The 72089-nt window shown below is 38.0% G+C and overlaps 3 protein-coding genes across 4 annotated transcripts; 1 reads left to right on the top strand and 2 right to left on the bottom strand.

Annotated features, from left to right (window-relative positions):
• Nucleotides 1–25076: 25076 nt before the first annotated feature.
• LOC142162189 (uncharacterized) lies at nucleotides 25077–25481 on the bottom strand. Its single transcript, XM_075218511.1, has one exon. The coding sequence runs from the start codon at nucleotides 25479–25481 to the stop codon at nucleotides 25077–25079; it is 405 nt and encodes a 134-aa protein (XP_075074612.1).
• Nucleotides 25482–46589: 21108 nt separating this feature from the next.
• On the top strand, nucleotides 46590–52990 carry LOC107771679 (uncharacterized). Of its 2 annotated transcripts, XM_016591107.2 has the most exons (10): nucleotides 46934–47296; nucleotides 47405–47485; nucleotides 48574–48683; nucleotides 49278–49346; nucleotides 49473–49588; nucleotides 49725–49779; nucleotides 51466–51586; nucleotides 51871–51918; nucleotides 52146–52240; nucleotides 52654–52990. In XM_016591107.2, exons 2-10 carry the CDS (start codon nucleotides 47461–47463, stop codon nucleotides 52753–52755), a joined length of 741 nt encoding a protein of 246 aa, XP_016446593.1. In that variant the 5' UTR covers nucleotides 46934–47296; nucleotides 47405–47460; the 3' UTR covers nucleotides 52756–52990. The 2 variants fall into 2 exon arrangements, with proteins under 2 accessions (XP_016446592.1, XP_016446593.1); XM_016591106.2 differs by lacking the exon at nucleotides 47405–47485 and having other exon boundaries at nucleotides 46590–47296.
• Nucleotides 52991–54400: 1410 nt separating this feature from the next.
• LOC107771678 (nucleoside diphosphate kinase 1-like) lies at nucleotides 54401–55960 on the bottom strand. Its single transcript, XM_016591105.2, has 4 exons — nucleotides 55805–55960; nucleotides 55571–55619; nucleotides 54882–55113; nucleotides 54401–54693 (listed from the first exon to the last, which is right to left on the bottom strand). The coding sequence occupies exons 1-4, from the start codon at nucleotides 55853–55855 to the stop codon at nucleotides 54579–54581; spliced, it is 447 nt and encodes a 148-aa protein (XP_016446591.1). The 5' UTR covers nucleotides 55856–55960; the 3' UTR covers nucleotides 54401–54578.
• Nucleotides 55961–72089: the final 16129 nt, after the last annotated feature.

The raw sequence follows: 72089 nt of genomic DNA, 5'->3' as shown, positions 1-72089 counted from the left end.
TCAGATGTGACCTCATGAAGTTGAACCAAGGTAACTTTACATTGTCTTGATCAGGTAAATTCACATTGTTATAATTCAAAAACACATCAAGAGCAAGAAAAAGAAGAAGAAATGTGATATGACAAATACACGCCAATCTTAATGCTATGTTTACTGTTTTTGTAGTAACAGAGGTTTTACTGTATGACAAGTGGTAACACTCAAGAAATTTTATAGAATTTTTATTTTTTATTGAATGAATGATATTAGTACTAAAATCCAAACCAAGACTCAATATAATGACATTGACAACCTTTATAATCATTTATCTCTTCATGTTTGGCAGCTAACAAATTTACTATGTGAACCCACGAAAGAAAGCTGCTTAAAATGTGCATGATTGATCCTCTTAATTTGATCAGTGTTTTGCTGCTATTTAGGGGTGTTCCTTATCGAGAATTAGCTCTCTATATGGTAATATGACTGCTAGTCAAGGGAAAATGCACAAGGCATTAAGATGTAGAGAACCTGGTTTTAAAGCTTGCATGTATACATGGAAATCACTTAGTTAACACTTTTTGACGCTTATGACAAGAGAAGAAGTTATTAATTTATTACGCTTAATGCTAATAAGATCGCGATATTGTTAATTCATGTATGTGAAGAATGTTGTTAATCTTACGTGGGTTGTCTCAGCGCGCGGCTCGATCCAAATCGTTTTTGTTCCATCCTTCAATTTCTTTATGTGGGTTTCCTCAAACAAATCATCATGACTAACTGGTCTTCCTTTAGCCTTTTCCTGGAAAAATAAATAATATGTTAAAAAATGGTAACTAAAGCAGTTATAAATCAAGAAAAATATAATAAAACACATTACCAATCTTCTTCGATGAGCCGCCATACTAATTGAGCCACCCGTGTGCGCACCGAGCCACCCTTGTTGGACAAACGGGATGCCCTTCCATGTTCGCTCTTCTTCTTATATTTCGGAGATTTTCAATACTCAAGAAGATTAACCCATAAATCATCAAGAATCCAACTTGGCCTCTTATTACTTTCTCGAGTAGTCTGAAGCATATCAGACAACCTATCAGAATTTTTCTTAAAGAAAATGACTCGTACCTCAGCTTCAAAATTGTATGACCATGCACACTTCATCTGCAAATAAAACATGTTAGAATGACTATAGCGAGTTGAAAACTAAAGCAAAAGATTAATTTTACCCTAAATTCAGCAAATATTTTGTCCCTAATGTGACTTGGAACATCTAACCAAGACCTCCATGGTGCGTGATAAAATGAACACATCGATTCAACCACGGCTTTCATAGCCTGAGGAGGATAAAAGCTGCATTGAATTTAAAATAAGTTAGAAACTATATTTAGAATTAATTATAAATTAAAAGATGAATATGTACCCTGCTCCATCGGGCACAATAATCAACCTCCGAAGTTCATCATATTTTCCACATTTTGAGGATCATCCTTCGTATATAAGTCTGTGTAGGAGGCTGTGTAGTTGTATCACTATCGGTGTATGGGGATGTCGAATTACCATCGACTCCAATATCTGGCATAGAAATGCTGGGAGATGAAGACGGAGTGAATTCATACGAAGGCTTGGAAGAGTGGCTAGCAGACTGACTAAATGATGAAGACATGCCAAAGAAAGATGATGAATGGATGATTGGAGAAAATGATGATCGGATGCCAGAAGAAGATGATGAAGGAATGGCTGGAGAAGATGATGATGGCATGACAGGGCAAGATGATGAGGGTATGCCCGAAAATAGAGTGAATTTAGATGAAGGCATGGAAGAGTTCCTAGCAGATTGACTAAATGATGAGGGCATGCTAAAGGAAGATGATGAATAAATGAATGATTGGAGAAACTGGTGATTGAATGGCAGATGAAGATAACGAAGGAACGATCGGACAAGATGATGATGACATGACAGGGTAATGGAGTGAAGTGAGAGAGAGAAGGGGGGTCGAATTACCTGAAAATGGAGTGAATTGAGAGAGAGAGAGAGAGAGTGACGGAGGGAGGCATCGTGGAGTGGAAGATACAGCGAAAATACAGAGGCATCTGTGGAATAGAATGAGGGAAAACTTAAGGTTATGTGAATAATAATAAATTTTCCCACTACTACCTTGAGAAATCTCTATGGGAAATCTTTTTCATAATTATAAGAAAACTTTTAAAATATCCATTCACACTGAGTCTATGGGAATATGTAAAAAAGTTTTTTATTTATTGTTTAATTTCCCACTGTCTTCACTGGAATTTTTTTTCAGTTTGATATAATTATTTTTTAATAATTTTTCCCACAGGATTAGAGGAAACTAAGTTACGCGCATTTTTGCGCCAAAACCTTCCCACGGATAGTCACTGGCAAATATTATTATTTTTCTCAGAAAGAAATTTTAATTTTTCCATTGCATTTCGGTAGGAATTGCCACTGAAAATTTTTTCGTGGGAAAATGATGTGTTTCTAGTAGTGAATCCTTTGTTTGTTGTTGGTGAGCGAGTGAAAACCAATCTTGTCACCGTTAGTGGTGTTAGAAAAATAATTTTGATAACTCAAAAAGAAATATTCAAATTAGTGTGTAGATTCATTCTTTTAATATTATTTTAATGAGTGTTTATTATACCAATAAATTAAATATATTTTAATGTCAATAACTGAAAATTACAATAACTTTGAATATAATGTTTTATTAACATTGAATGGATATCAAAATCAGTTATTTTTTATAACTCTGAATTTGACCAAAGTTGGTCTTGTATGACCGTTTACTTAACATTAAATTTGATAACCATTTCCTTAACTTTTGTAACTAACGTTTCTATTGGCCGTAATGATTTAACGTTTTGGCATTTGAAGCCTTAATAGATTTTAATGATTTTTATTACCTATAGATGTCCATCTCCCTTGTGGACTATATATAAATATGTCTTTTTTGTGTTCATTTGGAGCAGAGCGAAAAGAGTGAAAAACTTTTCTTCTAATTTTCTTCTATTGTGCGTGGTTATCTTTGTTAATCTTTGTTGTTTATACTTCTAGTGTATACTAGAAGAGCTTGTTGAATCCTGGGGGATACACCTAATTTTATTTATCACGATGTGGGCGAAATATCCTTAAGAACAGTGTCCTTGACACGCCTCAAGCTAAATCTTATTCTCCATAATCCAATATATTTCCAACAGGTGGTGATCGCTGAAAACCACAAAGACTGTACTCAATTCAATTTACAAAGATATCTAAAAAACAACACTCTTGCAACTCAAGAAGGCTAGATTATGATACCACATTAGTACCTAACCAATATAAAAATTTCTGGTATCATTTATTTTATCGCTCTCATATTATATTCTGTTCCTTTACTGTTTGTTGTGCTTTACATTTGTTTAAATCGAAAAGACTAACATAAGTGCAGTATTCGACTAAGTTTAAATACAATCGACCAATTTTTTAATAGGCGTGCAATTCACACCTTCCCTTTTATACTTTCAAGTTGCACCATCAATAACATCTGATTTTTTGGGAAATAAACCAATCAAGAGCCATTGTTAATCGAGGATGAAGTTGCAGTTATGTCATCCATGTAATTCTCGCAATCATCAAACAATGAAGCCACATCTTGGCACATTGCAGCATTTCCAAGACCTTGAAGAGTGTTGTATTTACCGTTGCTGTGATTGGTAACTTTTTTGGTGGGTCTGACTTAGACTTCACTAATATTATACTTTCTCCCGTCCATAATAAGTGACCAATTTACTTTGGGCATAACCATTAAGGAAATACTAAATTCTAGACGGAAATAGTTAGTCTGACTAAATTACTTTTCATTAAATATTGCATTATAGTTATAGTAGCACTTACTTTGCTTCTCAAAAGTGAGAAGTACATAACTTTTAGGAATACGTACATAAGAGTAATTTTGGAAAAACAAAATAAATTTTTTCTTAATTATATAAATGAACACTTATTTTGAACCAAAATAAAAAAATAAATTTATCATTTATTATGGACCGGGAAAGTACTAGCTACTACAATTGTTATTGATACTTTCTCAGTCGTTTCCTTTGCAATTACAGAGAGAATCTCTTCATCCACAACCACTGATAATACTATGGCTTATATAGAGTTTTCTAGAGATATTCTGTTAACTGCCTTAATCTTTTAATTAATTGCTCTTTTTTTTTAATTGTATGTACTTGTTTTATTTAGAAGGTTCTTAGGAAGTTTCCTGTGAGTAAATTAAAGATAGTACAGTATTAAGGTTATATAGAATTTTCTATATATATTCTGTTAATTAGTGTCTTAATTTTCTAATTAACTAATTTCTCTGCAAATACGTTGCACGTGTATGGCGAACCATGTAGTATATAAAATACAAGTTTTTGTGAATATTTAATTAAGATCATTGTATGATGACTTGTTAATTGAAGTCAAGATGATATCATTTGAACATATAAAGATGAATAATCAAAGTTTAATTTGATACATATGCTTTGCTTATTTTGATTTTATGAGGTACAAACATATAATGAAGCGTATATCGCATAATATTCCTTATAGATGATATTCCTCTTATTTATTTCGATTACTCTCTCATGACCAACTCTTGTTACCGAAATTAATATCCCTTCTGAAAGTGCTATGTAAAGTTAGCCACACGAGAAAATATGTTGCGGCAATCCAACATTGGGGATTGATTCTAATTTTGGTTATCATTTTGACTGAAACAAAAATGGTTAGATGGACAAAACAAAAATAGTATAATAATAATAATAACATAAGATCAGATTTTGTACTTTCAATGACGATTATTATTTGAAATAGACGATAACTTAAGGTAAGTTTAAAGATTTTAACATCTTGACGAGCAGTATCTCTTATTATTATTATTATTATTATTATTATTATTATTATTATTATTATTATTATTACTACTACTACTAATTGTGTCACCAAGTAATCCAAACAACCTATTAAAGAGTATAAAATAAATTTATATTATTGGATACAATGTTAAATCTCTAAGGAAAATATAGCATTTATCAATTAAAAGTTCGTTTCCAAACAAAAATCTGGAAACCAACGATTAACTTAACCCAACAATATATATAATATGTGAATGTGACACAGTGGTCTAAATAGGTAAACCATAAGCTTATTGCTGATGTATTCGTAAAAGTAAAATGCATGATAAAATCAATTAGGTACAATTTAACATTTCACATAAAAAATTCTATGGCTAATTAACAGAATAATTAATTTAAAATATCTAATATTAACTCAAAATATATTATTTTGCATAGTCTTTTTTCTTTTCTGTTGATGTCAAAACTATTTATTCATTATCTCCAGCAAAGATTGAAAAATTGTGATGGCACCTTTAGATTTTACATTTAACCAGTCAACTACAGTCATAATAACAATTCCTTTTCAAGCTAACAACTTTAGTATTTGTTACATGTGAATACTTTAGTCTAACAAATTGGTGATTAAAAAATTTATAATCTGGATTTATGTAAGTAAGTATAATTTTTTTATTACAAAAACAAATAAAAATTACCTATGAAAAGTTTTTTTGTTTACGACATAAATAATAAAAGTTAAAGACAAAAGTATAAGCAAAAGAAAATGATGATTATTGGGTCTTATTTATATAAATCAATAAATGAGGAAATTCTAACTCATATGTTTCATTCCACCTATAAATACCTTCTTGAGCTTTATAATTACAAAAGTAAGAATCATTTGACAATTCACAGAGACAGAGATATACTACATACTATTAACCAAGGTATGTTACTCCCACTATTACCCTTGATAATCATGAAAGCTAACATATGTTTCAAAAGTTAATTTTTTTTTTTAATTTGCATATTTTCATTCTTAAGCATATTTAATACTAATTACATGAAAAAATGCATGAAGAAAATCATACAGACATCATGATCATCTCTCCTTTTTAATCTCCAGAATAAATCTTAAGGAAAGAAATTGAACCAGAAACTCATTATTATAGTTATAATCTACGAATACAAAATTAAATTAGCATATGCAAAGAAAAGAAATTCAAAATCGTACTTTAACATTTACCTAGTAACATAAGTTAATTACTTCCATTTAACTCTCCGGAATAAATCTTAAGGAAAGAAATTAAACTAAAAACTCATTATTACTATTATACCTACGGATACAAAACTATATCAACATGAACTCCAAAATCGTACTTCAATGGAAGTTAATTACTTCCATTTAGCACACAAGAAATGTAGTCAATAATCAAAGGCAATACAAATATATGGACATGCAAAAAGAAATTGCACCTACATGTTTTTTCAGCCACAAACAAAAACAAAATAATTCAATAAAGTAATAAAAAACCACAATATTAATTAGCAGCATGTGTCGAATGTAAAACAAGGAAACCACAGCTAGGAGGAATATATAAAAAAATATAAATAAAGTTTCATTCGTACTCACCATGGAGTTGATAGTGTAGTACAACAGAAAAATTTCAGCATAAATATATGCAGATAGATGCCGTGGCAACATATGCAAAATTATTGAAATGATTAATTTTGTATAGCACGGTAATCGCTGAAATCAAAACATTTGAATAGAAGTGGCTTTTTTTCTTGAAGCTAACGTTAGTAATAAGAAGTATATTATAGAATATTTAGAGAATTCCTTCATATAAAGATGAGTCTTTTGTTTGATTTAAGAGCCATCAGTGCTCAAGGCATAATTCGGAAAAGTTAGTTATAAAAGAAGGGATGTAACACTTGTAGTTACTATCCAAAAGAACACAACTTTTAGAGGAGGCACTTTAAATTATATTTTATTCTTTTTATTTAAAAAATTTATATTTCTAGTGTTTATTACTACTTAAATTCATATATAAAGAATCAATTTTACATTGTGCAATGTCAGCACGCTCTGTTTATGAAAAGTCCAAGAGTCTGCTTAACGGGACGTTTCGTAAATGTCCAAAAGTCACCTTCTTTTATTTAAATATTATTAAATAACTAAATAAAGTACATTTTAATTATTTAAAAGGTTATTTTAGCAATTTAACTTTTAATTTCTAGGGTTCTCACTTTTACTAAAAGGTGGCATCTCTTCGCCGGTATTCTTCAAAACAGGCGTATGGAGCGTTGGATTACTTTATAGGCATTAGTGTTTTTTTTTAAAATAAAAAAGGGTGTATGTTTAAGTTAATAAAAAGGGAATTAAGTCAAGGGAATTAATGTAATTTGACTTTTTAAGTTATGAGCTTCATGGTTTTAATATAATATAGATATAGATAGATTACTCTTTTTAATAGACTCCATTCATTTCATTTAGAATCTTCTTGGGCAGTATCCAATTTCATGTGCCATTACCACAAATCACCAAACACACCTTAATATTTACACACAAGTAAAACACAAATCCGTGATGCCATACTGTTTGTGGTTTGTTGTTCATGTACATAATTTCCAATAGTTTATCAAGATTTGATCTTCTTTTGCTAAAGCTATGCGGTGGAATTATATTATTGATGGATTAAGTCAAATTTTAAATAGAGGGGTCAAGTTTATTCAATAACATTCATAGATATATTTATTAAAGTTTTTTTTCCCTAGTTTTTATATACTAAGGCTTAATTTTTTAAAATCAAATTATTGAACATATGGTAATAGTTAAATGAGTGTGTCTCTATACTATTAATTCTGGAAATTAAAGTGAATGAAGTTACATTTAAAACTTTCAATGTTACATGCAAAACCTGTTTTCGTAAAAGAGTTTTTTTTTTTAATTTTTAAAAGTTCAGCATGACATTATTTTAATAAAAGAGTGCTACAAAGCAGAAGGCAAAGCATTATTTGTTGGATTCATATAAAAATAAGAAGGTAAATTTTACTAGCTACAAACCAACCCTAATTAAACTGCTAAAACTCTCAACTTCAAAGCCATCATTGATAGTTACCTCTTAAAGCAACACAATTCGGGTATTATGATTTATGGCAATGCATGAGTTGCTCTAATGTGCACGTGTACCACACACACGTGCAACACTTGAGTTCTTTTGAAGTACGTTTTTTTTCATATTACATAATTAATAGAAAGCTAAGAGATCTTCTTTCCATAAAGCTTTTTCATTTTCACTGAAAATGTAGGCTTTAAGTTGAGTTGACATAATTTTGTGCGTGAGAACTTACAAATGTTATTTCTTGATTAACTTAAGTCAATGGAGGTTATTTTTGAAAGATTTTGTTATGCGGGCAAAAAATTCAAAACCATCCCTTACAATGTTTCTTAGATAAAAAGGAAAAAACACGAATGAGTACCGATCCCAAATATTATTTCTAAATAATTAACTCAGGCTTAATTATTCCCAATAAATCTAACTAATTTCTCAAATCACTGATCATAATACAACATGAACCAACCCAAATTGTACTGACATATATTAATTTACAAGAGCACACAACATCAGAAAGCAGACTACTTTTAATCAATTGAAAATTTGAATATGTAATAAAAAATAGCTACTAGTTTGTGGAGCTAAATGTTAATGTTTATTTCATTCTGCCTCATTTTGGAAACCTAATGAAGAATAAGAGAATAATTACCGGATTATCAAAAAGAAAAGAAAAAAAAAAAAAGAGAAACACATCAGCTAACTGAAATGAAAATTGGCTAGTCTTTACATGTGATAATAGTATCTCTTAATTCAAACTCGACATTTCTGGCGTAGCTGTCTTAGCTTATTTTCCAGAAAATAAAGTAGTCTCCTGTCGAATTAAAAGTGAATTCTGCGTTTCGAGGCCTTAAAAACCTCTTTCGGCATCATCTCGATTTGCGTGCGCAGTTCGGGTGCATAGCGGAAAGCCATTTTGTGAAAATCTGTGAAAAATGATGAATTTTGCATTTAAAATGAGTTTAAGTTACTTCGGTCAACATTTTGGGTAAATGGACCCGGACTCGTGATTGGACAGTCCCGGAGGGTCCGTAGGAAAATATGAGACTTGGGCGTGTGCCCGGAATCGAATTCCGAGGTTCCAAGCCCGAGAAATGAATTTTTTAAAGAAAATTATTTTCTGAAATTGTTTATGAGTTTTGGAATGAATTGTGATTAAAACTTGATGGTATCGGCCCCGTCTTTTAGTTCTGGCGCCCGGTACAGGTCTTATATGTGATTTAAGATAGGTCTGTGAAATTTGGTAAGAAACGGACTTGAAACGACATGAAACGGATCGTTTTTGAGAAAATTGGAAATTTGAAGTTCTTAAGAAAATTTCATGATTTTGATGTTAAATTCAAAGTTGTTGATGTTATTTTAGTGATTTGAATGTACGAGCGAGTCCGTATAATATTTTTAGGTTGGTGTGCATGTTTGGTTTGGAGCCCCGAGGGCTCGGGTGAGTTTTGGATAGGCCACGGGGTGGATTTTGGACTTAATGAATTGCAGGTTTTTAGCTGGTGTGATCAGGCCTGCAGGCTTCGCAATTTGCGAAGCCTGGCTCGCAAATGCGAGTTCGCAAATGCGAAGGCTGAGTCGCAAATGCGAAACAACCCAGGCCAGTTCCTCCTCGCAAATGCGAGATTCCCTTCGCAAATGCGATACACTCCTTATTGGGCCTGTCATCGCAAATGCGACCCCTTGTTCGCATTTCCCATCTCGCAAATGCGAACCTCGCAGAGGTCGGGGTTCGCAATTCCCATATCTGCAACCTGCAATTTTTATACTTAGCCGAAAATCTCCCATTTTTCACACTCTTTCAAAACCAAAATATTCTTGGGCGACTTTTAAAAGACAACTCTTCTTCCAAATCGATTGTAAGTAAATTTTAACTCGTTTTCTTCAATCATTAACATCTTTTAACATGATTTCAACTCAAAATCAATGATTTTCACGGGGAAAATTGGGTGTTTTGGGTAGAACGTAGGTTTTTCGAAAATTGGGGATTTGGACCTCGATTTGAAGTTTGATTTCAAAACAAATTATATATTTGGGTTAATGGGGGAATGGTTAATCGGGTTTTGGTTCGAACCTCGAATTTTGACCATGTGGGCCCGCGGGCGATTTTTGACTTTTTGGGTAAAACTTTGGAAAACTCATTTTCATGCATTGGAGTTGATTCATTTAGCGTTTATTGATGTAATTAAGTAACTTATGGCTAGATACGAGTGAATTGGTGGTGGAATCAAGAGGTAAAGCGATAGTAGAGGCTTGAAGTGTGTTTGTGGCATCGAGGTAAGTGTTTGGTCTAACCTTAGCTTGAGGGATTAGAAGTCGAGTCCTATTTGCTATGTGGTGTTTGTCGAGTACGACAAATAGCCATGGTGACGAGTATCTATACGTTGGTGCCAAGCATGCCCGTGAGTCTTATATTGTGATTATTATGGTTTCGTTGTATTATTCATGCTTTGATGATGATTTCTATTGTTGGAAAAATTGTGGAAGTAACTGTGACATTTGAACATTGAGGAGCGTTGGCTTGAGTTGTACAATGAAATGTGAAAGTATAAGTGGAAATTGAATCTTTTAGAGCATTAACTCAAAGTTGTGAAGTGAGTTATGAAGTAAAAGTGGAAAAGAGAAGAGAATCATTATATTAACTCCCTTGCCGGGATATTGTTGTTTTTCATGTTATCTCCCTTGGCAGGATATTGAGGTTTCTTTTTATGTTATTCCCTTGTCGGGACTTGATTGTTAAACTATTGTTCCCTTACCGGGATTTTTATTGTAATTTCATTTATTCCCTTGCCATATTATTTGTGATTGTTGTTTGGGTGAGGAAAAGTGTTAAAGCACGAAGGGTGATGTCGTGTATTGTTTTGGTGAGAGAGTGTTAAAGCACGAAGGGTGATGTCGTGTATGATTTGTGAGGGGAGAGTGTAAAGCACGAAGGGTGATGTCATGCCGCACGTACCATTCTGTGCCGATTATATTGATTATATGGTGAGGACGAGAGTAAAAGCACGAAGGGTGATGCCGTGCACATTTTCATTACTTGATTGCTTTGGTGAGGACGAGAATAAAAGCACGAAGGGTGATGCCGTGCACTTATTGACTTCTGATTCTTTGTTGATATCCGAGATTTACTGTTTCTTTCAATTACCCATTGTCCTTAAATTCTGAATTGATATCTCCCCCGCAGCATGCTACCCCTCCCATATTTGACTGTTTATTTTTGTTCTTCTTTTCCGCTGTATATAGTTGAATTGCACAGGTTTATGTAGTAGTCTGATCTTAGCCTCGTCACTACTTCGCCGAGGTTAGGCTAGGCATTTACCAGCACATGGGGTCGGTTGTGCTGATACTACACTCTGCACTATGTGCAAATCCCGGAGCAGCTTTTGGACCGTAGATTAGGTGGCTACCTTCAGTCCACACGGAGATCCAAGGCAGACCTGCAGGCGTCCGCAGGCCCTGGCGTCTCCCCCTATCCCTTTATCCCTGTTTTATTTCCTTTAATTCAGAAACAATGTATCGTTTATTTTTCAGACTTTGTATGTAGTAAATCTTAGATCGCCTGTGACACTGTGACACCAGTTCTGGGTGGTTAAGGCTTAAACAGTTGTATTAGCACATGTTCAGATATTTTATTGTTTTTCTTCCGCTTATTCTGAATTTCCGTTGTTCACACGTTATTGTTTTAAAAATGTTAAAGAGTATAAAAAGGGTAAAAAGATAATTTGTTCAATAATTGGCTTGCCTAACTCACATCAGTAGGCGCCATCACAGTTCTCGAAGGTGAAAAATCCGGATCGTGACTTCTCCGCAAACAGTAACTGTGAGAGCAAGAGTCGCTTCATATGATTCTCACGTAGGATTCATAGAGGCATCATGGTTTAGCACTTAGCTGCCACATTTCAAGGTTGATACTATGATTAAACATAGAGTGTTTGGGACATATCTGTATGTATTGTCATCTATTGAGAATATAGACGTATCAAGTAGTAGAGAGGAGTCCATCAGACTTTTGTCAATTTCTTATACACAAGTGCATATTAGATTGGTGGTTACCAATCTACAGCATATAATTGAGGCTAAAGTGTATGTCCTCCTCTGTGTAATTAAAAGTTTTAAAATATAGAGATTGGAGTCCGGCCTAACTCCACCATCGAGATGATGGACTTTGATTTTTAAAAAAAAAGTGTTTAACAAGTGTCGTCATGCATGAAAAATTGACAATGCCTTGTACTAGATGAGTAGGGACAATATTTACAAGAACTATTCAATCTATTATACCTTGAAAATATAAAGAACTTTTAGGTTATTAACGTATTCTAATCCAGAGGAGCAAGTAATCACCTTATCTTTTAGATTATTAATCAAATTTTATGATTATTATCAATGCCAGACCTGCTTATTTGTTTGGATTTTACAGGGCAGATTTATAGCCCAAATCATGAAGCAGGTGAGCCTTTGGTCTGTCCGTAAATTAGGTATTTTATGTATGTATTTTCTAGAATTAGTATAATATTATCTGTTGCCACCCATGTTTTAAAAAGTCTGAATGATACACTTAGTAGAATATTGGATTATTTATCCAAAGGACGCGGATCAATTCCTACTTAATATATTTTTGTACTTTTTTTAGTGGTGAATCCATATTCAAGAAATCCTAGATCCGCCTCTGGAATTTTACTTGTTTGGACAGTCTTACTTAGAAGCCCAAGTAGTAAAGCAGGCCCATGCAAAATATATACATTGCCCAACATCTGGACAGACTGATAAAAAATAGATTTTGTTATGGACTCTCACCTTGGTCAAGAGTCGAGGTGACGTGTAGGGGAATGGGTAGTACTACAGACAGTAATATCGAGCTAGTTATTTCTCGTGGGAATAGTTAATTGAACAATTGTTCTTCCACTTAAGTTTTCTCTTCACTTTCTGCCAAACAGTAAGTTGGTTTAGAGCTAATTTGTGAAGAGGAAACCAGCACATATTCCAGAGCATAAGTTGGCCCGTGTACCTAATTTCCTGGTAAAAATTACACGGGGCGTCCTATTTGGTCGCCACCATTTAATTTATACCCATTTTTTAAACTTTTAACTTGTACCCACTTTTTAAACAACTTCAGACCCCTTTCTCCTCCTCCTCCTCAAAGTTGTATCGATGGACGTTTTTGACGGAATCCAGAGGATGAATGGTTTGCAGAAGTAGCTCAAATTGCTATAGATATGCTAACTGGGAAACCACACGTTGGGAGCGTGGAGAATGTGAGCAGTCCTACAGCATCATCGGTTCTTTCTCATGGAAGTAACTAGTACTGTCATTCCTGAAACAACATTTAGACAGTAATCTGAAAATACTCCATTTACTTGATTTTTTTTCTTAATTACACTCTGGTGTAGCTAAAATCAACTTAGGTTCCTGTCGTTGAACAAAGATGTATTTAGTTCTTGAACTTTATAGTAATACTTATATAATTGATCAATACGAATGAATATGTGTCAAGCGCATTCGTGTCTCTAAAATGAAAAAGGACACCAGTATGCGTTAAAGGTTATGACTTTCGTCAGTAAGGTTTTGTTTCTGAAGGAGTAAATTAGGGCTGAAGTTTAGCTGTCACCACTTACAAACAAAAATTTCGCTATATTACAAAACAAAAATTTCAGCTCTAGTTCGCCATTTACAAAACAACTTCACGCCCGGCTACTAGAATGCTGAAGTTTTGCATGATTGTCTTTGCTACTTCAGCCACGTATGTTGAAGTTATGCGGAAAAACGGGTACGCTTGCAAATTTTTTTGCAAAAAGGGCGCAAATTAAAACGTGACACAAAAAGATGCAAACTCAAAAATTGACCAATGCCAAGCCCATACAAAAGGTACTGACTGGTTACAGCTTGGAAAGTGATTCTCTCTTATATATCTCTATCTATCTTTTTAATGGAAAAAAAAGGCATAAAGGCATAAGTTCTATAGCATCGATCTTATCATGACTTAGAAAGTTAGTTTGGTACCTAAATCTTAACTTTGCCATGAAGCTTCATATTTCGATCAGTAAAAGGTCAGGGGTGTTTGGCCCCTTGGCCTGGATGCTAATGCTATCCCCCATTTCCTTTTCATGAGTGGGTGTGTTACCTAAAAAGCTGAATGCCTTTCCTTTTTTTGCATGCTAACACATTCTTTTGGGGACCTCTTCTTTTTAAAAATAAAATCCTGGCCATGATGCACACAAATGCCAGATATATATATATATATATATATATATAGTTTCAAATTATAAAAGAGAAAAAAAGAGAATTACAAGTATTATCATATGTTTTTTCTCATTCCAAACATACATATTGTTAGATAAAAAAAAATAATTGGAAACGAAATTGAAGAAGGCTTGAGGCAAGAGAAAAACTTTCCTTAAAGAAAATATTGTCCGCATTCAAATTGGAAAAATACAAACAATCTTCTTCAGGATACAACAAGCCAAGAATATACTTGCAGATTTTTCAATATCCACTTTGTTGGAAGTACTTGTATTTATAGAGCAATCATCTGACCTTTTCAAAAAGATATGTTCTTTCACAAACAGACGCATATGTTTATTTAAATATATTTAAAATTTAAAATTCAAATAAAACAGTTTTAAATATAGAAATAAATAAAAATACATATCATTTATATATATAAGAGTATGTGTTTTAAATTAAATACATAAAAGGACAAGGATTTAAAAGGCTCCAAAAGTGGCCTTTCACCACCCATGTGGGACAAACCTCACCTACTTTCCAACATTTTATAACAAACTATTTTTCACATATATACATGCATACAGCTTTTCAAGTTTGAGATGTTTAATTAATACAGTATACTACTACATTCGGTCCATATTATTTGTCTTTTAACTTTTTTGCACATCCTTTTGAGAAAGAGATTTAATAGTCTTAATCATAAGGATATTTGACTAAATTATCGTTTATCTCTCTTAAATATCTCATTTAATTAACATTCCACTAATTGAAATCATGGATAAATCTGTAAAAACGTAACACATTCTTTTGATTTTTCTAAAATGTCGAATATGTTTGAAATAAATCAATTTGTCAAAGTGAATAATATTTGGAACCTAAATGAGTAGCTTAAAAGAAGATAAGTGTATTTTTTGAATAATGCATGTAATTACTTAGTAAATGACTAGAGATTTCTTGGTTCCTTCATACATTGAATTGGGTGTTTCGCTGATCTTTTTTGTTGTTTAGATTTACCAATTACCACGTGTTGTTGTCTAAGCCAGTAGTTTTTAACCATTGTATCAAATTCTATTCTATTTTTCCCATGCACAATGCTAGTGCTTTGTGTTTGGATCCTGAACTCCATAATTGAAAAAAGCAAAGGTTCAAATAATCTCCTTTGACCTCCCAAAAAGCAAAGAACCACACAACCAAGAAGCTTGAGGCGCCATCACCACTGTGGCCACCTCGATGGGCAGCTCTTCTAGTAAAACTTAAAAAAATACATAGAAAGAATATATAGCTAGCTTTTCCTTTTTCCCCTTAATGTGAGGTCACAAAATTAGAAGATATACAGGTTAAATTTTTTTTTTTTTTGAGCGGGTGGCTATTTAAAATAATTTCTTTTGTTTTTCTTTTCCTCTCAAATAAAATATCGTGTAAAATTTTTCTAAATTTATGACATGAAAGTTCGATGAAAAGAACTCCCTCTATCAAATCATAATAAGTGATAATCTTTCTTGGTTTAGGGAAGGATGATCTCCATGTAAATTTCAATCAATGTAACAATATTAAATTATTATTTTATCTCTCTAAATTTTGATGAGCATATAATTCAATAAATGTATTAAAGAAGATAACATATATGTCACGCCCCGACCTCGGCGAGCGCGACCAGCGCTCAACTGAGACTCGGTCAAGCAAGCTTGCTAGATGCTTTCTACCCGACCTTACCCATGAATAGAGTGAAAGTGTATTCTATTAATTAAACAATGAGAGGATTTCATGAACGACACCAATTCCATTACCATTAGTTACTACATTTATAATTCCCAAAAATATATTACACATTCATAGTTTGAAGTGGAACATGTAATACAAATACGATATTTTTAGTTTGACTTTCCAAAACCAAGATACAACACATACCATGTCTATGGAGCCTCTAATAGATACAAAAGAGTAATGTGATGTTGCCGGCAAGAAGGCCCCGACTATACCTCAAAACACTATACATAAGGAACAAAAGATACAAGACCCCGAAATGAAGTGCGGTCTCACAAAGTCAGTTGAGGAGAGGGTGTACCGCTATCACATATCGATGTCGCCTGCTGTGGAACCATCTGCATCCATTAAATATGCAGTGCCCCCAGCAAAAGGGACGTTAGTACATATGAATAGTACTAGTATGTAAGACTAAACACCCTCTGGAAGAATTGAGTAATAGTACAATGAAAATCAATATAAGATCAATGAGAGTCTCAAACCATATAAAAATGTCAAGTTAAGAGAAAGACGATTTTTCAGGTACATATCAATATTTTTAGGTTGGGAGATCTTTAGTACCGATTACACCACCGAATTTTTAGCATGGAGTTCGATCACGGTCTGATCGGCTGAGCCGTCTCACCCAAAGACTCTAATCACAATACCATCATGTGCACGACATGGAGTTCGATCTGAGCCTGATCGGCTAAGTCATCTCACCACAATGATGTGTGGGTCGACATCACTTTCCGCTAGCAATCATCTTATCCCAATTAAGGGAAATAATTTCTTCACATTAATACGAAAATTTTATCCCTCAACCACTCCTACACCGGCACATGTAATTTCGGGGTTAGGTTATTTCAACCTGCTTCCTCGGCAACTAAACAATACTACCAAAACATTTATCATACAAAGGATTTACAGCTCAATTTATAATCTTTCACCCGTCTTTTCATTTCTTTGGCACTAGTGGCCACAAGTGTAATTTCGTTTTTGGCACGATGGTCGTATTTCATATTTCATACACACTCCTTTCACTTTCAGGCATAATCAACAATAAGGGCATTTATAATTAATACTTTAAGTGTATTTATGACCAATAAGAGTCTTAAGCACATTGAGTTTTTCTTCCACAATTACACATAATAACTTGCAATTGAAATATGGTTTTAAATCATAACACCTTGATACATTGGTCATACTCGATTATATTCTCGGAGGGAATCATGGTATGATAGGAATACACAGTTTAAGTATATACATCTTTCAATACAATACTCATTTAGAATAATCAATTTTTTAGGAAGGATTCGGAACATGAGAAATAAGAACTTAAGCCAATCATAATTGCAACGTACGAGGATATCATGGAAATCGATTCTACAAAAGGAGTATAGCCAACATACCTTGCTTGAGCTTTTCTAAATCTACTACAACGTCCAAATACTCCTAGCAATTTCAATCTATAGGAAGATGATAAAATCGAATCGAAATTAGAAGGATTCTCATGATATAAGTCTCTTGGGAATTTCGTCAATTACCTATCATGCAATCGACCACAAGGCTTCTACAATGGTAATCCTTTCCCCCCCTCAACCAATTTCAACAAAAATCTACCCGGAATAGTCCATTAACCCCACATACTGCCCCCTGTTGACACATGCATGGCCTATCTCCAACTCCACAACTTGCTTTAACTCATAACAATTGCATGGAGGTTTTAGATAAGGTCTTACCCGGATAGTTGATGGCCTAGTGAATTATTCCCTTGAATCTTCAAGATTGGGGCAAGCGATGATGAGCAAAGGGGTTGGGGCTTCCTTCTCTCTCTAAGATACTCCCTCTCTCTAAAACAACCGTTTAAACCAACCCAAATTACCCCCAAAGTCGTTTTATAAAAATAGGGTAAGGTAAAAAATTTCAAACTTAAGCCTACGAAACCGAGTCTGTGATCGCACATTGGACCGTAAATGAATATCTGGTCCGCAAAGGGGACCGCAGAAATGATTCCAAAACTGCGCAGGCCTGGTCAGGTCTGCGGCCGTTATGCGACCTGCAGAACGGTTATGCGGTCGCATAACACGCCGTGAAATATCCCTCCAGAATTCTTCATGCTGGATCTGCGACGAATTATGCGGCCCCCGAAATAATTATGCGGTCTCATAATTGGCCACAAAACGACCTCCAAAAATTAGCCATTTTCTGCTCCACTATGCGGCGGATCTGTGGTTCGTGGAGTAGTTCTGCGATCGCATAATGGACCACAGAAACCCCATGTTCTGCAGAAATTTTTTCTCCAACTCTCTAACGCATTGTACAACCCAAAAAGTTCCGCGAAGAATTTCTACAATTCTCAAACACATTAGCCAACCTCGACATCATGAAAACCCGATTCTAAGGACCCGTTTGGCAATAGATTTTGCCAAAATAAATTTGGGTTTTATTTGGCAAACACATGTTTGACCATAGATTTTTCCTATATTCCGGCAAAATCACAAATCCCAAAACTAGCTCAATAGCTGGTTTTGGGCCAAAATATTTACAAACACTAGTAATATACATATTTTTTCAAAATAAATTTGGGAAATATATTTTGAAAACGTATGTCCACATACTTTTTTATCTTGAAATTAAATTTTACCCAAATCAAAAATTTCAAAATAAATTTAAGAATTTATGGTCAAACGCTAGCTGAGTAAAATTTTGCGCGACCTTACAATATACTTGTTGAAATAGTCTAGTTATGCGTAATTGGTGGGAACACTACCATCATAATTGAAGAAACTAAAAATGGAAAGGATAAACTCAAAAATTCAAGATACATGAAATTTTAGTCATTTGTTATTTGGATTGTCAGAAGCTCCCCCCCTCCCCCCCCCCCCCGGCGGGCACCAGACAAACACGATAACTGATCGTAGATACCTATGAGCAAGAAGACGAGTCATCAGGTGGTATTTTTCTTTCCCAAGAAAAAGAAATTGAAAATAAAAAATGCTCCCTAAATTTTGTTATTAGTAAGAAGTACTACATGGAAAGCACATCTAAATTTGACCTAGTCTAGTTTGGATCTCAAGACTTATGCTCTGCTATATGTCAATTACCAAGGACAAAGAAAACTTTGTGCCGCTCATAAAATAACATATACGTAGTAGATCAAAAGAATCCCAAGGATTCTTTCATTTAATATGCCAGAAGATTTTTATTTTATATTACTTCTTCGAATATTCTAACCATGGGATGAATAATATATTATTCATCCATATAACGACTAAACAAACAATTGTTTTATATGGATAGCCTTTTCAGTTTATTTTCTTCTAGCTAAAGAAAAATACTTTCTAATGTAGGGCTGTTGATCTAACAAAGCAAGTTGATTTAAATTTAGGTCGAGGTCGATGTAACAGCCACACCACAAAAACTGTAGATTATGAAAATTTTAGATTTTAAAAGGAAGAATAAACAATATAGTTGTCAATTTTTTGCATCAGCCATAGCCCAGAAAAGAAAGAATTCTTCTTATAATCATTTATAGAATACGTCTTGGAAAGACATCTCCTAATTAAAACGGCGATATTAGAATCTTATTCTTCTGGAGTTTATTACAAATTTGGCTACTAGCCCTTATTTTTCACTATATATATGCGTAGTTTCTAAAACAAAGAGTTGGTAGCATGTAGTCCCTTCTTTGTTTTTAAGGGCAGAATGTTACTACTCATTATCTGCCAGTTGACCTTTTTGTAATTGTTTCTTGACATTTTCAGTTGGCCTGAATGGTAATAAATGTGGACGATGATTAGTCAATTCAGGGAAAATAAAAATACTATTTATCTTGTTCATATAGATTTTCACATCCTTTAAAGAAAATAACCTTAATTACAAGAGTATTTATTCAAACTATCATTTATTTTTCTAGTAAAAGTCTCATTTAATTAGTACTTCACTAATTAAAGTTGTTGGGTGAATTTGGAAAAAAATATTACTAATAACTTCTTGTGTTTGAAATATCAATATTTTGGAAGAAACTCAGTTTGCCGAAATGATAAATAATTATTGTTTGACCCAAAAGATATTGAATCATTTTTGGTTAAATCAATTGAAGAAGATAAAAGGGTTAATCTCAGCCGAATATAATAAATTCCAGACTGAGGGACATGAGGGATGAACAAGGTAAATAGAATCTATTGATCTCCTGGAACAGAAGGATTAAGTGTGTAAAAAATGATCACTACCAATGTCGAATCAGTATTACAAAGCCAGTTCTTAGTTCCCCAAAAAATCCTCCCCTCCTAAGGTTACTTCCTTCTTGTATATATAAGGGACAACCCCCTCTGAACCCTAGGAGACATCCCCTAGGGAATATTCGAGAGTATATTCCTAATTCACCATGTTAGGCCGACGCTACTACAAAAGTCATACGTCCTTCATCCGTTGTCGGTCGTCGTCGTCCTCCACAGGACATCATGCTGTGGAGACCTCATCTTTGGGCGTATTTGACAGTAGCCGTGGTTGACTAAATTTAGACCCATACAGTTAGTCCCTCTGCTTGTCGAGGTTGCGACTTGGAGCATCCTTGATGAGCGGACACTGCCCACACTTGTGGAGAAATTTGGTTTCACGAAACGTCATGACTTGGCCAACAATGGAAGGTTAGCGTGCTCAACGAGACCATATGTGGTGTATCTTATCGTTAAATGACGTCACCTCCGCGTGCGTAATCATTATGCGTATTTTTGAGACAGGTGCTAAGGGCTTGTCGCTTCGATTTTGGTGCCATTATGCAGCCTTCTGCTTCAATTCTGGTGTCACCCAATCCTATAAATAGATGGAGGGTTTGTATTTTCAAAAACCCTTGGCCATTTCTTCTTAGGTTATTCCTTACCTTCTCTCCCGCGTTTGCTCTAGCAATTCTCTTTGCTTTCTCTCCATTTGTCGTCCCTGGCTTTTCCTGTTCTGTCAAAACATTCATCGCTATAAATATCCCTAGATCACATCGATCTCGTGAGGGGTTTTTTGACACTACCCCATTGTCCGTAGCGCCCTATCGGTGGTGAGGACATGATGGATGAGGAAGGGGATAGCTTTCCCACCGTGGAGGAGTTGCTGCCGAGACACCCTTCGGCTCGAAGAGATTTCCTTAAGGACCCTCCTCCCACTCCTTCCCCCGTACTTTCTGAAACTAAGCAAGTCCATTTCGATGCTCTCCGTGCAAAATATAGCATTCCAGCTCATATTGAGATGGTTCTAGCGGGAGGGGACTTCGTGGAAGTCCATAGGCCTGGGTATTGCGCCTTCTATGAGTACCCCTTTGTGATTGGTCATTCCTTCCCCCTCTCCCATTAGCGGAAGAATTTTGTTGATTCTATCAAGTCTGCCCGGCACAACTTTCCCCGTACACGCTTAAAATACTCTTGTTGTTGACAAAATATACTGAGTTGGCGGGGTGCGAGGTTACCGTTCACCACCTTCTACACTTGTTTTCACCCAACTTTCATAGGGGTAATATGGTACATTTGAGGCACCGTGGGACAAAAGGGCTGGCAGTCGGAACCGATGACTGGGCGACTCGCAAATTTTGGCATAAGTACTTCTTCGTCAGAACTGAACACATCGTGTCTGACCCCGCTAAATTCCTGGAGCGGTGGAACGAGAATCATAAGTGTCGCCGCTTGTTTATTCTTCATTTTCTTCTTTATTCATCTTAGTACTTACTTGCTTCTCTTTTGCAGCTATGGGGCACCTGCCCCACCCTATTGTGGGTATAAGGGATTGGGTAGCCCGTCTGCTACCCCATGCAGCGGAGACTCGAGATTGGCCCACTTTCGTGAAACGCTTTGGGCCGAAAGTCTCTTTCGGTAAGTGTCTTCCTCTATGCCGCTATATGGTCATTGGTCGCCATGCCTACTGATATGGCTTTCTGTGACAACAGGTTGTGGTGCTTCTAGGAATAGGGCCTCAGTCCCTGCATTTCGATAGGTTGTCGCTGCTGCAAGAATGCAATTTGCTCTGAGTGAGTCCGTCCGAGAGGGTCATACTCAACCGATACAGGCAGGAGATTCTTCTTGTGATATGGTCGTGAGGGAAGGAACATCTTCCTTACCGATCCATCACCTTGTGGACGAGTCTTCTTATGGGGATGAATCGTTATCGAGGAAAAGGAGGAAGGTGGAGCTTGAGAAGGGTGTGGCCGCTGATATTGGTGAGAATAGGACGGGTGCATCGTAGATGACACCTGTACTAACATTTATGGCCGACGCCATCTTGGCGGGGAGGTCTCCCCAAACATAAGGGGTTTACCAAGGAAGCGGTTCTGTGCGCTCCACTGAGGGTGGCGGATCATTCAATGTCGGGGGGGGGGGGAGGCACGCGTCGAGGGCGAAGGCTCGGGCTCGGATGTCGACCTGGGGGATGTTCGTGAGTTTTTGGAGCGTCACACTTACGTAGAGGTCAGAATGGAGGGTTCTGATCGACATATAGTTAATACCTGGGGACTACAACTTGTTGTTGGACTATGATCAAGTGGCATTTGCTTTAGCTCCTTTATGTGCTGCCCCAGAGAACGAGGTGCTTAGAGCGATGAGCGATATGGAGTTGTCTCAGAGCGTCTCTGCATGGCCTTGTGGGTAGATATCTTTCTTTTCATTTCGTCGTTGGGTTTGTGTTATTGTCTTTGGCTTGTCTTTTTGTTTTAACTTCACTTTTTTTGTGTGCCAGACCTTTATCATGGAGATCGAGCGCGAACGCCAGGAAAGGAAGAGGATGGCCATTTATGAAACAATATCTTTTAAATATCAACAATATCGCGCCAAGCATCATGCGATGGCCGACATCTACACTCAAGATCCTGACTTTCAATTGTTCCGTGAAGGGCTTAAACAGAGGGAGGATTAATTGGCGCGTAAGGTCGAGGAGTTGAGGGAGAGAGACAAGGACCTTATGAAGGCCATCGCCCGTAACAGTGAGCTCGACGCGTCCCTCAGAGTGAAGGAAGATGAGCTTGAGCTAAGTAGGGGGTAATGGCCGAGAATGCCGACCTCATAGTTAGGGTGGTCAATTTGACTGCCGATCTGGATACGAAGACGGTGGAGATCAATGATCTTAAAGGTGAGCTGGGCGTGAGTGCCGATAGATTGGCGAATGTTATCTCTGAGGCAACGGTCTTGGAAGATGCCCTCCGTATTTGTAGGTTGGAGCGGACCAAGGAGAAGGAGGCGTCTGCACTTAAGATTAAGGGGTGTGTTCAAGGGTTGGAGGCGGAACTGCCCATATTGAACAAGCAAATGGATTCTTTAAAAGCGGAGGAAGTACAACGACAATCACAGCCTTCTTCATCTTATGCACCAGCTGACCCTATTGTGCCTCGACGTCTATATGAGTTGTGGGTTCATGCTGAGGCTCAACTTAATGTGTACAAGGCTCTTCATGTTGATAGGAGGGTATCTGAAGCGAATCATCAAGATATACATGCCAAAGATCGTGTGGCTCATGAGGCATGCGAGTATGACCCTCTTACACTTGACGTTGGATATATCAACTCTGATAATGCGGACAGACTCGTCTTCGACTCTTTATATGAAGACGTGTATGCTACCAGGAATGATGTGTAACATTTCTTTTTTAATTTGCTTTTAGCTTTGCAATTTTTGTAAGGATGTCTTTGAGCCCTTTGTAAAGACAAATATTTGTAACATATTTGCTCTAGATGGAGGTCGTTTTTGGTCGTACATCTCTGAGTCATTTTCTTTGAATGATTTTTATTTAACGACTTCTGCCGTGGTTACGTTGTTTTGACGCTTTGTTGAAATGCTAAACTTATTGTATTGAGTTTAGTCGAACTCTTTTCGTTGGCAACGACCTTAGTCGTAGGGATATCGCTTTCGAGTTGGCATCGAAGTAGTATCTCGTTGTAGTTCGAGTGATGTCGAACTCATTTTTTATGTCGATGACCTTCGCCATTGGGATATTACTTTTGAGCAGGCGCTAAAGTAAGATCCCTTCGTAGTTCAAATGATATCGAACTCTTTTTTATGTCGATGGCCTTAGCCATTGGGATGTTACTTTCGAGCTGGCACCGAAGTAAAATCCTGTCGTGGTTTGAATGATGTCGAACTCGTTTTTTTATGTCGATGGCCTTAGCCATTGGGATGTTACTTTCGAGTTGGCGCCGAAGTAAGATTCTGTCGTGGTTTGAACGATGTCGAACTCGTCCTTTATATCAATGGCCTTATCCATTAGGATGTTTCTTTCGAGCTAGCGCCGAAGTAAGATCCCGTCGTGGTTCGAACGATGTTAAACTCGTTCTTTATGTCGATGGCCTTAGCCATTGGGATGTTAATTTCGAGCTGGCGTCGAAGTAATATCCCGTCGTGGTTGGAGCGATGTCGAACTCGTTCTTTATGTCGATGGCCTTAGCCATTGGGATGTTACTTTCGAGTTGGCGCCGAAGTAAGATCCCATCGTGTTTCGAACGATGTCAAACTCATTTTTTATGTGGATGGCCTTAGCCATTGGGATGTTACTTTCAAGCTGGCACCGAAGTAAGATCCTGTCGTGGTTCGAACGATGTTGAACTCGTTCTTTATATCGATGGCCTTAGCTAATGGGATATTACTTTTGAGCTGGCGCCGAAGTAAGATCCCGTCGTAAGGGTGGCATTCTATTCTATTTGTTGGAGTGTCGTGGAAGCCAACTTCATTCATATATTGGAGATGTGTGTTGCTTTCGTGCACATAATGGAGTGATTTTATTCATATTTCGGATATACATGTCGACTTTGTACATATAATGGAGATTATACCTAGTCCCTTCATTGCTCAGCCTGGAGATGTAGTCGGTAGGCGGGGCAATGAACAATGTTTCGATCCTCGAGACGTCCCCCTCGTCGCCTCATTAAAAACCTCCCCGAGAAAACCCGATTAGGACAAAACCCAATCGAGGGAAAAAGAGTACGATCCGGGTGGCGTCTTTTCTTAGAAGTGGAAGTATTTGAGGTGGGCGACATTCCAGTTATTTTGCAATAGTTTTCCTTTCATTATTTCTAGTTGGGATGCTCCTTTACTTGCTGCTGCTATGATTTTGTATGGCCCATCCCAATTTGTTCCCAATTTCCCTTCATTCGGGTCCTTGTCGCTTGCGTTTTGGCCTTTAGCACGTAGTCCCCGACTCTGAGTGGTCGTACTTGGCCTTCTTGTTATAGTACCTTTCTGCTTGTTGTTTTTGGGCCACCATTCTTATGTGTTCCATATCCCTTTTCTCTTCGACCTCATCCAGGTCTTGTAATCTGCTTTTGTCGTTGCTTGATCCACTCTCATTGGAGTACCTCAGGCTGGGTTCCCCGACCTCAACAGGTATGACTGCATCGGTGCCGTAGACCAATGAATACGGCGTCTCTCCTATGCTGGTCTTTGGCATTGTACGGTAGGCCCATAGCACCTCCGGTAGTAGTTCTGGCCATAGCCCTTTGGCGTCTTCAAGCTTTTTCTTTAATATGTTCAATATTGTTTTATTGGAGGATTCCGCTTGACCGTTGCTGGCAAGATGATATGGCATGGAGAGTATCCGCTTGATGTGCCATTTTTTGAAGAACTCAATCGTCTTTTTTTCCGATGAACTGGGGTCCGTTGTCGCAACTTATCTCTTTGGGGATGCCGAAGCGGTATATATTGTTCGACCTCATCCAGGTCTTGTAATCTGCTTTTGTCGTTGATTGATCCACTCTCATTGGAGTACCTCAGGCTGGGTTCCCCGACCTCAACGGGTATGACTACATCGGTGTCGTAGACCAATGAATACGACGTCTCTCCTATGCTGGTCTTTGGCGTTGTACGGTAGGCCCATAGCACCTCTGGTAGTAGTTTTGGCCATAGCCCTTTGGCATCTTCAAGCTTTTTCTTTAATATGTTCAATATTGTTTTATTGGAGGTTTCCGCTTGACCGTTGCTGGCAGGATGATATGGCGTGGAGAGTATCCGCTTGATGTGCCATTTTTTGAAGAACTCAATCGTCTTTTTTTCCGATGAACTGGGGTCCGTTGTCGCAACTGATCTCTTTGGGGATGCCGAAGCGGCATATGGTGTTTTTCCAGACAAACGTGATGATTTCTTATTTGCATATTTGAGCGAACGCACTTGCTTCTACCCATTTGGAAAAATAGTCAGTTAAAACCAAAAGGAAGCATATCTTACCTCGCCCTGCTGGGAGGGGTCTGACGATATCCATCCCCCATTTTATAAACGGCCTTGACAGAAGGCAGGAGTTCCCCCGCCTGGTGTATCATAGGGGCGTATTTTTGGCATTGCTCGCACTTCTTGACGCACTCTGTGGCCTCTTTTTTCATAGTGGGCTAGTAGTATCCTGCACGAATAAGACACCTGAGGAGGGCTTGGTTACCGGTATGGGCGCTGCAGTGGCCTTCATGTACCTCTTCGAGCACTCGCCTTGTCTGATTAGGTCCAAGGCATTTGGCCAACAGGCTGCCGAATGTCCTTTTGTAAAGGTCGTGAATTATGAGACTGTATCTGGCTGCCTGTATTCAGAGCTTTTTCGCTTCTTTTTTATTTTGCGGGAGTGTCCCTTCCTGTAGATATGATATGATACGATTATGCCAGTCCCAAGTTAAATTTATAGAATGTACCTCGACTTGGTCTATAGATGAGTGGAGAAGGGTGATCATGTTCTCCTTGGTGATATTTCTAGTTGCTGCTACCAGCGTGGCGAGACCATTTGCTTCGATGTTCTGTGCTCGGGGTATTTGGTCGAATCGGCATTCGTCAAATTCCGGCAGTAGTTTGTGGATTTCAGTTTGGTATTTCTGCAACCTCTGTTCCTTAATTTGGAAAGTCCCAGTAACCTGGGTCACAACGAGTTGAGAGTCGCAGCGAAGGACGACCCGTCGAGCACTATACTTGAGGGCCAATTTTAATCCTGCAATTACGGCCTCATACTCGACCTCATTGTTAGTCATTTCAAGACATCGTACAGATTGACAAATCACTTCTCCCGTTAGGACCTCGAGCACGAGTTCCAGTCCCAATCTTGTCGCTTTGGATGCACTATTGGTGTAGAGGACCCAGAGGTCGAATTGCTCAGGTGAAGTGATAAGTGCTTCTTGCTTGACTTCAAGCAGTATCTCTGCGCTAAAATTGGCGATGAAGTCGGCGAGAACTTGCGACTTTATTGCGATTCGCGGTTGATACGTTATATCATGCTCGCTCAGCTCTATGGCCCATTTGACTAGCCGAACTGATAATTCGGGTTTATGTAGGATACCCCTAAGAGGAAAGGTTGTCACCACCTTTATGGGGTGGCACTGAAAATATGGCCTAAGCTTTCGTGAAGCTACGACTAGTGCCAGAGCCAGTTTTTGAAGGTAGGGGTACCTTGTTTCAGCGTCAATTAAGGTTTTGCTGATATAGTAAATTGGAGATTGCGTACCTTGGCTTTCTCGGACTAGAACTGCACTTACCGCGACCTCGGATACGGCTAGGTATACTAGGAGGCACTCGCCTGGGTCTACTTTGGTGAGTAAGGGTGGCGAAGACAAGTACGCTTTTAGTTTCCCCAGGGCATCGATGCACTCTGCATTCCACTGGAGCCCGTTGTCCTTCCTTAATACATTAAAGAATTTATGGCACATATCTGATGACCGTGAGATGAACCTCGACAGGGCTGCTATTCGTCCCGTCAATTTTGTACCTACTTTTTGCTGGTCAGTGTTTCGGGTATTCCTTCGATGGCCTTAATCTGCTCCGGGTTGACCTTGATGCCTCTTTGTGACACTAGTAAACCGAGGAACTTTCTTGAGCTTACGCCGAAAGCACATTTTTCAGGGTTTACTTTTATTTCGTACTATCTCAATATGTCGAAGGCTTCCTTCAAATGTCCGATATAATCTTCTTTCCTTTTCGACTTAACCAGCATATCATCGATGTAGACTTCCATTGTTTTACCAAGCTATTTTTTAAACATTTTGGTGACCAATCTCTGATATGTCGCCTATTGGCCAAGTAAAGGTGAAGTTTTGAAGACTGACAAAAGAACTCACACATGGACCAGGTCCATCTTGTGAAGCACAGTCATGATCAACCCAAATATGTGAGATGCACGTGAAGGAGATAAATTTAACTTATCAGAAGTAATATCTCCTGATTTGATCAAAAAGGTTGCATATTGGATAAGGAGAGAAAGACTCTTTACACGAAGAGAACACAGTTTATGAAGAGGATAGTGTTAGAGTATGAGATCAACTAGAACTCTTCTACCATAGAAGAGTAGCATCTGTATCCCAATCAATCTCTAATTACTAACCCATTAAATATCAGTGTTGCTCTCTTTTACAGGTAATGCACATAAGTAGAAGTTAAACGTAAATTGAGAGCAAAAGAGCAAGGCGATTTTGCAAGCAATTTATGTGTGATTCAAGCGTGCAATCCTGAAGCTACTTGAACAAGATAGAAGAACCAGTTCCAAGTGTCTATCTTTTATTCTAGTTCAATTGTAGTAGGTGATTTTACATTGTACCTTTCAGCTTTTATAGAAGCAATTGTATTAGGTACCTAGAGTGTTCAAGTTAGAGTTAACTTGAAGTTGTCACAACAGTTGAGGTTGTGTGCCCCAACAAGATTAGAGTTAATCCTAGGTTTACAAAAGAGTTTTTGTAAATGCACTTTTTGGCTCAGTGATTTTAGTGGAAGTTTGGGAAAATCCTACTGAGTAGTAGGTTGTGGTTTTTTCACCTTGTGAGCCAGGTGTTTTCCACGTAAAAATCTCTGTGTTCTTTATTTTCTTTACTTATTATTTCACAAACAGTAGTAGTTGGAACATATAGAAGAACTAGGTCCTTCTATAATCTAGTTAAGCAAAAATTGGGTACCACACAAATCATCCCCCCCCTCTTGAGTGGTATTGAAGTATAAAACATCAATTGGTATCAGAGCAGGTTATCCTTGAAGAGGCTAACACCTTAGGAACAAATCAAGATGAGTGCACCACTTGGAAACTGGGAAGGGCAATCCACTGCTAGGCCCCCACTCTTTAATGGTTAGTACTATTCTTAGTGGAAGAACAGGATGAGAGACCACATCATAGGAGAAGACTATGAACTCTGGGACATAGTCACAGATTGTCCCATGGCTACTACAAAGAAGAATGCTGAAGGAGTGGACGTGCCAAAGACAAGAGCTGATTGCACTGTTGAAGATTTCAAGAAATAGGAAAAGAATGCCAAGGCGAAGAAATGGCTTGTGTGAGGACTAGGTCCAGACGAGTACAGTAGGATTCAAAGTTTTACCACTGCTAAGGAGATATGGGACACTTTACAAGTGGCTCATGACGGAACTCCTCAAGTAAAGAGATCAAGAGGAACATTGTTATATTCTCAATATGAGAATTTTACCATGAAGGAAGGAGAAACTATCCACGAGATGTACACAAGGTTCACAACACTAACAAATGAACTTAAATCTCTTGGGAGAATTATCCTTGAAAAAGACAAGGTTGAGAAAATCTTGACAAGGGTCTTACTAGTAACTTGGGAAAGCAAAATCACTACTATTCAGGAATCAAAGAACATTGCTACTCTCAAGTTGGATGAACTGATTGGAAATATCATTGCCTATGAACTGAGAAGGCAAACCATGAAAATGGATGAACCCAAAAAGGAAAGGAGTCTGGCTCTCAGAATAGCTGAAGGTGCAGATTTAGAGGATGATGAAATGACCATAATCACATGGGATTTCAAAAAGTACCTAATGAGAGGAAAGGGTTCTTCAAGAGGTACAACCTTCAACAAACCAAGGGCTCCTAAGAAATAGACCAACGAGGGCTGCTACAAATGTGGCAAAACTGACCACATGATCAAGAATTGTCCTTAGTGGGAAATTGAATGGAAGAAGGAAAGGGCTGAACGAAGGAACAGGAAGAAGGAACAGGTTCAACCCAAAAGGAACAAAGGATTAACAAAGGCTATGGTTGCTGCTTGGGGAGAAACATCAGATGAGGATTCAGAAGATGAAGCAGGAGATGAACAAGAACTTATGGTCATTGGAGAATCAGATGATGAACAAGAGGTAAGTGTGATTCATCTTAAAGACAAGATTAATTTTTTGTCTAAAGAAAGGTTATTTGAACTATTGCTAGACTTCAACGATGAGTCTGAGGTAATAAACAATGAGAAGGAACAGCTGTCTATGGAGTGTGTAATCTTAAAAACCAAGTGCAAAAATCTATAATCTAGGGCTAATAAAAGTGACAATAAAAATGCTGAGTTGAAGAACCAGGTTCTTGAACTTGACACCGGTGTCTTAGAACATAGGTATGAAAATTTAAAATTGAAATTAGGAACAGGTAAGAAGAAAGTTGATCACACACATCTCACCTTAGAAGAAAATCTAGGAAAGATGAAGGATTAGTTGTACAGGAAAGATGAGCAGATAAGAGTTTTAAAAGAAGACCTAAGGAAGGTAAAGCATGAACTAGACAGAACTTGCAAATGGAATAAGGCTTCTGATGCACTATCCTGGCTACAAGAACACCACAGTATCAATAAGAGAGGACTTGGCTATGGAACCCAAGCACCTAAGTGGGACCCCAAAAGCAAGTACATCACTCTTCTTGAAAACAAAATCTGCACACACTGTGGCAAGACCGGTCATTACAAAAATGAATATAATGCAAAAAAAAAGGCAGTCAAAAGAACAAAACCTTTGTTCAAGAGAAAAATAGGTTGCATAGGTGGGCCAAAAGGAATTTAATTTACCCTTTTACCTATAGAAAGGGACCCAAACTAGTTTGGGTTTCTAAGACTAACCCCTGATTTCTTTTTGCAGGTCCAAGTGAAGGGAAGTAACCAAATATGATACATGGATAGTGGCTGCTCAAAATATATGACTGGAAGCAAGAACCAGTTCCTTTCACTTGAGGACTTAAAATGAGGTAACGTCTCCTTTGAAAATGGGAAGAAAGGTGAGATTATTGGGGTTGGAAAGGTAGGTAAGACAGACTCACATTCCATTGAGAATGTCTACTTAATAGATGACTTGAAATATAACCTAATCAGTGTATCACAACTGTGTGACAGAGGTAACCTTGTAGCATTTACCTCTACCAAATGCTTTGTGATTAATCTTACCACTGACAAGATTATTTTGCAGGGAAAAAGAGTTAACAATATTTACATTGTAGATTTGTCCACTCTTTCAGAAAATGACCTCACTTGCATGAGTATGTTGGACAATGATCCCCTATGTGGCACAAAAGACTTGGTCATGCAAATCTGAATCAACTCAACAAATTAGTCTCCAAGGACTTGGTGATAGGGTTACCTAACATCAAGTTCAAGGAAGACAAAGTTTGTGAGGCCTGTGCAAGGGGGAAGCAGGTAAGATCATTCTTTAAAAGCAAGAAAATGGTAAGCACAACCAGGACGATGGAACTGGTTCATATGGATCTCTATGGTCCAATGAGAACATTGAGCGGAGATGGTAAGAAATATGTGATGGTACTTGTTGATGATTATTCTAGGTTTACCTGGGTACTATTTTTAACATCTAAGGATGAATCATTTGACATGTTTACTGCCTTTGTTAGAAAACTCATAAACAACTAGGTAATCAACTTGCATCAATCAGGTCTGATCATGGAACTGAATTTGAAAATGCTAAATTTGCTAAATTTTGTGGTGAGCATGGTATAGATCATAACTTTTCTGCCCCTAGGACTCCTCAACAAAATGGAGTAGTTGAAAGAAAGAATAGGACTCTTGAAGATATAGCTAGGACTATACTTCTTTCTAGTAAACTGCCCATAGCTTCTGGGCAGAGGCTGTAAATACTGCATGTTACATCATTAATAGATGCATGACTAGACCTCTTATAAAGAAGACTCCCTATGAGTTACTTAAAGGGAGAAAACCAAATATATCCCATCTTAGGGCATTTGGATGCAAGTGCTTTGTGCACAATAATGGAAAGGACTCCCTAGGTAAGTTTGATCTCAGAAGTGATGAGGGAGTATTCTTGGGATATTCTTCACATAGAAAAGCTTATAAAGTGTTCAATAAAAGAACTTTGTGTGTAGAAGAAAGTGTACATGTAGTTTTTGATGAAACTAACATTCTTTCTGAGAGACAGGAACATGAAGATGAAGCTATTGGCTGGTAAAAGAATTGAGTGAAGTCTCAACTCAAGATAAAGTTGCACCAAAAGAAGGAACAGGTTCTTCCATCTAGGGCAACCTGACAGGGGGAACTGAACAAAGAGGAACTGAAACCAATCCGCTAAAGGAACCTGTTCATGACCTTCTTCCTCAGCAACAGAACATGGGAGAAACTTCAAGCAGAAATTAGTTGGTTGTAAAACCTCACAAGTATCAAAGTTCTCATCCCATTGAGAACATAATCACTGATCCAACCTCTGGAGTTAAAACTAGATCACAATTAAAGAATTTGTGTGCTTTTGATGCTTTCCTATCTCTTATTAAACCTAAAAATGTTGCTGAGGCTTTACAGGATGCAGATTGGGTAAATGCAATGCAAGATGAACTCAATCAGTTTGAGAGAAGTCAAGTTTGGCATCTAGTTCCAAGACCCAAGGACAAATCAGTAATTGGTACTAAATTGGCACTAATTTGTCGAATGCCTTTTCTAGGTCAATTTTTACCATCATTTTCCCTTTTTCCCCTTGGAATTATTAAAGAAATTTTGGACTTCATGCACTATTATGGCATTGATGAAGATGAAACAGTTACAAGGAATAAGGCAAGACTGGTGGTCCAAGGTTATAGCCAAGATAAGGGTATAGATTTTGATGATACCTTTGCTCCAGTTGCAAGACTAGAGGCAATAAGACTCCTCATAGCCTTTGTAGCACACATGGAATTCACTCTTCATCAGATGGATGTCAAAAGTGCCTTCTTGAATGGCTACCTAAAAGAAGAAGTGTTTGTCAAACAACCTCCAGTGTTTGAGAGCAAGGAGTGTCCGGAACATGTGTACAAATTAGAGAAGGCTCTCTATGGACTCAAGCAGGCTCCTAGAGCATGGAATGAACGACTGTCCAAATTCCTGCTTGAACATGACTACAAAAGAGGTAAAATTGATAGTACTCTATTCCTGAGGGAAAAAGGTAAGGATCTTCTTATGGTACAAATATATGTTGATGACATAATATTTTGGGCAACCACTGACAAACTAAGTAAGGATTTTTCCAACTTAATGGGGAGTGAGTTTGAAATGAGTATGATGGGTGAGCTTAACTTTTTCTTAGGCTTACAGATCAAACAAAACCCAAATGGAACCATGATTCATTAGCAGAAATATGCAAAAGAGTTGATTAAAAAGTTTAAAATGGATGAATCAAAAGAAATAGATACACCCATTGCAACAACTACTAAATTAGACATAGATGAACCTGGTTCATCTGTTGATCAGAAGTTGTATAGGGGTATGATTGGTTCACTTTTGTATCTTACTGCTAGTAGACCTGACATAGTTTTCAGTGTAGGGCTTGTGCTCGTTTTTAGGAAAATCCTAAGAAATCTCACTTGATTGCTATTAAGAGGATACTGAGATATTTGAAAGGCACTATTGATATGTGTCTTTGGTACCCTAAAGGTAGTAATTTCAATCTAGTAGGGTATGTTGATGCTGACTATGTATGTTTCCTTGTGGATAGGAAGAGCACCTCAGGTATGGCTCATTTTCTTGGTTCATGTCTTGTATCATGGGCCACTAAAAAGCAGAATTCAGTGGCCTTATCCACTGCTGAGGTTAAATATGTTGCTACTGCCTCTTGTTGTGCTCAATTGTTGTGGATCAAACAGCAGCTGATAGATTTTGGCATTGAAGTTGGTTGCATTCCTATCTTCTGTGATAACACTAGTGCTATAAGTATGACAAAGAACCCTGTTCATCATAAGAGGACTAAGCACATAGATGTTAGACATCACTTCTTAAGAGATAACTATGAGAAAGGATTGATTACCATAGAATTATGTGCTACTGATAAACAAATTGTTGATATCTTTACTAAAGTACTGAGTAGAGAAAACTTTGAAAAGAATATGTTGGAATTAGGGATGATTAAGATCACCTAATGGGACCAGCTCAGAATGCACAATGAAAAAAAATGAAAAAAAAATTGGCTAGGAAATCTGAACTTGTAAATATCTAGATTAATTTTTATTCAGCTTCATACTGTAAATAGTATACTCCTATGACATGTGTTAATATAACTCTCTGATCTCTTACAAAATTTTCTCTATTGTGGTAAATTAAGGCATGGTCAAGAGAATTCTAAATGAAGAATCTGGTTCATCAGAATTATTTCATCTGAATGCCAAGGTATGTTTTCTATACTCTGCACAAATAGAAATATAAATATTTAAATCATGAGCAGAGTCATACAATTGTTCAACTCCTTAAAAAATCCAATCCGTTTGTTTTTGAACCAGTTCCGTCCTCATTAGAATTCTAACCACAAAATTGCCTAAAATCTAGGGAAGCCTAACCGTTCGTTCAACCTGCAATTTTAGGTTGATTGCACATCTAATTGACCGCTAAAGCTACCGTTATACATTAAATGAGTCTTTCCCTTTAAATACTCATTATTACTTCCTACCACCCTCATAATTCAAAACCATCAAAAACCTTCTTCACTCTCAATTGTCTTCTTCTCCAAAGGTTTAACTCACCAATTCTCTCAAGAAATTGGCTATAATGACAAACCTACAAGACAACCCTAGAACTCCTCCACAGCCCACTTCTTTTGATTCATCTACCCCTCCTCCACCTAGCACGACTCCCCAAACCAGGATAAGAAGAGTAAAATGCCTGCTCTCAAAATGGTGGCTTCTGGTGCTCTCTCAAAGAAATTGAATGAGAAATTAAAGGCAAGTCAGGCTCAAGATTCTGATTCTGACTCTGATTCTGAGTCGTAAAAATCTGCTAGTGAAGGGGAAGGACCTAGGTCTTCTAACTCTGAGAAGGTTCAAAAATCCCTTTCTAAGGTAAGTTCTTCTTTGATTGAAAATTTAGAAAATAGGTTTGTTTTGGTTGGGCCTATCAGGATGTGGAATTACCTGAGTTAAGAAGGAGTGGAGGTAAAAAGAAATTTGAAAAAGAAAATGAGAGAGAGGGTGAATGTGGTGATGTGAGGGGAAAGGGAAAGGACTGGATGATTACTCACCCACTGTTGTAGTGCCTGTACCTGCTATTTGTGGGGTTGCATAGGAAACTATTGAAGAAAGTGACAAGAAATCAGAGGGAAGTGGTTCTGGTGAAGTTGCTGAAGGGTTAGTTAATCTAAGTTCATAGAGAGATGAACTCGGTTCATCAAATGAAGAAATCCTAGAAGATCTTCTAAAAAAGGTAGGTGCAAGTTATGATCCAAAAAAAGGAAAACTCCCACACCAAACGCCCCTAGTGCTGCTAAACCTTACAAGAAACGAAAGGCTTCCTCCCCAACAACTACTAAAATTTCCTTGCCAAAGGGAAGAGCCACAAGAAGCAGGGTGAAACAGAGTGAAGTGATCTACAAAAGGCTTTGGCTGAAAGTAAGAAGAAAAGGATGGATAAAGGAAAAGGCAAGGTTGCAGAGTCCTTAGAAGCTGTTGATGTTGCGGAGATGGAACAGGTTCATCAGGAGAAAGCTACAACAGTGGAGGTTCAGACCTCCAAGCCCTAAAAGACCAAGACTTCTTCCAAGAAGTCTTCCTCTGTGTCTGAGGCTCCTGAACCTTCATTAGCCAAGAGGACCAGGTCTGCAGTAAAAACCAAACAAGTTAGAGTTTCTGAAGTTGAGGAATGGAGTGGTGATGAAGAAAGTGAGTTTAATGGTGAACAAGACAAGCTGGCCATATTTGACAAAAGAAAAATTTTGAAGGGAATATTGCTGAAAGATTTGGTGGAACCAGGGATGGTTCGTTTGGTTGACACACTAGCTACTCAGGGCTGGAAGGACATGGTCCTTCAGATGGATGGGAGATTGGCCAGAAATGAAATCATTAAATTCATAGCAAATGTTGAAGTCAAAGATGGCAGAGTTACAAGCAAAGTCAAAGGAGTTCAAGTGACATTTGATGCAGAGAAACTGGGAGAGATTCTAGACATCCCTACTGAGGGATATGATGATTACACCAGACAGAGATGGCCAAGTCTGGATTCCCTTCCATCTGCCCTTACAATAACTAGGAGATTTTGTGATGTTGCAGAAATGAATGAGGCCAAGTTTTTGCACAAGAGTGAAATGAAGCCACAGCACAAAGTCATTTTTGAGTTTGTTAATAAGTGCCTACTGTCCAGGCAGGAGAGAAGGCATATTGCGAATTATATGGACTTAGTTCTGATGGAGTGCCTTGAAAATGGAAGGCAAATTAATTGGCATGCATTCATCATCAAGCTACTGGACAGGGTTATCAATGGCTCCAAGGCTCAGGCTACCCCCTATGGCTTTATTCTGAATACAGTTCTGGATAGATGCAATGTGCCTCTAAAGAAATGGGAAATGGCTACAAGCAAGGATTACTTTGGTATTAATACTGTGCTTACTTGTGACTATTTAGTCAATGCCATCCAAATAAACCTGGTTCATCCAAGAAGACACTTATCAACAGTAAAGTCAGGGCTCTTGTTCAGGAAAGTGAAGCCAAGGATGCTGAGATAGCTAGGCTAAAGGCTCGTTTTTGGCAGGGATGCTCTCAAAACTGAGCTTACCAAGGAAAATGAGAAGAATGATGTGATTCTTCACAATATGCTGAATCTTCTTCAAGTCCAAAACCAACCATCTAGCTCCTCCAAGCCTTAGTAATTCTAGCCTTTATCTCCTGAACCTGTCTAGTACCTTCAGTGACCCAGATTAGGGATTTTCTTTCTTTTTGCTCATGTTTTGAATATTTTTGCTTTCTGGTTGTGGATTGTGGTAGCAACATATCTTCTATCAATGATATCTACTATTTTTGCTCTTGTTAAATGTTAATATTTCCTTGATAGTTTAAATATGTTTGCTTGATTATTGATGATTAATCTATGATTGCACTTGCAGTTGCCCCAATGACCATGAGTACTTATTAAAATCTGGGACTCACACTTTGTATGCAACTTTTCGATGATGCCAAAAGGAGGAAGAGATATTGTGCTTTACATATTCTGAATAAGTGATATTTATAACCTAATTAACCTGGTCCTTGATAATAAGTGAATTTTCTAAACTTTGTATTGATGGTTAAGCTGAGTTCTTACAGGATCCAAGTAAGTAAAAAGCATAGATTTTATCATCATCAAAAAGGGGGAATTTGTTGGCCAAGTAAAGGTGAAGTTTTGAAGACTGACAAAAGAACTCAGACATGGACCAAGTCCATCTTGTGAAGCACAGTCATGATCAACCCAAACATGTGAGATGCACATGAAGGAGATAAATTTAACTTATCAGAAGTAATATCTCTTGATCTGATCGAAAAAGTTGCATATTGGATAATGAGAGAAAGACTCCTTACATGAAGAGAACACAATTTAGGAAGAGGATAGTGTTAGAGTATGAGATCAACTAGAACTCTTCTACCATAGAAGAGTAGCATCTGTATCCCAGTCAATCTCTAATTACTAACCCATTAAATATCAGTGTTGTTCTCTTTTACAGGTAATGCACACAAGCAGAAGTTAAACATAAATTGAGGAAAAGAGAAAGGCGTTTTGCAAGCAATTTATGTGTGATTCAAGTGTGCAATCCTGAAGCTACTTGAATAAGATAAAAGAACCAGTTCCAAGTGCCTATTTTTTATTCTAGTTCAATTGTAGTAGGTGATTTTACATTGTACCTTTCAACTTTTATAGAAGCAATTGTATTAGGTACCTAGAGTGTTCCAATTAGAGCTAACTTGAAGTTGTCGCAACAGTTGAGGTTGTGTGCCACAACGGGATTAGAGTTAATCCTAGGTATACAAAAGAGTTTTTGTAAATACAGTTTTTGGCTCAGTGATTTTAGTGGAAGTTTGGGAAAATCCTACTGAGTAGTAAGTCGTGGTTTTTTCGCCTTTTGATCCAGGTGTTTTCCACGTAAAAATCTTCGTGTTCTTTATCTTCTTTACTTATTATTTCGCAAACAATAGTAATTGGAACACATAGAAGAATCAGGTCCTTCTATGATCTAGTTAAGCTAAAATTAGGTACCACACAAATCACCCCCCCCCCCCTTTGTGTGGTATTGAAGTATAAAACACCATTGTCCCATGATTAGACCTAATGCAGGCTACTTTATTACCAATCTTCACTTGGATCTTTTTGAAAAAGGCAACAAACACTTCTTCTTCCATGAGGATCTTGTTATAACCCGAGTAGGCATCCAAGAAGCTTAGCAACTGGTGTCCTGTTGTTGCGTCATTGAGCTGGTCGATGTGTGGCAATAGAAAAGAATCTTTCGGACATGCCTTGTTCAGGTCTGTGAAATCTACACACATTTGCCATTTTCTGTTTTTTTTTTTCACTATGACCACATTGGCGACCCATTGAGGATATTTTGATTCTCGGACGAGCCATTTGCGAGTAGCTTATCGACCTATTCGCTGATGGCTTCGTTGATTGCGGCATTGAACTTCCTTGTCATTTGCCGCACTAGCGGATATAAGGGATCGACGTTTAACTTGTGGGTAGATATATCTTTTGGAATGCCTGGCATATCTGCATGGGAGAAGGCAAACAAATCGGCATGGTCAGTCAAGAACTTATGAAACTTACCTGGTTCCGAGAGGTTGTGCCCGATGTAAGCCTTTTTGTGTTGTCGTTGCTGTCTAGTAGGACGGGATCAAGATTTTCTATCATTGATTCGGATGCCTCCACGATGTCGGGGTCATTGATAATGTCTCTCTGCACGTTAGGTTTGGCTCCCGACGTCGCTAATTGCTATGATTCCACATTTGCTCTTTTGAGTTGTTGGGTGTGTGCGCAATCTTGGACGATGCGATAGCATTCTTGTGCAGTGCATTGCTCCCCTCGAATGTTGAATATTCCCCATGGGGTAGGAAACTTGATCACTTGATAGAGACTAGAAGGGATCGCTCACATGGCGTGTATCTAGAGGCGCCTTATGATGGCGTTGTAAGCCGTTTCCTGGATCATGATGTGAAATGTTATTTCCAGGGTGACTCCTTCGGCTAGGACGGGTAGCACTATTTCCCCCGAAGTCCGCTCAACGTCGGTGTCTAACTTATCAAAGATGATACTATCTTCGAGATAATCATACCGTTCGTGGGTGATTGATCATCTGAGCTTATGTGTGGTGATGAACTTGACATGATTGATTGTTGTGTTGTCGCCCCCGCCGATGATCATCTATATGGTGCGAGCCGGAGAGGGCAGTTTTGTAGGCCCTTGGGGTTGTTCGCGTCCGTGGGCGAAGTTAGTCCGTCCTCGATCACTCAGTAGCTCTTTTAGGTGACCCTGGTTTAGCATTCATACTACTTCCTATCGCAATCCTATGCAATCTTCGGTTTTGTGACCCTTTTCTTGGTGAAATTCACAGAAAGCGTTTGACTTCTGAGTGTTGGGGTCCGACCTTATCTTTTGCAGCCATTGCACCTTTGGGCATACACTATTTCTGAAGGAGAAACACAAAAATTGTGAGCGGATAGATGTGGAGGCATACTTTCTCGTGTTGATATGGTGCGTTGTGTCGAGGAGGAGCATCCGTGCGTCGTGTTGGAGGCAGGGCCGACGTCCTGACGTAGGGTTGATGCCTTTCCCGACCGGAACAGGGCCCCAACTGATCCCTTCGACCGTCGTTACGACGATCTTTCCTTGCTTCGGTTTGGAGTGACGTCAACTGTTGGGTTGGGCCGTTTAAATCATCCTTGTTGGCTCGTACCTCGGTACAGTGGGCATTATGGATTTCTTCCCAAGTAGTTGGAGGGTATTTCATGAGCCTGCTTAATAGTTTTCTGGCCGCCCTCGACCCGTTTCTGTTTAATCCGTTCTAGAAGGCTGTTACTGCCATTCCTTCTGACATATTCGGCAAGCTCATTCTCACCCTATTGAACCGAGCCAATAATTCCCTGAGTCCCTCGCTGTGCATCTGTCTTATGGCGAATATATCATTTACCCTCGCCTCTGCCTTTTTGGCTCCAGCATGGGCGGTGACGAATTTATTTGTCATTTCCTCGAATGTCGCTATCGAGCATACTGGTAGTTGAGAGTACCATGTCAAGGCTCCCCCTGTTAAGGTTTAGCTGAACTTTTTCAACAGCACTGATGGTACCTGTTCTTTTGAGAGATCATTGTCTTTTACGGCTGTAACATAGTGGATGATGTGATCTTCTGGATCTGTAGTACCATCATATATTTTTAAGTAGGGCAGCATTTTGAAGGTTTTTGGAATGGTGTACGGGGCCGCTTCTTCACTGTATGGTTGCTCGATGAATCTCCCAACGTCGCGTTTTGGTAGCAACTTTGGGGCACCTGGTATTTTGTCAACTCTTTCTTGGTGTTCTTTCATTTGGTCGTGGAGTGCCTTATTCTCATTTTCCATTTCCTCCATTTTCTTGAAAACGGCTGCAAGCGTATCATTGCCTGCGTTATTAGCAACATAAGTGTTACCTGTGGGGGGCGTCTTGCTCACCCTCGTTTATTGTGTCATCTACATGTGTCACATTCTTATCATCCATTTGGGTGAGTTTATCAAGGATGGTGTTCAGAGCATTTGTTAGCCATTCTTCCAGCAGTCTTCTCACTACAGGTAGTGCCTCACCTGTTGCAGATGTGGAAGCTTCTCTTTCGCGTGAAGTGGTCACGCTCCCGTGCGGGGGAGGTGAAGTGTCTCCCCCGGGCGTGATGTTTGGTGTTTTATTTTCGTGATCCTCTCTGCTATCTTCATTGATGGTGTCTAGGAGGTTGGCTGTGACACCTACTATTGCTTTTAGCCTTGCATCTCCTTTCCCTGCCATTGTTGATTTATACCAAGCTCGGAATAAGTGATTATCCCTTTCAGGAGTCTGGATGAAACTATAATCTTAGCTAGAGAAATCCCCACAGACGGCGCCAAATTGTTTGACCCAAAAGATATTAAATCCTTTTTGGTTAAATCAATTGAAGAAGATAAAAGGGTTAATCTCAGCCAAGTATAATAAATTCCAAAATGAGGGACATAAGGGATGAACAAGGTAAATAGAATCTATTGATTTCATGGAATAGGAGGATTAAGTGTGTAAAAAATGATCTCTACCAATGTCGAATTAGTATTACAAAGCCAGTTCTTATTTCCCCAAAAAATCCTCCCCTCCTAAGGTTACTTCCGTCCTATATATATAAGGGACAGCCCCCTCTGAACCCTAGGAGACATTCCCTAGAGAATATTCGAGAGTATATTTCTAATGCACCCTGTTAGGCCGACGCTACTACAAAAGCCATACTTCCTTCATCCGTTGTCGGTCGTTGTCGTCCTGCACAGGACGTCATGCTGTGAAGACCTCATCTTTGGTCGTATTTGACAGTAGTCATGGTCAACCAAATTTAGACCCATACAAATATGGACCGGGATTATACCAATCTATTTCCCTTCTCTGCCTACTCTGAGCCTCCGACATCTCCAAAGTCCCAAACAATTAAAAAGGAAACCGTACTTCTCCTTGACATGTTAGTAGATATATACAAAACTACCAAGAAAAATGGAACTAACCTTAAAGACAAAATTTAAAAAATATAAGTCTCATGTTATATAAAAGACACTTCTCAATTATCTCTCAATCTTAAGGTTTTTTTTTTTTTTGGGGGGGGGGAGGGAGAGAGGGAGGGGGGAAGGTCATCATAATAACGGTGAAATCTCACAGAGTTTCGATGGGAACATGAATTGATTCACGTAAATATGAAGTGCAACAGTAAAAGGAATGTGTCAATTGAAAGACTTCTCAAATGTCCATCTAATTTTCTTTGCACTGCTCTATCCATTTTTCCTGCATTTGCACATTAGCATTTTTCACAAGTTGGAGCCCACGTGTATCTTGCAATAGGAAAGGGCAAAGGGCAGTTCGGTGCACAAAACATTTTGTATTCATGCAAGATTTAAAGAAGAGCTGCACTCTAATGGAGTGTGATGTAGACAGCTTATTCTAATGCAAGCATTAATGACTGATTTTACAACTCGAACTCAGGTCATATGGAGATAACTTTATTGTTACTCCAAGTCTCCCCTCACGTGCATCCTACAATACAGTAAAAGATTTTAACAGTATGATGATGATTTCATACTCCTACCTAAAAAACGGGCCCTAATGTTAAGTGATTACTTTCCTTTTATCCAGCACAATGATGTTGCAAGTTGAAGCTTAGTCTTCAATTCATGGCTTTGTAACTTTCACCAAATCTGTCATTTGTCAATGACATAAATATTGTAAGCTAGATCTCCATTCACAAGCGTCCAAGCTAGAGCAGCTATACGTTAGACCAAATGGAGTATGACACAATTCTGATTTTGTTTAGATGTTAGGTAGCATCAATAAGGCCATAGATTAACATTTCTATTTAATTTGGCCGAACGTGAATATTCCATATGTGTTTGAACATCTAAAATGCCCATTAGAAACACGCGAATTTGGATAATTCTTGCTGTTGCGCCATTGCTCCCTTTGAAACATAAATCCCTGAATTATAAATTTATTTTTCAATATCTTAGCTTTTTTTTATTGTTCTTTTGCTTGGACAATTTGCTGTTAGGCACTTCAAAAAGGAAGGGGGAAAAAAGAGATGAATGCGAAATTGATGAGGAATGGTATGAGAGGAAAAGAAAGGAAAAAGGACTACAAAGAACATAAATTGGACCACAACATGTCTGGCACATGAAAAATCATGAGAGCTCCAAACCAAAAGTTATTTCCAATATGTTATTATGTTGTACATTTTGAACAATTATATTGATTCATCTTATTCTCTTCGTTTGTTGTTTTTCCAATTGATCCTTGAACCAGAATATAAACTGTCGATTTGCTAAGGACCACATAGTTCCTTAGAAAGTTAATTATAACATGCACCTAATTTAACTTTATCACTCACTGCTTAATCTTGAGTCTTGTGATAGCATTATGATCTATAAATATTCTTTAGTATCCACAGTTAGCAAGATGTATGTCCAGATTAAGCTCGAGTATAGTATGTAAATATTTGTTGAGAAATAAAAAATTTAATTACCAAAAAAAAAAAATCTTCCTAAATGCAAGTCTTGTAAAGTAGAAAAAAATTATCTTAAAAACCAATAATATATCTTTAAATACCATAAGTCCATAACTATAAGAATGTAATATTAAACGTTCTACACTATCGACATCGAAATTTTAACGAATCAAGCTAAATCCTAAATTCAAGATACTACGAGACTCTTGAAATAGTCTATCAGGATTTCTTGGAGATTACTCTACCCTAAACCCTAACGCATACCTATATAAAGGAATACATGTTCCTTTGAAGAGGCGTCTCAAAAATTCCATAAACTCTTGGCATATTCGCAAAGAGATCAAAATATGGTTGGATACTTCTTGACAATCAAATAGTTCAAGAAACTAGAGATTAAATACATCCCGAGAAGGTCTGCATCATCCTACATTCGAGAAATACGCTGCTTCAGCCCTCGAATTACGGAGATAATCAGGAAAGAAGAATCAAGGGAAAAACAGAACTGTACTCACAATTGATTAGTAAAAATATTTTTCTCTTATTATGTGATTGCAGTTTATTTTTCATATCTTAAAAATTTATTGCAAACACACACTAACAATGAATAAAATTTTAATATCATCAGATTAAGTTGACCTACAATAATAGAAAACAACATGTTATACATATCCAATTAAATTTCATTGACAGTAAAAAAATTTCTATGATCAGTATATGTATCTTAAGTTTTTAATAATGCACAGCATAATTGCCTCCAAAGCAAAGCAATCTCACTAACATACTTTTGAAGAACCCATGCTTGTAGGACACATAGCATTCATTTGATTTGGATGTGTTTGATCATTCATCAGAAAATATATGTGTAACCCACAAGTACAAATGATAGATATAGAGAATTGTAGGGTCAAAAGTACTTTAAATGAAGTATTTCCCATCAAAATTAGGATCCCTCTCTACCAACAACCCATGTGATCAATATTTTTTTCTCCAGTCCCTCATGTCTCATACTCATGCAGTTAAATTGATTAGTCTTCAGCACTGGTCCTATGCTGGATTCTCTAACAGGTACCTTTAAATTATTGTCCTCATGTGTTTAACTAATAAAAAAACTTAGTCTCAGATAAAGGCAAATAATTAACTATACTAACACTAATGACTTAAACAAATAGTCAATCTATACGGATAGTGGCGGAGCCAAGGTTCTTCAAGGAAGGTCAAAATATAAAGAAGTAAATTCACAAAAAAATCATGAGATATGTCAATATAGTGTATATACATAAAAAAGTATTTTATCTAACTACACAGTATAATTTCTCGATTAAGGGAAAACACTTGACATCCTTGAGTACATGTGGCTCCGCCATGGTCTACAGGCAATAGTTGATAAATACGATGTTCTTAGCGACGCGGAGAGGAAACAAATTTTACTTTCAAAAAGAAACAACGATTAATATAACTGTGTGCAGGGCCGGCTCCAACCTTATATGGAGTAAGGCTTGTGCCTTAGGGCCCCAAATTTTTTAAAAATAATAGGTTCATAAGTATTTAAAAAATAATATTTAGTATTTTTAATACAAAACTAGAGTTTTTAATATAAAGGAAAGAAAACTTTTTAGATATATAAATAAAATGATAATTTGACTTACTCAAAAATGTGTAGATGAATAGTTTTCATAACTTTTAGTTTTTCATTTTTTGCTCCTTCATTAAAAAATTTGCTCTCTCTTCCTTAATTTGTCCAAGTCAATTTTTTTTCCCAATCTCTTCATATTTCATAAAAACCTACATATTTTTTGTGTTTTTCTTTGATATTCTTACTCACTTCTTTCTCCAAGATTTTATTATTCACCTTCTTTCTCCAATGTTTTACTAGTTCAAGTGTTCATCAATATTTTTAAGCTTCCAATAGTTCTATACTTCTATTGCTTTGTAAAAACTTATATAAGATCAATAATATCTCAAGAAAGATTAAATAAGTTGGCTATATTATCAATCGAGCAAGAATTATAAGAGAATATTATAAAAAAATTTATTAACAACTTTATTTATATCTCAAAAAAGAAGAATAGACTTCAAATCGCGTCTCCCCCTCAACACCTACGCCCCCACCCCCCACCCCCCGGGCGCATACCCCCTCAAAAAAATTACTTTTTTTGTATTTTCAAATTTCTGTTCTTTTGTTTTTTTTTTACCAGTTTTTCAATTTTTTTTGTTTTTTTAAGGTAAAAGGCTTTTTATGCAAGATGAGCATGGTTCTTAAACATGAGTCAAGTTGAATGGGTTGGGTTATGATCCATTATTAGCCCATCTTGATTCATCCAAATTCAGTTCAACCCGCCCATTTGTCACCCTAAACATAATACATGATTATCTTATTCTTTACCCACCTTTATATAACCTTTTTTGGCTTTTGCTAATTTCAACTTTGAAGAAAGCTCTTTTGATGAGAGAAGGAAATAGTTTTTAAAAGGCTTTTAAGACTAATAAAACAAAAGGACTTATAGCTTATAGCTAGTTTGGCCAAACTTCTTCAATGCGATAAATATATATTTTTTTTAAAAATATTTTTTTTTTCAAACTTGAAGTGTTTGGCCAAGTTTTTGGAAGATTTTTCTTTTTTTTTTAGTAGAAACAAAAACAGATTTTGAAAAGCAGAAAAGAATAGTTTCTCTCCAAAATATTTTTTTTGAAAAGCACTTTTGAGAAGAAAAAAAATTTAGAACCACTTTTTAAAAGCTTGGTCAAAAACTAATTGCTGCTGAAAAATGCTTTTCAAATTAATTAGTCAAACACAAATTGTTTCTCTCCAAACTTTTTGAAAAGCATTTTTTTAAGAAAAAAACTCTCAAAATAAATTGGTTTTTAAAGTTTGGCCAAACAAGCTATTAATCTGGTTAGGCTTATTTTACTTGTAGGGTCGAAGCTATAGTATTTGTTATTGGTTCACGTGAGGGTCGAAGCTATAGTATTTGTTATGGTTCACGTGAATTCAGTATCTTTTGTCTAAATCTTATAAATGTATTAAAAAATTTATTAAATATTTAACTATAAATTTAATAACTATAACAGATTCATTTAAAGTCGATATATATAACCATAAACTTCAAATTTTGGATCTCCTCTATTTACTTGTCCCTCCAAAGCTCCCATATATTATTATTATTATTATATTATGAAAATGAGAAGTTATCCTTCTGCATAGAGCAAAATATAAAATCACCTTTTATGTAATAAATTCCCAAAATAATCTTACTTGACCAACAAGTCAAAATATACTAGCTATGAATTAGACGTATAACGTATTAGTCTACCAAATATTTTCATCAAGTTTTAGTATTTAAAAATTCAGTTGTTCTAAGTAAAAAAATCTTCAAAAGATGCAATTTCCTACATAGTCGTAATTAATTCACGAATTCTATCCAGCATTGACAAAAACTAGTAAATCAGCAGTCAATTTCTTGTAATTAACTGGTTTTAATATCTCAATTTATAATTCTGCAATAAAAAACCCCATTACTCAAAGCCGTAACCGTTTTTTCTCAATAATCGCCGTCTCCCCCTCAACACCTACCCCCACCCGGGGTCCTCTGTAACGGACGCGAATGCCACCCAACTCAACAAAACTGCTCAACAGCTTATATCACATTCACACCCCTCAATCCCGAAAACCACCCACCCTCTCTCTCCCCCCACCCCAACTTCGCTCTTCTCTTCTCCATTAACAAATCTCTTCGGGGAGAATAAGTTGCAGAGTAAACAAATCTAGAGAGAGAATTTCGCTCTTCCTGTTTTCTCTCTCTATATTATAGATATCATCTTTCCTATATATACACATATTCACCTTCAGATATAGCTATATTTTTGCACCTATAAATACACAAAAATATATACACACACTCCCTTGCTGCAGAAGCGTGATAACAGATCTCGAGATTCGAACGGAGGAATTGCGCATTTTCTATTTGAGAAACTGTAAAAGAAATTCAACTTCGTTATTGCAATTTTTTTGCTTATTAAATATCGGTTCAGTTCTGTTACTTTGAACTGTTAGCATTTCCATTGACGGAGGTCTGTAGCTATTGGAGGAGTTGAATGTGATGCAAATATTGTAGAGAAGAGTTTTTTAGTTTCAGTATTATGGAGGATAGAGGAGGATCGTTCGTGGCAGTGAGGAGGATATCTCAAGGACTTGAAAGAGGCAATACTTGCCATTCAACTTCTGGTATATTCCTTTACCTAACACTACAAACATTCGCTCGTCTCTCTCTCTGTTTTGTGGCCTCAAAATTTGTGTATTTCTGTATTACCGATTGGTCTCTATCTATGTCAGGAGTAAATTTATACTATGAGGTTTTGGATCTGTGAATTGAAAAGTTAGTTGCATTCATGCCTACTTGCATTGATATTTGTGGTGAGTTTGCATCCGCTGCTTCCTCTCTCTTCCCCTGAATTTTGGCGTGACGTGCCCCATCTTTTGGATAATCAACAGATTCATGAATTTGTTATGAACAGACTGGTTTCATAGAGTTAATAACTTAATATGTGATTCACCAGTACTTAAATCTACTGTAGATAAAGCTGCACTGGAGCATATTCTGAACACGTCTGCATAGGGAAACTCGTTCCGTTTTAGTAACAGAATTTGGTTGTCTAGGAGAAAAATATGTAGTATAATTCATCATCACGTGCTGAACTTCAGCTATATTCAATATTTTAAAACCTTTCGGGCATTTTGACAAGCTATATACCAAATTCTAGCTAGACCTTTGAAGCTAATTGCTATTCATCTGTGCGTAGCTCATTTTTAGAATTTTGGTAACATAAACTGATGTAATATTGGCTTTTTCAGCTTTTCTGGAACCATTCTTTCCATTTTATTGATTCTGAATGTAGGTTTATCAAATTGTACAACTAAATGTTTTTATAAACAATAGAAAATATTATTTGCCCAGTATATTTGCAGGAAGCAGTCTGCTAATATGCTCTTGATTGTATCCACGTAGCATGATGAGTTGTTTTCCTTAGTGCTTAATTAAGTCTTATGATTTTTTATCAAATCAGATACTAGAAAGGAAACTTATGTTATGATTGAAGGACTAAGTCAAGCAGGAAGTGTCCTTTACATTTTCTACTGTGTTACTACAGCCCATGATGTTTAGGTTGTATCATAGGAACACATTTTTACAAAGCAAAAAAATCATAAGAACACATTTTATGTTTATTTCCATTTTCATGCCATGTGCTACAATTTATCATATTTGCATGATGATGCAATTCAGCTAATCCTCGTTGCTTAATTGTGCCATTGTTGAGCGTTGACAGTATACTGAGAATGACAGAAAATTTCTTTTCAGATGTGAACATGTCTTTAGATAGAAGTGCTTCTCTATCTGGTATCTGTATCATCCTTGCTCCAGTCCCACCCATAATAGAAGCATGTCATCATTGGAAAATCTGGAATTCCCATTTTCTTTATACAATCATTTTATTTTGTTACAGCGGAGGTTGTGGCAGGATCAGCAGCGTGGCTTGGCAGAGGCCTTTCATGTGTTTGTGCTCAAAGGAGGGAGAGTGATGCTCGTCCATCATTTGATTTAACTCCAGCCCAGGTAATATGTTTGTGGAGCTTATATGAAGTTTAAATATCCTGCTTGCTGAATGCTAAGATTGTCATAAAACACAATGTAGTGGTATGCATTTCAGATCTGCTTGTTCCTTTCCTGTTGAACTTTTGTATTTCTTGGAATGGCTCTCAGAAGTCCTGTTGTGTGAGTTCTTAGTTTGTATTTTTCAATTTCGTTCTTGCTTTTGTTGTTGAGTTGGACAAATGTGCGCATTTTGTGCATCCGGATATGTTGTGCTTTTTATTTCTAACTGTGTCATGTGTGCTCATTTTCTGCATCCGGATATGTTGTGCTTTTTATTTCTAACTGTGCTCATTTTGTGCATCCGGATATGTTGTGCTTTTTATTTCTAACTGTGTCATGTCTTAGGCACAAGTGATTTGTCAAAATTTTCTGGCTTTCCATTTTAATGAGATGGGCCACAACTCTCTAGTGGGTGTCTGGTTGTCCACGTCAAATTTTCTTGTTTTTGTTTTTCTAATGTCATGCAAAAGAATAGCTTAGCCATGGTAAGGAAGTTTGGAATGTCTTTGACATATTGGATGCTAGTGATGTTTTATCTCACTTTGTTAATGTCAGGAGGAATGTCTGCTAAGGCTACAAAGCCGTATAGATGTTGCATATGATAGTTCTATCCCTGAACACCAGGTACCTTTTGTGTAAGACATTTAAGTGTTTTGCAATAAGGTTATGAGGTGATATGTTTAAGACTTTGACATTTCATTCAGGTTGTTTCTCACATTCTCATTTCTCTTTGTTCTTTTTTACCTAAAGGAAGCTTTAAAAGCTTTATGGAAAGTTGCCTTTCCTGAGGAAGAACTTCGTAGTTTAATATCTGAACAGTGGAAAGAAATGGGCTGGCAAGGAAAAGATCCTTCTACTGACTTTAGGTACATCAGCACCTCGCTCCTCCCAACAAAAAAAAAAAGATATTCTCAAGCTTATTTCAGCATCTTTCAGATTAATTTCCCATTTCTGCCTATTGCAATCTTGGGTCGTTTTTAAGCTGTTTGATTGATTCTGTAGGGGTGGTGGATTTATATCGCTGGAGAATTTGTTATACTTTGCAAGGAACTTCCCGGTATGTCCTCTTTAGTCACCTTTTTGTGGGAGAAAGCCAAAATTTCTAAGCAAACGTGTACTTTACTTGGAAAAGCTAATGTTTAGTGTCGAGACTTACCGTGATTTTGTGGCCATTGTAGACCTGACAGGTCTAGGTTATTTTTCTAAGCAGGTCTTATGAATTTGCATCCTGAGATTGTAGCTATTCAGATCGTTGTGTTACACTTGAGTTACTTCACTACTTCTGCTGCACGTTTTTCTTTCCTTATGCACAGAAAACATATGTTTTTTAATTGCTTGCTCAACAACCCTGAAAATCATGATAGTTGGTGGAGGGATGGGTTCCCTGATGTGTGGATGATCTCTGTATTCTTTTCTAATGTTATACATGCAGGCACCTAGTGGTCTCTTGGTGATAGCAGCATATTAAAATTTGTTGAAATAGCTGGAAGAAGTATTTCTGTCATTAATTATTTAGTGTTAATGGCTGAAATGTACAGCAATGGGATAAATTAGTCGGAATGCTTTATAAGTTGGTTAACCAAAAGATAAAAATGGCTTTACTGTCATGCATCTCTTTGTTTTTTGTAAAAGTGGATAACTTTTTGATAGCCAGACAATGAATTGCTAATCTTCATGCGCTCATTTACGTTATTGAACATTTCAGATCCTTATAGGCTAACAATATTAACAAAATTGTAAGAAGTCTATGTGAAAAGATAGTCTAGTGGTAAGGACCTTTCTCCTCCAACCATTGGAGATTCGAGTCACCTGTGGAGGAGGTGGAAAAAAATCATGGCTGGGTTCCTGAGTCTGTGTGTATTTTTGAGGCCTTCAAAGTTAGCACAAAGTTATCCTTGGACTTCAAATCTAAATTGGTAAATTATTTGTGATGTTGGATTGCCTGATATTATGCAGTTGTGTATGTCATATTTATCATTTAATTTAGAAGTAAGTGTTTATAAATTACTTTGTTCTATGGTAAACCTTGGTGATAAACACTTAATGGTTGATAAGCATGCTTGAATAAGTCTATATGACAAGCTTGAATATATCTATCAGATACTTCTCAGAAAAGACTGAACCAAGACAGTGAGCTCACAGCTTAAGACGTTCAACGAATTTCTGAAAATAATTCTGCTAAATTGCAAATTTTACTCTCTTTGAACAACTGACTATGTGAATGTGAAGCCTTCAAATTTGTAAATTAAATTAGAAATGTGGCCCTATAATTCTGGCATCCATGAAACAACAAAACTGGTTAGAGCCGCTCTTTAACTTTACATAATCTACTTCATTATATGTGAAATATCTGACTGTGTCTATTATTAGCACTAGCATGTGGCTTTGTGCTACTCAATGTTGGTGAAAGATTCCAGAGGGCGTAATGTTTCTTATGATCTTTTAAATCTAGCATTCATGAATAAAAGTACAACAATTTTGTCTACTGCACCAACAATTATTAAAAGAAAAAGCGCATAATCTTCTTGATATTATGTGAAATAATCGGAATCTATCTACTGCGAACGACGGGTTCTTCAAAAGTAAGATGACTATATACAGTGTGCAATGTAAAATATATCACATATAACAGAAAATAAATACTTAAAATCTTTAGCACCTAGTTAAAATGCTTATGTGACACTCAAGCATTATAAAGTTCTAGATCCATCTATTTATTCTCTTTTCCTACTTTTATTTGCAGAAATCTTTCCAGGATCTTCTCCGAAAGCAGGAAGGTGATAGAGCAATTTGGGAATATCCATTCGCTGTTGCTGGCGTCAACATCACATTTATGCTTATCCAGATGCTCGATTTGGAAGCTTGTAAGTGTACCATCTACATTCTTTTATATGCTGAAAATTACTGAAGTCTTAACCAAAATTCCAGTATATATGCTTCTGAATGGATCCATCTAACGAAAAATGAGATTTGACTGTTGTTACAACCAGTTTCATGTTTGTCAAAAAGCAGTGTTCTAGGACTTGTGAATCTAAATAGTACTTGTGAACTCTCTCATGCACAAGTATATATACAAACCAAATATACGTAATTTTCCCTGGAAGACTTGTTTCCAAATCACTTTGTTAATTGTGCTTCAACTCTGCAGTAAAACCCAGAAATCTGGTGGGAGCTACTTTCTTGAAGTTTCTTGCAGGTAAATCTTTTACAAGATCTGTCTCTTCTTTCAGTTTTGCTTAACTACTGTTAATTTCCTTTTTATTTTGATGCATTCAGTTATTGTGTTTAGATGCGCCTTTCGTGTTCCTTTGCTGATCTTCTGTGTTAAAAAATGAAAGTCGGTGAATTTCGATTTAGTCCTTTAGAAATATGAACTTTAACTTGCACCTTTGCTCCTCTAAGCAAGATGTTTCCTTTTTGCAGAAAATGAGTCGGCTTTTGATCTTCTATATTGCATCACGTTTAAATTGATGGATCATCAGTGGCTTGCCATGCGCGCATCGTATATGGACTTCAATGTATGTACTTTTGGCTTCCTGAGATTTAGTTATATTTGGAATGTTCAAACTGTGCTCATCTCTAATCCAGTTCGTTTGCGTTTGAAGGAGTTTTCATGCCTCTTTCACTTAAATGCTTTTCTTAGTTGTTTCGCTTTGGCTAGTATATCTTGATATCAAAGAAATGTGTATTCCTTGGCACCGGAGCATAGCTGCAGTTCTGTGTACTGTTGCTTCGGTAGGAAGCTTTTAAGAATGTTTCCGCGTTCCATGTTTGTTAACTCTTGCTGTCACTAGTAGTATCTTATCAAGTTTACTTGTACTATTACTTGTATTCCTTATCTAGTTACTTACTTGTTTACTCCTCATACTACACTACTTCTTGTGAAGAGGCCTGCATTCATGATTTTATATTATGTTATATGTTCTTTCAGACGGTCATGAAGGCTACTCGTCGTCAACTGGAAGAGGAGCTTCTGCACGAAGACATAACACGGCTGGAAGATTTGCCCTCGTACAGCCTTCTTAGTCGATAGTGTTTGTAGTCGTGACATTTAAGAAAATGAAAATGGCTTTTGTATGCAAGTTTTGTGGCATCTATTGGTTTTGTTCTTACATTAGTAGCTTTCGGTAGTGGGTGTTACTTTGTAGAAGTCGGTGGAGAGGAAATATGGGGATTATACAGTGCCTGAACTTGGTAATGTAAGAGCAAGTACAATGTACCCTTGTTTCTTGAATTTGGAAAGGGGCAATACTGCTGAGTAGTCTCAACACTGGTGGTAGGAAATCGAAGAATTGTCCTTCGACTACCTTTTTGGTTTAAGTAAATCGAAAGTGGTACCCTTCTATCGGCTATTATGATAGAGACTTCAGACCACGACGTGCCTGTGTAAACTAACTGATCGGCGGATATTCGCATTATCTTAACTTTAACGTACGGCCTATGTTCATCTTATCTCGAATCCCATTTAGTCTAATTTATATTACCGCAATCATATGATTAATTGAACGGTACAAATTGTTGCCCACCAACCCATTTGTGAAGTGATGTCGTATGTATATGAGAAGTCCAAGGAAAAAGGAGAATCGGTCCCTTACCCAAAATAGAGTTTGAACCAGTAAGCATTGGACTTGCACACGGATGTGTCTGCACCTTTTGAAGTCTTTGGATGACTTAAAGTGTCAATATCTATTGATTGATCTGGAATTCTGGAATCCCCTACTACACGTCTATTATGCACCAGATTAGTCACCTTCATTTTATCGAGAGGATTCAATTTGCAGAATTGGTAAAGTGCCAGCCACCTGCCGCTACACCCCCCTTCCCCTTCAGCATTGCCAGGCTGATGGGCATTCAACAGCCCATGAGCCCAAAAGTAACTATCAAACCGACAGCCCTAGCTCTCACCATGCTCCAAGTGCAGTGCAAGAATCCAACTGCAACAATACATTCCGAGCCCTCAAATTTGTGTGTTTTTTTTTTTTTGGTGACAAGTAATGTATCATATTAGAAAAAACAGCATAAAGATAGTGCTGGTTGGTGTGTATAACCCAATTACAACCTATGTATATTACTAATAAAGTCTATCACGGCGCCTATGTTGTTAACCTTGATTCTAGCCATGTTATACCAAAAAAGGAGCAAAAAGAAATATTTCGCGCCTATGTTGTTAACCTTGATTCTAGCCATGTTATACCAAAAAAGGAGCAAATAGAAATATTTCCACTTAAGGCTTAGCTATGTTCTCCTCCGGTATGTGATGCTTGGTGTTTGACCAGCCCTAATTTATGCAACCCTTGAAGAGAAGAGTGCACCCTCCCGGAAGTACCATTTCATGCCTATTAAGTACAGAATAAAATACCACAGCTAAAAAGAAACACCGAATAGGCTAAACTTGGAACTTGTTTCAACCCAAATCCCGGTGGACACCAAGCTTCAAAACTAAGCTGGGCAAATATGATTGTAGCAACAATATGATAGAAACCAAATTCGCATCCACACGCACATCTAATGCACCTAAGTGCTACACCTAGAGCAAATTGCGCGCACAACAAAAAATGGTCTGTGCATTCATAGCCACAGTACAGTATGGGAACATTGTTTAACCTTCGGCTGATTTTTTTGACAGATAGTGAAGCTAACAAATGATAAAGCTCAATTACTTGAAACTGGACCACATGAAGCACACAAAAGGACTAAATATCACGAAAGTAATACTGATCACATTAAATATTCTTGAAATAGGGAATGACAGAAAACCTCAAACAACAAACTTCTAGACTCAAATCACATCCAAAATTCACAAGTTACACCCAAACAGGCAGGCCATTAATAGAGTTCTAAAGTAAAAAAACTTTTCTACTCATAGATCCAAGAGTGAAGGCTGCTCTGCCACTCTGCAACTCCTTCGGGGAACCAAAGAGCAATTTCCTTCCTTGCACTCTCGACTGCATCACTTCCATGAATAACGTTCCTACAATCAAACAGGTTCTCTCAGGTCAAGCACCATGGTTAAGGTCAAAGGTAAATATACCAATTTGGCCAACTCTTAAGAAACAGATGTTAATAACAAAATTTAAGCAGGCTGCTAAAGCAGATAGTATTAGTCCAACCTATTGGCAAAGAATAATGCATGTTCAGATGGGGTACTCGGTGTTTTACCTGCCAATGTCAATAGCATAATCACCACGGATTGTACCAGGAGCAGACTCCAATGGGTTTGTTGCTCCAATGATCTTCCTGCCAGTGGTAACTACACCCTTACCTTCCCAGACCATTGCAACAACGGGGCCAGAGATAATATAATCAACAAGCCCACTAAAGAAAGGCTTAGCAGACAGGTCTGCGTAATGCTTTTCAGCAAAGGCACGATCCACAGTGATGAGCTTCAAGCCTATACCCAAACAAAGTAAAAATAATGACACAAATTAATCGAAATAGTCAAAAATAAAAACCCAAAATAAAATAATGACTGATTGGAAAATCGTTTTTACCATAGAGCAACCATTTTGCAAGTCACCCCATACACATTAAACATACAATGGACAAGAATTACTCACCAATTTACAGACAAATTACATGGAAGAAAGAGAAATAAAGGAAACAAAGTAAACCATTAGTTTACTTAAAATCATTTCAATTCACAACTGGAGCTACAATCCTTTTATTTAACAATCAGGTAAAAGAATCAAAAATCAACATCAACACTGAGTGGGTCCTGACTAATAATAAGTCTGTTTTGTTACTAATGATGGGGCGGACTATAAGGAAATCGTTTTAACTTTTAAGTACTAATAAAGCAGCATAAGACTAATCAATCATACTTCTCATAATTGAGTAGCAAAGATTACCTTTCAAAGAGAATCCTTTCTTCTCAAATCTTCCGATAATCTCACCAACCTGAACCATAACGTAAAATCAATGCATAGCTAAGGTAAACAGGCAGAGAAAATTGGCAATTTCTAACACGTAATGAACAAAAATTTCAAAACAAACACAAAAATCGAATCAATCAAAGCTCTAGCTTATAGATCTAAATGGAAAACGTGTATAGATAAAAAGAAAAATCATTTAGGAAGACGAACCAGGCCACGTTGGACACCATCAGGCTTGATCATGATGAAAGTCTGCTCCATTTTCGCTTCTTTGATGTTCTGAAAAAGGGTATATGGATTTAGAATAGCAGTACGCAGCACTCGGCGAAGAGTGAAAGATGAGGTATTTATATGGTGGTGGATTTGTGGCTCTTTCGACAGCAAACCCTAATTGTTCTTTGGAATATTCTGTTTTTGTATAACCGGTTGGAAAACAAAATCCACAAAATTTTATTTAATTCGATCGAGTGTAAGAAAATTTAATTTAATTTAACATAATGGAAAAGGATTATGTAGGTTGTAATCTGTTTGACCCAAAATTTAGATTTAGGTTTAAACAATTAATTTTTTAATAAAATAAGGTTAATTTTAGCCAATATTAATATTCAAAATATTGTTTAACTAGTACCTTGGTAAAATATCATATAGTATGTAGGAATATCAGTGAATATGTAACAATAAATAATATTTAATAGCCCAAATACAAAGTGAATAGCATTAAATAGCAATAAATGGTATATAATGGTATTATTATTAATAATAATAAATGCAAGAGAGACGACCGAAAATGGATGAAATCGTGTGGTATTCCCTCTGATAATGATAAATGATTGATTAGCCTTTGAATATTCGCATTCTCCTTAGATCGTGGGAGAAAAGTTAGATCAGAATCTCAAGAAAAGATGTATTCTATATGTATATAATAAAGCAAGAATCTTTAGAGAATGTCAAAGTATTGTTCTTTTACAAATAGGTGTCCAATCCCAATATTAACTATGTCTCTTTCTATTTATAATAGGACATGTACCACAAACCCTTAATAGTACAAATTTTAGGAATATTCTCTTTAAAGTTAGATCCCCAAAACTAGTCGTTACTGCTCCGCTAAGGAGGGTACGTCCTCGACATCGATCTCTGTTGACTCCTTGACCTAGCTCGTATCTTTCGTCAGAACATTTTGACTTTGAATCCGTCTTTTATTGAAATCATATTGATGACACGTGGCTACCTTCGAGGCTCTCTTAGTGCTGACGTGGCTCAAATATAACTAGGATAATTTTTTGCATATACAGTTAGTCCCTTCATTCGTTTAGTTCATCTTCGTGGGCGAGTTCAATGAGCAGATAATATCGCTCAGGGCCGTTTTCGTGGTTGAGCTCACTGAAAAAATAAAATCGGTCGTGGTCGTTGTAACGAGCAAGCGACGTGGCTCTTTGTAGGCCGCATATTGCAAATCCCTTAAATTTTCCGAGTGATTTGTTGGAATTATATGGTCCAAGAGAGGGGGTGACGTCATGCGTCATAATGATGCTAGTTCCTTACACATTGTGTCGATTTACGTGTAACCTTTGATTGGATTTGTCGTTTCGATTCTGGTGCCAATTGTGATGAGCCGTTTTGAGCTTGGTACCCATTATGACAAATCATTTCGGATTTGATGCCTTAATCTCTATAAATAGAGATGGCCAAACCTGAATTGAACCTTCCATTCTTCCAAACTCTAAACTTCTTCTCTGAACTTCCCTTTTCTACTATGTTGCTCCATACCACATTCCAAATTTTCTTCCCAGTATTCTTCTTTACTTTTCATAAATATGCCGAATTTCCCATCTGACGTTGCTGAAGGGAGTCACGCCATTTCACTGGCGGATGTGTTCCCTGTTTACGGGGAGAGTGTAGTTGCCATTGTAGAGGATGAAATATATCCATCAGTGGAAGAGATCATCCCTCACAACCCTAAAGCCGAGTCCAATTTCCAGCAATCACCGTACATGGCGCCTGGAAATTTCTATCGATAATGGCGCCCAATACAATTAGCTGAATTTAAAGCCAAGTTTGGCCTCCCCAACCATATCGAATTGATCTCTGTTGAGAAGGACGAAGTGCACATTCACTGTCTCGGGTACAGCGCGCTATATGCTTACCCGTTCACTATTGGCTATTCATTTCCTATTCTCCCATTAGTGGAGGAGTTTTGTCGCCACTATGGAGTTTGCCCCTCTCAGCTTGCTCCTTACGTTTACAAGATCATCAAGATGCTGACCAAATTTGTTGAGCTCGCCAGAGTGGAGGTGACAGTGCGGCATTTGGTGCACCTGATTGCTCTTGGTGTAACGACTCGACTGGTCGTTTTGCTTTCTAGAACCTTGTTCCCTTAAATAAGACCTCCCATACTTGCTTTAACTGATTTATCACTTGCGAGGATGGTTGGTTCGGGATTTGGAAGAGCTTGGGTTGAAATCGGAATACTTGGTTCCTTAAAGTTGGCTTAAAAGGCCAAGTTTGACTTCGGTCAACATTTTTAGTAACGGACTCAGACTTGTGTTTGACGGTCCCGGAGGGTCCGTAGTAAAATATGGGATTTGGGCGTATGCCCGGAACCGAATTCCGAGGTCCCTAGCCCGAGTAGTGAATTTTTGTTAAAAATTGTTAAACCGAAAATTTAAGGAAATAAAGAAATTGAATAATGTTTGATCATATTGGTATCAGGCCCGTATATTGGTTTCAGAGCCCGGTATAGGTCCAATATAATATTTAAGTCATGTCTGCAAAATTTAGTGTCAATCCGAGTAGTATAAGTGTGTTTCGTCGCATTGGATGTAAGTTAAAGAACTTGAAGTTCATAAGTTTGATTCAATTGGTTTTAGGGCATGATTCTTAGATTTAGCGTTGCTTCGGGCGTTCCGAGGGTGCGAGCAAGTCCGTTTTGTGATTTCAAACTTGTCGGTATGTTCGGGCGCGACCCGAGGGCCCCGAGCGTCAATCGGATGAGGCTCGAGTGGAGTTGGAAAGTTTTGGAAGGAGCTGAAGCTCCTGGTATCTGTCATAACTACACCTGCGGTTGGACAGCCGCAGGTGCGAGACCGCAGAAACGGTCGAGCCTTCGCAGGTGCGGCCAAAGGGAGGAGCCTAGGAATCACAGATGCGGCTCCTCTTTCGCAGGAGCGGTCTCATCTAGCCCAGTCCAACTCCGCAGGTACGAACCTTCCCTCGCAGAAGCGAGACCGCATGTGCATCCCACTAACCGCTGGTGCGGAAATCGTTGAAGGCGGTGCCTTCATTTAATAAGGGAATGTGTCATTTTTAACACATTTCATTCATTATTTGGCGATTTGGGAGCTTCCAAAGAGGGATTTCAACGTAGTATTTGTAAGGTAAGTTACTTCTACTTAATGTGAGTTCAATACTTGGTTTATGGGTAGTTTAACACACAAACATTAGTGAAAATTATGGGATTTGAGTAAAACCTAGGGTTCTGATAAAAATAAGATTTTACCACGAAATTTGTTATGGAATGGAGTAAAAATTATATATTCTTGTTTCTTAGGTTATGGGTAACAACTTTCTTCAAAAATTTCTGGAATCCGGGCACGTGGGACCGAGGGTGAATTTTAGGAATCTTGTAATTTGGGTTAGGGAATTACTCTAATGGTTGGGATATGAACTTTTAAGCATATATTGATTAGTTTTTATGCTATTTGAATAGTTTTGGAGTGTTTGGCGACAAATTGAGGATTTGGGCATAAGCTTAGACCGGAAAGTAGACCGTGAAGCAACTCAAGTCTTTTTTCTAACCTTGTAGGGGGAATGCCCCCATAGGTGTACTTAATTAATATATAATTAATTGTGGGGGCTATGCACGAGGTGACAAGAGTCTACATACCTACTATTTTTGTTATGTCCGGGTAGTTCTAGGATCACATCATGCTTTGCGGTCGCAATTAATTGCTTGTATATGCTAACGGTATGAAAGGAAGTAAGTTAAAGAAAATCTAAAGATATATGGGCTTCAAGTGAATTGTATTCATTTTTTAAAAAAAGGGAATTAAAAAATTGTTGTGTTTAAATGATGAAAAAATTATGTTTGTCGTGTCGCACGTATGATTCGCGAGCGGGGTTATGCTTTTACTGCATCGCATGTATGATTCGCGAGCGGGGTGAATAGATGCATCTATGGTTCGTGTCGTTCAACTCTTGGCAGTGTACATTTTACTTTTATGTTGGATTGGGCCGATCATCCTCGGTGGTATTTGTGTGTGATAATGGAACCGTAACCCTTATAATTTGTATGACTTATTGCTGGAAAGGTCACTAATTTAAATGAGAAATGCTTAGTTTTGTTAATTAGAGGAAAGGATTTTCAATAATTATTCTTGTTTGAACTTATTGTTATCTATATACATTGTGAATTAAATATGTTGAACTTCATATTATTATATTTGTTGGCCTAGTAAGTATCGAAGTCGACCCTTTGTCACTACTTCTGCGAGGTCAGGCGAGATACTTACTGGGTACATATTTTTATGTACTCATGCTACACTTCTGTACTTGATTGTACAGGCTTTGAGGCAGGTGCATCTGGCCATTAGTCCGACGCATAGAGTGGTCATCTCAACTCGAGATTTTTCGGTGAGCTGCCCTTCCCTGCTGATTTGCAGCAGCCAGAGTCTCTCTTTTGTCTTTATGTTCCTGTATATTTCTTTTTCAGACAGTAGGATAGTATGATTTTGTATATGCTATTAGATTGCCCACACACTTGTGACACCAAGTCTTGGCACACACATTAGTAGAATTATGATATTTTGGCTTGTCTTCATGATTGAGATTTGCATTTATTCCTTTCACTTAAATATGCTTTAGTTTTTTTGAAAAAAAAAAACTATAAATTTCTTAAATCTAAAATGGAAGTTATCACGTACTAGCTACATGAGTGAGGATTTACTATAAAATCAGTGTTGGCTTGCCTAGCAACAGTGTTGGGCGCCATCACGACCTAATATGGAATTCGTGACTGGCCGAGCTTCTTTAAGAAGTTCAGTCTGGCTCTCCCTTTCGCAAGTAACTTCTATTTTTGGCCTTAACTATTGTTTTAGCCCTCTTTTAGGAGAAGGTCTAATACGCATTTAAATTTTGCCCCCGTTGTGACTACTGCGCCTTCTGCACCTGCCCCCATTCTAACTATTGTGCCTCCGAATCTTCCCCCATCCCAATTACAGCCTCCGCTCCTCAGATATTTTTGTCGGTTGATGAGGACGATGAACTCTCCCCCGGTGATAAGGATCTAAGGCCTCGCAAGAGGAGAGCCGTGAACGCCGGGAGGGGGGAATCCTAGTGGTCATTGACTCGTTGGGGGTGACTTTATTCTTTGAGAGACGGCAATGATACGTATTGGATAAGGTATTGGGGCGAGCTCTGAGGCCCCACAACTAGAAGAGGTGGACCTGGACGTTTTGGTGCATCCCGAGGGGAGACGGTCGTAGAGGGGGCACTTGATGGAGGCCCCACACTTTCGAGTCAAGAGGAGGCTTCATCCTCCAGGGCGGCAATGGATGTTCCTTCACTAGTCGGTGACAAAGGGAAAGTCATCGCCGAGGATGACGATGAGTCGGGTTTCGACATGGACCTAGACGATCTAAAAATGATCGATGAGGGGCTCACCTAACTCAAGGTGAGGATGGAGGGATGTTTTAGGACCATCATGATCCCAATGTATCATGATTTGCTGATAAATACCGAGGAGGTAGTCCCTGCTCTCGGTCTTTTCTGTTCTAATGTCGAGGGTGAGACCCTCTAGAAGATAATCGATGGTACTTTGTCGAAAAGTATCGTCGGTCTCACTCTCAGGGTAAGTACCTGCCCTTTTCCTTATGCCTTAGCTTATTTTTAAGTTCTAACTTCTTTTCTTTGATTTGCAGACGGTCATTCTGGAAATTGAAAGTGCTCGTAGGGATAAAAGACGCAAAGAAATTTACATGAAGTTGAAGGGAAAGTATATAGAGTACTATGGGAAGTACTAGGATCTTGAAGGTTGCTTCGTGAGGGAGGCGATGTGCTATCCTTAAGAAGAAGGGTGAGGAGCTGATGGCGGCTGTGGAAAAGTTCAACATCCTCGAGGGAACGTTGAAGAGCACGGAAGAGGAGCTCGAACTCAATAAGGGCGTGGAGGCCCAATGTAGCGACCTTCAAACTCAAGTAGTCCAACTACAAGCCCAGTTAGACGAGTGCCAATTCCAGATGGAGGCTCTTGGGGGTGAGATTACTTAGAAGTGGGAGGAGCTCGAGCGGGTGGAGTCTTCTCGGTTGGATGTTCGGAGGAAGTTGGACATCCTCAAGCTAGTAAACTAAATTCTTTGTTCTAAGCGGGAAAATGATCAGTTGACGGCAAGGACTAAGGAGGACCGTCTTCAGGAGAGGATCAGAGAGCCGGACAAGGAAAACTCCGAGCTGCATGATCGAGTTGCTGCTCTAGAGTCCGAAAGGTCCATTTGCTTGTGAAGCCCACTTTGTCGAACACTTTCGAGTATCCTATTATTCCTCAAGAGTTGTAAGAGGAGTGGATCCATGCTAAAGCTCGGTTGGACGTGCTCTGTGACCTGTGTGTGGCGGACGTTATTTCTGAAGCAGTTCTCGAGGATGCCCGAGTTAAGTCTTGCTTGGCTTGGCTCGCTTGCGATTATGATCCTGATACGCCTCAGCCTGGTGAGGAGGATGAGGATGAGGGCATAGATCGGCTTGAGGATGATGCCTAGTATGGTTTTGCTTACCTTTAGGGTAAGGATGGAGGAGATGTTAGAGGCCGAGATGGATATGGCCATTAATTCTTTATATCGACTTGTTGTATTTTTTGTAGGCGTGTTAAAAAGTTTTTGTAAAGAACTCTTCCTTTGAATATGAATATCCAAGTTGAATTCTTCTTTTACATGTGTCTTTTTCATTTTGGCATTTCGTTTATGTACTTGTGAAGTCATCCTTTAGGCGGTTGTAGCCCTGGGCCGAATATTCGTGGGTAGTATTGGCATTTCATTTACACAAGTTGAATATGTCTCTTAGTCGAAATATAGTCGAGGGCCGATAGGTGTTGTTCGAGTTTCGTCGAACTTGACCATTTATTGAGTCGTGGCCGAGAGCCGATAGATGTTGTTCGATCTTGGTCGAACTTAAACGTTTATTGGGTCGTGTTGAAGGGCCGATAGGTGTTGTTCGAGCTTGGTCGAACTTAACCATTTATTGAGTCATGGACGAGGGCCGATAGATGTTGTTCGAGCTTGGTCGAACTTAACTGTTTATTGGGCCGTGACCAAAGGCCGATAGGTGTTGTTCGAGCTTGGTCGAACTTAACCTTTCATTAGATTACGGCCGAGAGCCGATAGGTGTTGTTTGAGCTTGGTCGAACTTAACAATCATTTCTATTACTATGACGTCGTTGCTGAGATTACAGTATTTTTCCCTTGGGAAATTTTGGAGAACGTTACAAGTTTTGGGCATTGGTTGGTGTTCTAGTCCCAATCCTAGCATATCTAGCCCTTTTATTGTTCGACTTGGAGGATCTTGAGGAGTCGGGCAATTAAAAATTGGCCTGGTCTCGTATACTTCAACTTGAAGTGTCCCACTCATCACCTCATTAAAACCCTCATTGAGAAAACCCTACTAGGACAAAAGTCAAGTAAGGAAAAAAGATTACGACTTATGGGGCGCTTCTTGTTTCTTAGAAATTAAAGTACTTGAGGTGGCTGATATTCCAATTATTTGGTAGGAGCTTCCCTTCCATGGTTTCCAATTGGAACGGTTCTTTGTTTCCTTTTCCTATAATCTTGTACGAACCATCCTAGTTCATTCAAAATTTTCCTTCTCGTGGATCCTTGTTTGCTTGGATTTTGGCTTTAAGCATGCAGTCTCTGACCTTAAGTAATCAAACCTTTGTTTTTTTGTTGTAGTCATGTTTTGCTTGTTGTTTCTGAGTGACCATCCATGTCCCGTCGCTCTTCGATCTTGTTGAGATCTTGTCTCCTATTCTCATCATTGTTGGTGTTGCTTTCATGGGAGTACCTTCGGCTGGGTTCTCCAACTTCGACTGGTATGACTACTTTTGTTCCATAGATGAGGGAGTAAGGTGTCTCTCCTGTGCTCGTCTTTGGGATAGTTTTGTATGCACATAACACCTTTGGGAGTATTTCTGGCCATTATCCTTTTGCCTCTTCAAGTTTCTTCTTCATGATGTTTAATATGGACTTATATCGGAGGATTCTGCCTCCTCATTGCTCGTTGGATGATAAGGAGTTAAAAGTATCCTCTTAATGTGACATTTCTCGAAGAATTCAGTGTTTTTCTTTCTCGTGAACTGGGGCCTATTATTGCAACTTATCTCTTTGGGTAGGCCGAATCGGCTACCTCTTGTTCATGAAATTGGGCTAACGCTCCTGCTTCTACTCATTTAGAGAAGTAATCAGTTAAAACTAAAAGAAATCATACATTACCTCGCTCCACACGGGAGTGGACCCACGATGTTCATTCCCCACTTGATAAATTGCCATAGAGAGGTGGATGAATGAAGGTGTTAGCCTACTTGGTGGATTATTGGGGCGTATTTCTGACATTGCTATCATTTCTTCACGAACTCTAAAGCATCTTTCTTCATGGTAGGCCAGTAGTACTCGGCCCGTATGAGGCACATGACGAGTGCTTGATCACTGAAATTAGCACCACAATGGCCTTCGTAGTCTTCTCCTAGAATACGTTGGTTTTTTTAGGGCCTACACATTTTGCCAAAGGATCGCCATACGTTCTCTTGTATAAGTTGTTATGAAGGAGGTTGTATCTAGCCGCTTGCATTCTTAGTTTTTAGCTTCTTTTTGTCATTTGGGAGGGTGACATCCTGCAAATACGCAATAATACAATTGCACCAGTCCCAAGTTAAGCTTAGAGATTTTACCTCGATTTGGTCTGGTGACGAGTTAAGGAGGTGGACTATGCTTTGGTCCATGACTGTGATACTTTTGGTGGCAGTGGCCAGTATGGCAATGCCATCTACTTCGATGTTCTGAGTTTGTGGGATCTGGTTGAGCTAGAATTCGCTGAAATTGGGTAGGAACTTACAGATCTCGGCTTGATATTTTTGCAACCTTTGCTCTTTGATTTGGAAAGTCTATATGACTTGGTTGACTATGAGTTGAGAATTATAGCAGAGTCACAGCCGCTTCTCCTCGAATTTGAATGCTAGCCTCAACCCTGTAATTCAGCCTCATACTCGGCCTCGTTGTTAGTCATATCCGGGCATCTTATGGATTGGCGAATTACTTCACCAATGGGGACCTCGAGTACGAGTCTCAGTCTTGATCCAGAGGCGTTGGATGCGTCACTGGTATATAGGACCCAGAGGTCTTATGTTTGAAGGGAAGCTTGAACGGCTTCAAGCATTACTTTTGCGCTAAATTCTGTAATGAAGTGGGCGAGCACTTGCCATTTTATTGTTGTTCGAGGCTGGTATGTGATGTCGTGCTCACTTAGCTCGATGACCTATTAGTCTAGCTTCCCCGACAATGGATTTATGTAAAATTCTTCTTAAAGGGAAAGTGGTAACGACCGAGACAGGGTGGCACTGAAAATATGGTCTAAGCTTTCGTGAAGCTACGACTAAGGCTAGTGCTAATTTCTCGAGGTGTGGGTACCTCATCATGGCGTCGACAAGTGTTTTATTGATGTAATTAATAGGAGATTGTACCTTTATTTTCTCGAACTAGGATCACACTTGTTGCTAGTTTGGAAACGGTAAGGTAGACGAGGAGGTTTTCCCCGAGTTCAAGCTCCGAGAGTAAAGGTGGAGATGACAAATACACCTTTAGTTCTCATAGTGTTTGCACGTACTTAGGCATCTACTCGAGGCCATTATCCTTTTTGAGTATGCCAAAAAACCTATAACATATATTGGATGACCGCAAGATAAATCTCGATAGGGAGGCAATTCGACCAATCAATCTTTGGACTTGCTTCTTAGTAGTCAAGTGCTCAAGTATCCCATCAATAGCCTTGATTTGATTTGGGTTGACTTCAACTCCTCGCTACGATACCAAGAAGCCCAAGAATGTTCCTGAGGCTACGCCAAACACGCATTTCTTGGGGTTTAGTTTCATCATGTATTATCTTAGTATGTCGAAAACTTCCTTCAAGTGGTCGATGTGATTCTCTACGTTCACGGATTTGACCAACATGTCACCGATATATACCTCCATGATTTTGCCGAGTTGTTCTTTGAACATTTTTATGACCAACCTCTGATAGGTAGCCCCTGCGTTCTTCAACCCAAATGGCATGACTCTATAACAATATGTTCCCCTGTGGGTGATGAACGTGATTTTTTCTTAGTCTTCTTCTTCCATGAGTATCTTGTTATAACTCGAATATGCATCTAGGAAACTCAGCAGCTCGTGCTCGACCGTTGCATTAATGAGTTGGTTGATATTTGGTAATGGGAATGAATCTTTTGGGCATGCTTTGTTTAGGTATGTGAAGTCCACATACATACTCCATTTCCCATTTTTCTTTTTGACCATCACCACGTTGGCTATCCATTTGGGGTACTTTGATTCCCTGATGGATCCATTCGCTAGTAGCTTTTCTACTTCCTCGTGGACAATATCGTAGATAGTGAGATTGAAATTTCGTTGCACCTGCCTTACCGGGGGATAAAAGGGGTTGACGTTCAATTTGTGTGTGGCGATCTCTTTAGGGATGCCCAACATATCTGCATGGCCGAAGGCAAACAAATTTGTGTTAGTTATTTAGAATGGACTAAATTTACCTGGTTCTCGAAGCTTGCAACCGATGTAGGCCTTTTTAGAGAGGTCGCTATGGTTTAATTGAACAAGGTCGAGGTCTTCTATGGTTGATTCTGCGGCTTCAACCATTTCAGGGTCCATAATGACTTCCCTGGCTCCTTCTTGTGGAGACCTTGACCCTGCTGATGGTTATGTTTTTTTTCCTTATCTTTCTTTTGTTAAGTTATCGTGCTTTCCATGGAGATTCGATAACATTCTTGGGATGTGGGTTGTTCCCCTCATATGTTGAATATTCCCCAAGGCATTGGGAACTTGATCCTGTGGGATAAGCTAGAGAGGACGGCTCTCATAGGATGTATCCATGGTCGTCCCACTATGGCGTTGTATGTGGTGGCCTGATCCATAATGTGGAACGTTGTCTCTAGAGTTACCATATTGTCAAGGACGAGGAGTGTAATTTCTCTTGAAGGCAGTTCAACTACATTTTTAAAACCGGTTAGTGTGATGCAATGTGACACTATCTTATCCCCGAGTCTTATTTGGGCAAGGATTCGGGGATGGATGATGCACACTCCACTTTCATCATCTACCATGATATATTTAACATTAGTATCTAAAATTACTAAAGTAATGACTAGGGCATCGTTGTGAGGGAAAGTCAAATCGTTGGCATCTGACTCGTCGAAAATGATGCTTTTTATGAGTTCGTCATACCATTCGTGGGCGATTGATCTTTTGATCTTGTGGGTGGCAGTGAATTTGATGCCGTTGATGGTACGAGCTGGTGAGGGTGGCTTCAGCGGGACTTGAAATTCTCGGCCCTTGGTGAATGTGTTCTTTCCTTTGTAGCTCAGCAACTCTTTGAGGTGCCCTTACTGAAACATATTTGCTACCTCTTGCCTTTGGATGATGCAATCTTCTCTTTTGTGTCCGCATTCCTGGTGGAATTTATAGAGGGCATCAGATTTCTTAGTGCTTGGATCAGACCTCATCTTTGGCGGCTACTTCACCTTTTTCCAAGCTTTTTAAGAGCGTAGACCACCTCTATTTGTGAAATACAAAACTTGTGAGAAGATAACAAAGTGTGCATAACTCTCTCGTTCCTTTGAGTCCCCGACCTCGGCCTAGACGGGCCATCTTCATAGCAAAAGAAGGGAAGGGCGGGTGCCCTAACATAGGGCTGATGTTGTTCCCTGTTTGACTGCGAGACTAGGTGATTCCATCTCATGTTATCTCTTCGTTCTTTCCTGGGCTCGGTTTGTACCGAGATAAGTCATCGAGTTGGTCCATTGAGGTCATCATCATCTTCTTGGACCTTAGCATAGTAGGCATTATGGATTTCATCCTAAGTGGTTGGAGAATACTTTATTAATTAGCTCGGCAGCTTTCAGGTCGCTTTTGAGCCCTCTCTACTCAACCCGTTATGAAAGGCTATGATTGCCATACCCTATGGCACATTTGGTAAGTTCATCCCTACCCTGTTGAAACAGGCGAGGAAGTCCCTCATCCCTATCCTAGGGATTGTTTGATGGTGAAGATGTCGGTTACTCTCATTTTGGCTTTCTTGGCCCTGACATGTGCCGTCACAAACTTGTCGCTCATTTCTTCAAACGTTTCTATGGAGCGGGTTGATAGTAGTAAATACCATATTAATGCCCCTCCAATGCGAGTTTCGCCAAATTTCTTCAACAAAATGGAGGACACATATTCCTTGGTGAGGTCGTTGCACTTCATGGCGGTGACGTAATTATTCACATGGTCTTCGAGGTCAGTTTTCCCATGGTATTATCTGAGATACGATGACATTTTGAAGGTCTTTGGTAAGGCATGTGGGTCCGCTTCCTTGCTATATGGTTGTTTTATGAACCTACCGGCATCCATTTTTGGCAGTAATTTAGGGGTGTCAGGTATTTTGTCTACTCGTTCCTGATGTTCTTTCATTTGATATCTGAGCACCTTGTTCTCATTATCCATTTCTTACATTCTTTTCAAAACACTGGCGAGGACTTTGTCACCTACAATATCAGTAACATTGTGAGTTTTACCTGGAATTGGGGGGTTTGGTTGATCGCCCTATTCGTCTCTTAGCTAAACCGTGTGGGCTCTTATGGTTTCTGTGGTCGTGCACGGAGCTAATTTGTTGAGCTCACTTACTAGGGTATCGGTTAGCCATGTTTCAAGGAGTTTTTTCATAGTAGGTGGCATCCCTTCTCCTATAGACGTAGAAGCTCCTTTCCCATTTGGTTTCGTTGTGCTACAAAAAGGGGCATGCGACCTCTCTCGCTTGGAGGAGGCAGTGGGAGTCATGTCATCCCCCAAACCTAAGGAGGCGTAGTGGGCACCCGGTGCCATATTTGGCCCGAGTTTACCACTCTGTAACTGTGAACTCTGGAAGGGTAACCCTTAACTTAGGCCGACGAGGCCTACCAGCAAGCTGACAGTACCAATCAAGGCCGACGAAGCCACTATGAATGTCTATACCTAGCAATACCAAACTAACATGTACACGGGGTTGGCAAGGCCAGAATACTGATATACAAAATACACACTACTTGTCTACAAGCCTCTAGAGATAAGTAAATTGTATCATGGTCAGGACAGGGCCTCGACCTACCCATCAAACATGTATATGTAAAATGGACTCCAAGGTCTAGACATGGTAACTCCGAGGAAGTGGAGCTTACCAACCAAGCTGATGTTTGACTAAGTCTATTAGAAAGGTCTATCTAGCTGTCTATCAGATCCTGTAGGCAAAAAATGTAGTGTCCCCAGCAAAAGGGACGTTAGTACGAATAATGTACCAAGTGTGTAAGACATAAAAATTAGTATATAAAAGACACAAAAGAAACATATTTTAAAGGACTTAACTTGTAAGTTTGAATAGCTCTGTAAATCATGAAACATTAATAATGTCATACGAGTGCGTATAAATGTCATACCATACATAGGTATATGCGTACATAACATCATCAGGCCTCTAAGGGCATCCATCATATCATCTTGGCCTCAGTAGGCAAAATCTTCAACGTATGTCAGTTGATCAGGTGGTGGTGCACATATAACGCCATAACCTCTTCCTACCCCATATACATATAATATACGCATATATAATGTCATATGGTCATGGGTCAATATACATGTATAAATTAATACAATGCATAATGAAATAAGTCAATAAGATCTTTTAGAATGTCATAAGATCAACATGCCTTCGGTTAATATCACAAATAAACTTTATCAACTTACATATTTTTTGAAACCCATGAATAGACGATATGATAATAGGACATACATGGAACCAAGAACATAGGCAACCATAGTACCTCTAAGAATAGAGTCATTTGTGAAAGTTGCGTGTTTGCTCATTTTGTGTATCATATGGATCATGCTAGAAGGAAAGAAGGAATAACCTTAACATACCTTATCAACAAAGTTAAAAGTTCTTGAACCTCTTAAGGAATTTAATCTATATAATACAATGTGTTGTTATCAATATCGACTTCATATTGTATAGGGAAGTTCATTTAGTCATTTTATCGGACAACTTATGTGCATAACTTCATAGGGTCTCTTATAACTTAAATTCAACATGTTCTAGCACAATGATCTTCATCTTCACTTTCCCTCATCCTCACCATATTATACATACCTTTACAATTCCATTTGGCATCTTAAAATATGTAAAAACATCCCACACAATATAGTTCAACTTCAAGTTTCATAGTTACTAGTCTCTTCAAGAATCCTCCAACAAAATTCAACCCACCACTTGTACAAACTTAAGATTAGGTTATGGAAGATTAAACTTTCCTCAAATATACCAAGAAACCTTTGTTCTTTAACTCACTTCAACACCAAGTAACTTCCTAAGTCGTCATAGCGAGAAGGAAAGGGATTTAATGGTAACTACGATATTCTTTACATAGAACTTGCGTGGTTTATCTTTTGATTCACTCTAGGATAATAGGGGAACCCTTGGAGAGCATCTAGGAGGTTTTAGGAACTGTTTGGTCGAGAAAATATGAGTTAAAACGACTTAGAATTGACTTATAAGTCAATTGACGTAGGCTCAAAAATGAGAGCGTCTTTGAAAGTATATAAAGTAAGTTAATCGTATTACCTTGGAGGTTAAAAATATTTAAGATCATGTATAACAAGTACCACGAGGGTTGGAAGGCTTAGAAGCTAAACGAATTGAAGAAAATAAGTTTCCTCGAAAGTTGATAAGTTGGGAATGTTATAACATGTACTTTTGGGGTGATACTAGGGTTATTAACATGATAAGGAGGTTATGTTATAAGTTATTTTGGTCATATAATATTCATGTATTATGTTTTAAATTCAAACGAATTGTCGAACAAATGTTGGCAAAGGTCATCATAAGTTACATTCATAAACTTGCTGAAAATTAGATCAAATGTAGCTGAGCTTTTCTCCAAATGCACTTTGAATTATGGGGTGATCCACCTACAAAATTGAAGATCTACAAGTATAGTTTTTAACGCATTAAACTGTTTGTTGATATGACATCGTAGTAGAGAGATATTCGCATTTTACTAGACTACACAAGCAGCTCCCTTGGGACCCACAAAGTCGGTGTAAAACTCCAGCTTGTATATAAGTCAATTCTAAGTTGTTTTAACTTATTTTTTCTCAACCAAAAAAGTTCCTAAACCCTCCTAGATTCTCTCCAAGGGTTTCCCCATTATCTTATATTGAATCTAAAGATAAACCACGCAAGTTCGATGTAAAGAATATCGTGATTACCATTAACTCCCTTTCCTTCTCGTTGTGACAACTTAGGAAATTACATGGTGTTGAAGTGAGTTAAAGAACAGAGGGTTCTTGTTATATTTGAGGTAAGTTTCATATTCTATAACCTAATCTTAAGTTTGTACAAGTGTTGAGTTGAATTTTGTTGGAGGATTCTTGAAGAAACTAGTAACTATGAAACTTAAAGTTGAGCTATGTTGTGTGGGCTGTTTTTACATGTTTTAAGATGCCAAATGGAATTTTAAAGGTATGGATATCACGGTGATGATGAGGGGAAGTGAAGATGAATATCATTGTTCTAGAACATGTTGAATTGGATCTATAAAAGACCCTATGAATTTATGCACATAAGTTGTTCGATAAAATGACTAAATGAACTTCCCTATAGAATATGAAGTCGATATTGATACCAATCCTTTGTATGATATAGATTACCATCCTTAATAGGTGCGAGGACTTGGGCTACTACTGTTACTTTGTTGATAAGGTATGTTAAGGTTATTCCTTCTTTCCTTCTAGCATGATCCATATGATAAAACAAAACGAGCAAACACGCAACTTTCACAAATTACTCTATTCTTAGAAGTACTAGGGTTGCCTATGTTCTTGATTCCCCATATGTCCTATTATCATATCGTCTATTCATGGGTCTCAGAAAATACATAAGTTGATAAATTTTATTTGTGATATTAACCGAAGGCTCATGACATTTTAAGAGATCTTATTGACTTACTTCATTATGCATTGTATTTATTTATACATGTATATTGACCTATGACCAGATGACATTATATACACGTATATTATATGTATATGGGGTGTGGGGAGGGCTTATGACATTATATGTGCACCACCACTTGATCAGCTGGCATACGTTGAAGATTTTGCCTACTGAGGCCAAGATGATATGATAGATGACCTCAGAGGCTTGATGATGTTATGTACGCATA

The sequence above is a fragment of the Nicotiana tabacum genome, chromosome 7 (assembly GCF_000715075.1).
Source record: "Nicotiana tabacum cultivar K326 chromosome 7, ASM71507v2, whole genome shotgun sequence".
NCBI lineage: Eukaryota > Viridiplantae > Streptophyta > Magnoliopsida > Solanales > Solanaceae > Nicotiana > Nicotiana tabacum.
The sequence above is the reverse complement of the archived record's forward strand: the minus strand, read 5'-3'. Positions and strand labels throughout refer to the sequence as shown.

Coding starts and splice junctions, on each gene's coding strand:
- LOC107771678 (XM_016591105.2), bottom strand. CDS start 55,855: ATGGAGCAGACTTTCATCATGATCAAGCCTGATGGTGTCCAACGTGGC. Junction 55,114..55,570: donor GAAAGGATTCTCTTTGAAAG/GTAATCTTTGCT, acceptor GTTTGGGTATAG/GCTTGAAGCTCATCACTGTG. Junction 54,694..54,881: donor TATGCTATTGACATTGGCAG/GTAAAACACCGA, acceptor GTTTGATTGTAG/GAACGTTATTCATGGAAGTG.
- LOC142162189 (XM_075218511.1), bottom strand. CDS start 25,481: ATGCCATATCATCTTGCCAGCAACGGTCAAGCGGAATCCTCCAATAAA.
- LOC107771679 (XM_016591106.2), top strand. CDS start 47,212: ATGGAGGATAGAGGAGGATCGTTCGTGGCAGTGAGGAGGATATCTCAA. Junction 47,297..48,573: donor TACTTGCCATTCAACTTCTG/GTATATTCCTTT, acceptor ATTTTGTTACAG/CGGAGGTTGTGGCAGGATCA. Junction 49,347..49,472: donor GTTCTATCCCTGAACACCAG/GTACCTTTTGTG, acceptor TTTTACCTAAAG/GAAGCTTTAAAAGCTTTATG.